Source organism: Myotis nattereri, assembly GCF_964212035.1.
Source record: "Myotis nattereri genome assembly, chromosome: 18".
NCBI lineage: Eukaryota > Metazoa > Chordata > Mammalia > Chiroptera > Vespertilionidae > Myotis > Myotis nattereri.
Window position 1 is genome coordinate 14,143,097 of NC_138093.1, and position 69,133 is coordinate 14,212,229.

At 50.1% G+C, this 69,133-nt stretch overlaps 4 protein-coding genes across 4 annotated transcripts in view; 3 read left to right on the forward strand and 1 right to left on the reverse strand.

The window, feature by feature from the left end:
- The first annotated feature begins 2,562 nt into the window (after positions 1-2,562).
- On the forward strand, positions 2,563-5,593 carry SNAPIN (SNAP associated protein). Its single transcript, XM_081112478.1, has 4 exons — positions 2,563-2,947; positions 3,203-3,249; positions 3,494-3,612; positions 4,352-5,593. Exons 1-4 carry the CDS (start codon positions 2,802-2,804, stop codon positions 4,451-4,453), a joined length of 414 nt encoding a protein of 137 aa, XP_080968604.1. The 5' UTR covers positions 2,563-2,801; the 3' UTR covers positions 4,454-5,593.
- On the reverse strand, positions 5,121-12,022 carry ILF2 (interleukin enhancer binding factor 2). Its single transcript, XM_081112477.1, has 14 exons — positions 11,913-12,022; positions 11,201-11,260; positions 11,002-11,044; positions 10,060-10,164; positions 8,999-9,076; positions 8,559-8,661; positions 8,391-8,456; positions 7,964-8,080; positions 7,029-7,107; positions 6,686-6,773; positions 6,279-6,340; positions 6,087-6,201; positions 5,772-5,862; positions 5,121-5,620 (listed from the first exon to the last, which is right to left on the reverse strand). Exons 1-14 carry the CDS (start codon positions 11,915-11,917, stop codon positions 5,460-5,462), a joined length of 1,173 nt encoding a protein of 390 aa, XP_080968603.1. The 5' UTR covers positions 11,918-12,022; the 3' UTR covers positions 5,121-5,459.
- A 7,893-nt stretch (positions 12,023-19,915) lies between these two features.
- On the forward strand, positions 19,916-33,704 carry NPR1 (natriuretic peptide receptor 1; the record flags this gene model as incomplete). The annotated part of the gene is made up of 22 exons (XM_081112343.1): positions 19,916-20,630; positions 21,315-21,514; positions 22,386-22,499; positions 22,907-23,042; positions 23,479-23,570; positions 24,091-24,226; positions 24,421-24,505; positions 25,540-25,660; positions 25,977-26,051; positions 26,205-26,282; positions 26,709-26,813; positions 27,052-27,123; positions 27,225-27,381; positions 27,665-27,820; positions 28,064-28,232; positions 29,093-29,239; positions 29,316-29,439; positions 29,569-29,637; positions 29,939-30,113; positions 30,324-30,422; positions 32,379-32,470; positions 32,625-33,704. The coding sequence occupies 22 exons, from the start codon at positions 19,916-19,918 to the stop codon at positions 32,685-32,687; spliced, it is 3,180 nt and encodes a 1,059-aa protein (XP_080968469.1). The 3' UTR covers positions 32,688-33,704.
- Positions 33,705-40,830: 7,126 nt separating this feature from the next.
- The window catches only part of INTS3 (integrator complex subunit 3), a gene marked incomplete at its 5' end in the record, with an annotated part of 37,860 nt that continues 9,557 nt past the window's right edge, over positions 40,831-69,133 (forward strand). The window contains 16 exons of the mRNA XM_081111866.1: positions 40,831-40,974; positions 47,124-47,207; positions 48,256-48,339; positions 55,049-55,162; positions 55,327-55,411; positions 56,801-56,867; positions 59,557-59,701; positions 60,619-60,748; positions 62,710-62,807; positions 64,115-64,306; positions 65,215-65,302; positions 65,850-65,929; positions 66,773-66,864; positions 67,209-67,315; positions 68,232-68,351; positions 68,690-68,819. Coding sequence (XP_080967992.1) covers positions 40,831-40,974; positions 47,124-47,207; positions 48,256-48,339; positions 55,049-55,162; positions 55,327-55,411; positions 56,801-56,867; positions 59,557-59,701; positions 60,619-60,748; positions 62,710-62,807; positions 64,115-64,306; positions 65,215-65,302; positions 65,850-65,929; positions 66,773-66,864; positions 67,209-67,315; positions 68,232-68,351; positions 68,690-68,819 — 1,760 coding nt within the window. The remainder of the gene's footprint in view (positions 40,975-47,123; positions 47,208-48,255; positions 48,340-55,048; positions 55,163-55,326; positions 55,412-56,800; positions 56,868-59,556; positions 59,702-60,618; positions 60,749-62,709; positions 62,808-64,114; positions 64,307-65,214; positions 65,303-65,849; positions 65,930-66,772; positions 66,865-67,208; positions 67,316-68,231; positions 68,352-68,689; positions 68,820-69,133) is intronic.

The following is a 69,133-nucleotide window of genomic DNA, read 5'->3' on the forward strand; positions in this document are numbered from 1 at the left end:
CGGATACCAGAACCCCACCCTCAGCCTCTGACTCCTTTGTGATAAGCAGGAGTCCTAGAGTCTGACCTGATATTGGTCTGACCGAAAAATTCACCCATGGGTGAGGTGGGATGACAGCTCTCCAGGAGCACCACTTGATAAAACACCTGGAATCTCAGACCTCCTAACTTGCCCATCCTACCCCTTCCTCACGCTCATTGTTGTCGGCTGAACGGCACCAGGTGTCTGACAGGTGGGGTCAGACCAACCTTGGTACTGGTTCAGCAACCTCAGTACTTGGGTTCTGGCTAGGAAAGAATTCAGAGCAAGACCAAACTGCAAGAGAACATTTCTTGGGTAGATCACAGAGGTAGAAAAAGTAATGGCTAGAAGAAATGGGCTTAGCAAACAAGTTCCAGAGGTAAAGGAAGGGCCCTTGGAGCTTGGGATTTGGGGATGGAGAGAGAGCAGGAAGGGAAAGGGAAAGGCTCTCTCCTGGGAGAGAGAGCGTGCTGGGTCCTCCATCCTAAGGGGTTTAAGGGTGGAGATTTTAGGGGAGTCCCAGGGAAATATCCTAATAGAATATTAGCAGTTTGCCAGGTGTGTCCATTCAGGGTTGTGGTCTCCACTGATTGGTTGGACAGCACCAGGACAGGGGGTCATTATTCCATGCAGCTAATCCTGACGTCAGCGGTGGCTGATTTTGTTGCTTTTCTGGGCCTGGAGCTGAAATACAACTGAGGCCCAGATGTTATCTCTAGAGAGGAAAGGTCAGGGAGTCCTAACCTCATGGACCAAGGATATGCTAGGGAGGAAAAGTCACCCTACAATTATCCATTGCTAGGCACATGGGGCTTTCCATCCTGGTGACCTTCTGTACCTGACCCCTTGTCCTTGCTCTGCTCATGTCTGTCTAACTGCCTACAGCACCACCACTACTGCTGCCCTCTTCATTTCTGCCATTGAAGCTTTGTAGAGCTCCCCACGCAAAGTTCTGGCCTCCCAGAAAGCAGGGTGAACTAGGAAATCCTTGTCCCTGACCTGAACCTAACAAGTTTAACTCTCAGGTCTCCCTCACCAGTAGAGCTACCACCAGATACCATTCTGTGCCCACTACCCCCACTACCACAAGAAGGCCCCTCTAATAACCCTGGCTGCCCTCTCTGCCCCATTCAGGGTCCACCGTGGGTGTAGGGGTGCAGCTAACCTGTCAGACAGAGGGTACTGTGTGTGGCTGTATTGCCTGAGCCAGACAGCTGTTCCCACAGCTTCCTCATGGACCTACCCCGCTACCCACCTTCAAATCACCAGCAAGGAGGGGGCGGGTCAACCTAAGCACCACCCAGGGGGTGAGGAGATGGGAGACAGAAGAAGGGGAGTTCTTAGGATCTCCTTCAGCTTTTATGGAAAAGCTAAGAACGGGAAAGCCACTGCAATGTGATAAGGGTGCAAGCTGGGAGGAGGGGGATTTTGTGCTGAATACCTTGTGTCATGATGCCTGGAATTTGATAAATGTTTAGAGAATGAATGAATAATTGAACCAGCACTGGCTTTCAACCTGTTATCAAACTTCAGGGTTTCTGGAAGACCCTTGCCCAGTCTCCCGCACAGAGCTATCTAAGGAACCAAGGAAAGAAGGATTCTAAAATTCCCTTTCATCTGAATGGTATTTTAGATGCAGAATGACCTGGAGAAGAAAGACTAGAGGCAAGATCAGGAGGCTGTTGCAATGGCTCCCTGAAAGATAAGAGCAAGTCAAGATGATAAGGAGTGGAAAGGAAAACATAAACCAAAAGTCATTTTCTTCAGAGAACCGGCTTCTTTTTTTTAAATAGTTTTAATTGATTTGAGAGAGAGACATCCATTTGTTTTGTTGTTGTTGTTAATCCTCACCCGAGGATATTTTCCCATTGATTTTTAGAGTGGAAAGGAGGGGGAAGAGACAGAGAAACATCGATTTTGTTGTTCCACTTATTTATGCATTTGTTGGTTGAGTCTTGTATGTGCCCTCATGTGGGATCAATCAATCAATCCTGCAACCTTGGTGTATTGGGAGGATTCTCCAATCAACTGAGCTACCCAGCCTGGGCTAAAATATTCTTTTCACTGTGGCAAAATACACATTACACAAATATGAGCACTTTAACCATCTTTTAAAAATTTATTTTAGAGAGGAAGGAAGGCGAAGACAGAGAGGTAGAGAGAAACATCGATGTGAGAGAGATACAGCTAACTGTTGCCTCTGGTATGCTCCTGACACATTGATGTTTCTTTCTCTCTCTCCTCTCGTCCCCTCTAAAAGTCAATGAACGAAAATGAACGAATCCTTGGGTGAGGATTTTTTTTAAAGTGGACTCGTAAATTTAGAAATATAAAACTATACTATGAATGTAACCTGGTTTTCTCATAAATTAGGCTAGGAAGACTATGGCCAACTAGGGATTTAAGAATTAATTTTTCAATAAAAATAAATAAAATAAAAAAGATATTAAGGAAAATAAAAATAATAATAACAAAAAGAATTTATTTTTCACCTTTGGAGAAAACAAAAAGTATCCGTCTCCCAAATTATTCCTTCCCCAGCTACTGAAGTCTGAAGATTTTGAAAACCCGCCCCTTCAAGGCCCATAAAGAACTACAACTCCCGGAGCATCAAACGCGCCGGCCTCCTCCCCGTCCTGCCGGCTCCAGGGACTCCATTTCCCAGAAGTCCCGGGGGCTGAGCGAGGGCTCGCATGACTCGGGCGCCCCCGCGCGGCGCACTTCGACGGGGCTTCAGTTCCCGGCGGCCCTCGCGGCAGGTTCCGGGATAAGGGTAGTTCATGATGGCGGGGGCTGGTTCCGCCACTGTGTCCGGGGCAGGGACGCCGGTGGCGGGGCCCGCAGGCCGCGACATCTTCGCCGAGGGGCTCCTCGAGTTTCTGCGACCGGCTGTGCAGCAGCTCGACTCTCACGTCCACGCCGTCAGGTGCCCGAGAGGGGAGCTTGGGCGGGGCCTCGCGCTCTCAGTGTTTTGTGTGGGGCGGGGCCAAGAAAGGGCGGAGTCCAGAGGGGTTGCTGCCGGGGTTCTGATGGGCTGAGAATATGGGAAAGCGGAGGGGCAGAGCGGCCTGGGGTGGGGGTGGGCGTGCGGCCGGCTGCTCTCAGCGCTTGGGAAATGCGCCGGGGAACAGGTGTCTTGAGTCCCGTTGCTTGACCCTGCAGGTCTTGCATTTCTTTGCAGAGAGAGCCAGGTAGAGCTGCGGGAACAAATCGACAACCTGGCTACCGGTGAGTAAGCATCCCTATGTACTCGGAATCCTTCAGCTTGCTTTCCGAACCTTAGGTTTTGCCAAAGTCCGTCCTCTGGGCTGAGTTTCTGTCACTTCCTTGCAGCATGGCAACGCTGCCTCAGATTCCGTTAAGTTTCTAGTGACTGTGGTCCTTGTGGTGCAAGAGCGTTTTCCGTCCTACTTTGCCAAAAAACAAGACATGCGCCAGCAGGTATTAGTTGCACCTTACATTACACCCACAGAGCTGTGCCGTATCAATGAGGATCAGAAAGTGGCCCTGGATCTCGACCCCTATGTAAAGAAGCTCCTTAACGCCCGGCGACGAGTTGTCTTGGTCAATAACATTCTGCAGAATGCCCAGGTAAAAGAATTTCCTGCCAGCAGTGACTCTTTGCTCTGTAAGTTCTCAGTGTGTATCTCCACTTTTCAAGGGATGTCTCCCGTCTCCAACTCAACGAAAGTCATTTTTCAAGGCTTTGGGGAAAGGGAGTCGTCAACTAAATTAGTGTCTAGAACTGTTTATTCTTTTTTATTTCTTTAAATATTTTTTTAAATATATTTTATTGATTTTTTACAGAGAGGAAGGGAGAGAGATAGAGAGTTAGAAACATCGATGAGAGAGAAACATCGATCAGCTGCCTCCTGCACATCTCCTACTGGGGATATGCCCGCAACCCAGGTACATGCCCTTGACCGGAATCGAACCTGGGACCTTTCAGTCCGCAGGCCGACACTCTATCCAGAGCCAAACCGGTTTCAGCTCTTTAAATATTTTTATTGATTTCAGAGAGGGCGAGGGATAGAAACATCGATGAGAGTCGATTGCACCCCAGTGGAGATTGAGCCCACAACCTGAGTATTTGCCCAGACTGGGAATCGAGCCATGACCTCCTGGCTCTTAGGTCGACGCCCAACCACTGAGCCACACCAGCCGGGCTAGAACTGTTTCCTCTCACTACCCAGTGGCTCTTATTTACATTCTTATATACCTTAGGAGACCTACATTGAGATGGAGCAAGCCTAAGATATTTTACATGCCGGGTAACAGTGAGCTCTAAAGCCTTTCACAGAGCAGTTAAGATTACAAATTTGTCTTATAGGAGCGGCTGAGGCGGTTAAACCACAGTGTTGCCAAGGAAACAGCCCGAAGGAGGGCAATGCTGGATTCAGGAGTTTACCCCCCTGGCTCCCCAAGCAAGTAACAGAAGATGGGCCTCAGAATAGCTCAAGTACTATTCCCACCTGCCTCGTTTCCTTCATGACACCCTGTTAACCCTGGGACATCAAGGCAATCCTATGGATTGTTTGAAGCACTTACCAGTCGTACCCATTTATGTGGGGGTCCACAGAAATCTGTTCAGGACTCAGGATCCCAAAGGATTTATTCCAGCTCTTCCTTCCAAGAATGAGCTGAGACCTCTACATTTTTTAAAGGTACATACTCAAGTTTCACCTCTACCTTCAAATCTAGTTAACCAGGGAGGGGCTTCTTGTTACATGGCTGGCAAAGTTAGTAGTTGTTGGGGCCTGGGCAGCACACCCTCTACCTGTGACTTCCCGTTTTCCTGTTTATGCTTAGGATTTGGAGAGGGCAGGCAGTCACCCATCCACCCTGTTGTAGATTTCACTGGCTTGGACACAGTAGTCTTGCTGGAACCATTTAATTCAATAAATGCTTAAACAGTACTCTAGTTTACTTTGGTAAATGGAAAGGTTCCAAGGATCTTTGTACTTTAATAAACTCAAATACAGCTTCAAATTGTGATCTAGCATTCACAATGAAAATACTTGAGTAGCATTTTTCAATGAAGAGTACAGAAAGCAAAAAGGGTGGCCAGATACCACAGAAATACAAGACCAAGAAAGAGCCCTAGTAGGAAGTACTTTATTTTTCTTAGAAAAAAAAAAAATTTCCAGGCATGAACAGTTGACATTTCAACAACAAAGTACTGGTTAAGAGAGGTTTCAAGGACCTGGGGATTCTACAATATCATGAAGAAAAGTTGGTAACCTGCTTCACTAGAGATGGGAGACTTCTGGCTACTAAGCAACATAAGAATTCAGCGGGGTGACATTTCCCTCCGTGGTTTATTTTTATTTTCTTTCCTGTCTCCCCCAGCCCTCAGAAATGCTACCATATAGAGCCCAGTAGCAGTTAGCTCAGGCTCCAATCTTCCCCTTGGGTAAGAAAGGGTGGAGAGGAGGGAGTCACTCCTGAGTCTCCATGCTTTCCTCCTCCTCTCCTTGAGGTGGCTCTTCTGTATTCTCCTCCTCTTCCTCCCCTTCCTTCTTCTCTGGTGGCTTCTCATAAGCCTTTTCTGAAGGTGTCACTATCACTCCATCCCAGGTAGATATTTCAGAAGCAAGATCTAGAAGAGAAAAAAGGTGTGATTTCAGACACATAGCCCAGCATACAAGTCATGATCTACACAGTGGAAATATTGAGACATCTGAGCAGTGTAGAATTTCTTCGTAGACCACAGAATGCCCTAAAGAACCTGCAGCCCAGGGATCACTCACAGCTGGCATCTCCCTCCTGGCCAAGGATCTTCCTAAAGCCACCGTGTGAGAGGATTCGGACCAGAGTCTGAGCTGTGTAGCAGACCATGTCCTGGAAGAGAGCAAAGTGAGGATAAATAAGCAAATATAATCAAAACACCTTGTTTGACTAACATTCTCATGAAAACAGAGATGAAGATAACCTTTCAATTTCAAGCCCAAAGTATATGAGAACCCCCATATCCTTGACCCCTAAAGACCACATTCCCTTTGCCTTCAGACCCAGGAGTATTCAGGAATGGTGTACAACAGACCATTTCAGAGCTGTACCAATACCTGCTGTTCCAAAGTCATGACGGTGTGTACTCTGAAGTTGCCACTCTCACAGGGGTCTGTGATACCCATTGACCCTGGCAAGAACAGTCCTGCAGCCAGAATCTGCAAGCAACGCCTGAAACACAGGGAGGTGTTAAAAGAGCAAAAAAGACAGTTTACCTCCAGTCCCAAACCCAGAGAAGCATGCCGTACCTGTATGCCACATTGAGGGCCAAAGGCTGTCTCGTGGGGTTGTTCATCACGGCATAGTGCCCCTGGAAAAGAATAAATCTGGTAGGTGTGCCATAAAACAAACTACAACTTTAAGCTATCATGAGGAAAATTGGTTATTAAGGCCAAGTCAACATGTTCATGTTCAGAAGGGATTCTGAAGTGACTGCTCATCTAGTCTGTCCTTTCCGTTATTACATTAGTAAAATGACAGCAATAATAAAAAAAGACAAAGGGGCATTAATAACGACTCTTTTACTCTAAAAAAATCTTTATTGGATTACTTGTCCAGCAATGAAATTTTTTTAAGCTTCACCAAACTTCAGATTCTGGTAGATGTCAGAGTATTATTAAATAGGGAAGATCAGGAACAACTGCCCTTTACTTACGAGTAGGTCAAGGATCCAGGGTGTGAGGGGCTCAAAGCCAGGAAAACGAATCCTCAGGTCCTTCAGAAGTCTGATGAGAACTTTAACTCTAAAGGTAGGAAGGACCCAGGGATTAAAAGTAATGACCATGTACTTCCACACCCGAGGTACACAGCTAAAGCTATTTCCAGAACTACGCATTCTCTCCTTTCAATTTCAATTTGAATTTTGCTTAACATAAAATTCAGAATCCAGACAGAAGGTTGGAGCCACAAAAGGTCTGTCAGAGGAAGTACAGCAGTGTCCTGTACTATAGTTAGAAGGGTTAGGTTATCTTAGCTCAAATAGTGAGGGGGGAACTCACGTGGACTGAGAAGCATTTTCTTCAAACCAGCGGGCATGTCGGATGGCTGCTAGGGCACTCTGCAACACCTTGATGTCCACTAGAAACATGACAGGCCAAGATGAAACATTCCTATCATTAAGCAAGCAATTCAACCCCACCACCACAGTTTAGTAACTTGGAAGGACGACAGGATAATGTAATTCCTAAACCACACCATGTTTGCCCTGGCCAACTAGCTCAGTTAATTGGAGCATCATCCCATGTACCAAAAGGTTGTGGGTTTGCCCTGGCCATATAGCTTAGTTGGTTAGAGTGTCACCCCAATACATCAAGGTTGAGGGTTTGATTCCCCGGTCAGGGCACACACAAAAATCAACCAATGAATGCATAAATAAGTAGGACAACAAATAGATGTTTCTCTCTCTCTAAAATCAGTAAATAATTTTTTAAAAGGTTTGATTCCCAGACCAGGCACATACCTACATTGGCAACCAATCAATGTTTCCCTCCCCCTTTCTTCTCTCATTAAAAAAATCAATAAAAATACATGTACTGGGTGAGGATTCAAAAATAGTAATGAAAATTAATAAACCACTGTTTCTCAGCTCAGCAAATCACTTGTCCAAAACTCACTACTTTTCCCCTAGACCAAATCTAGAAGCACACAAGATCCACAACGTTTTCCAAAAGCCTAACCCAACTCCGTAAGTATTTCCATAGTTCTTAGCCCTCAAACTGCTTTCCTGGTCATCCTATATTTGACAATTTCACTAGCAAGTTGGTAAACCTGTCCCCAAATTACAGATGGAGAAAACAAAGTTTGGGAGTAAACTTAGGTTGCAGAAGGTTTTATGTGGAATAGCAACAAGCTCAGTAAACTCAACAGCAACTGTATACCATCTTTTGAATTTCCTCCAAATTTCCCAGCAAAGGGGAAAAAAAAAAGGACTAACAGTGGAGTTCTGGATCCAGTTTTCGGAGATTGGGTGGCACTGTTGTAATGAGAATCTTCACTGTAGCATCAGAAGAACTGATCTCAAAGCCAGTTTCATTGGTCAGCATGGTCAAAACTAAAAGAAAAGAAAAAATCCAAAAGTTCTAACTCTCAGATTTCCATTAGTGAATTGATAGGTTTTCAAAAGCAGCAAGAGTCCAGAATGAGGATTTAGAATACAGAGTTTTGAAAGTAAAGACCATGTCAACAAAAATAAAAAAGTAGAGATCAAGAGGATTTTGCACAAGGAAGATCTCGCCCACACTTCCCCAACATAAAGCTCTCCATTCACATTTCCTTCTGGCCAGACTTCGTTAACTGTATACTTAGAATGACAGATCGGGCTCTTATGTCCACTAAACACGTGTTCAGCAACAAACTCAAACCTTCAGAAGGATCCTGTGCTCTTAGGCTTTCCACGACTTTGTTCCCTAGGGCAGCAACAGCTTCCACTAAAATGAGAGAAAAGGAGAGAAATTTGGGCTTTAAGGATCCCTATGCCTCAAACCTAACCGCTATGTTCTGTTTCCACAGCCAGAAAGAGGTATACTCACACGTTGGCAAAATCTTTAGGATTACCACCAGGTCAGCCACATTATGTCCTGTAGTCATTGTTCCCTTTTTATATGATCCAACCTGTCGCACTTCTTCAATTTGCTGTTGGAAAAAAGGATTTCAGAGAGAAAGGAAAAAAAGTGAAAAGACTGCCTAGTTCCTCTCAGAGCTCAGTTACAACACAGCTGCTTATTACCCAGATTTGGAAGTTGCAAAGGTCAAATCATGTCCCAAAACCATTCAGGAAAGCCTGATACATCATGGCTAGCTGAAAGCAGTAATACAAGTCTTGTCCCCAAGATCAGTACCACAAAGGAATTCCATTGGACACTCCCATGTAGGCATGGCTTTGATGGAAGAATTAAAAAAAACAGGAGCCAATGTAATTCCCACACGACCGAGGCTGCCCTTTTCCAGGACTAAATCATCAAAAACTCACCACTTCAAATGTCCCTGGAGCCACAATCAAATTGTCAATCACATTGTTTATTTTTGTCACCAGAGAAAGGATAGAGGCCTGAAAAACAGCAGGAAACAAAAACAACCTAAGGTGAAAAATTATAAGCAACTTCTCAGTTTGAATTATTTCCCCCTAATCCCTTCCATACAAGCGGAATCAATACCAATATAGGGCTTTGAAAACACTGACCCATCTGGCCTTGAATATGCTTGAAGAAAACTGTTTTTTATCTCAAAGATAGGATTCCCCAATAAAAATATGAACACATATGCAATTGGCACTCTTCCTCCACCCACCATGAGAAATAAGGAGAACAATTTTACAGTAGTCCATTTTGCTAGTTTTGTTTTCCATGGTTTCAGTTACCTGCAGTCAACTGTGTTAAGGAAATATTAAATGGAAAATTCCAGAAATAAACAATTCATAAGTTTTAAATTGTGCACCATCCCCCTCAGGACATGAACCACCCCTCTGTCTAGTGTATCCATGCTGTACATGCTACCTGCCCATAGCCCTGTCTGTTATCAGATCAACTAGAGGTGTCACAGTGCTTCAGTTCAAGTAACCCTTCTAGTAAGCTGCCTAAGGCTATGCCAGGCCTGTGTCATTCACCTCACTTCATCATGTAGGCAGAGGATCGTATCATCCACATTATCACATGAAAGACAGCACAGTACAGCAGATTTTGAGACCATATTCACAAAACTTTTATTACAGTATTTTATTATAATTGTTCTATTTTAGAAGTCATAGTTATTGCTATTAAGCTCTTACTGTGTCTAATTTGTAAATTAAACTTTACCACAGGTACATATGTATAGGAAAAAAGAGTATATACAAGGCTCAGTACTATCTGAAGTTTCAGGCAAACAGTGAGGGTCTCAGAACATACACCCCACGTACAAGGCTGGGGGGAGAGGGAGAGGGAGGCTAATATAAACCTGTGAAGTTTAGGCTCTGATAACAGTAACCTCACCAGTAGTTACTCACTTCTCTAGCTTTCTCAGAGAAATCACAGGAAAAAAGCCGAAAGAATATACCTGTTCAGCAGAATTAGGAGCAAGGTCCTGATTTCTTTTCAGCAATGCCTCACTGAAGGAAGATTCATCAGGTGCTGGCTTAACCCGAGGGAAGGCCATTTCACACTAAACCAGAAATAAACAACTATTTATTATTTATCAAAATAATATATAGCCCTGGCTGGTTTGGCTCAGCGGACAGAGCATTGGCCTGCAGACTGAAGGGTTCCGGGTTCAATTCCCGTCAAGGGCACATGCCCCGGTTGCGGGCTTGATCCCCAGTAGAGGATGTGCAGGAGACAGCCAGCCGATCAATGATTCTCTCCCATCATTGATGTTTCTACCTCTCCCTCTCCCTTCCTCTCTCTGAAATCAATTATATTTTTAAATTCTTTATTGTTTAAAAGTATTACATAAGTCTCCTTTTCCCCCCTTTACCCCTCCCCGGCTGCTCCCACCCCCCAGCACATGCCCTCACCAACCAGTTATGCTCATATGCATGCATACAAGCCCCTCAATAAAAAAATATTTTTAAAAAATCATATACAGGGGAGATTACATTTCTGTTCCTACAACAGAAAAAACTGAAAACAAAAAAAATCTTACAACACTTTTTACTCCTTAAGATGTCCAAACAAGGATACAAACGGGAAGAAACAGCCATAACTTAAGCTCTTGCCACCTTTACGTTAACAGATAAGCCAGAGATACAATAACGATTCAGAACAAAAATTACAAACATGTTACTGCCCATAGTAGCCAAGGAATTAGCTTACCTACCCAGCTTATACTGTTTTTGTATGTAAAGCAACATGCAGCTGATTGAAAACCCCACCTCTATTCCCTAATCCCCTTTCCTCCTGCAACCATTTTCACAGGGAGATGCTGGGCTCCCGGAAACTGCAAGCGAAAAGCGGGCGGGCTCCGTGTCCGCCACCGGGGAACAGGGGCAGTGGTACTCACCAAGTAGAAATCAAACGGGATGTGGGGCACAAAGGGCCTGAACCTGAAGCAAGAGAAACAGTCCAAATTACTAACTACCGAGGATGAGGCCGCTTAGCAGGAGAGCTTGTGGCCTCTGAACCACAGCTGCATCTCACAAAAGCGGGAGCCAGGAGTCCGCCCCAGGCTCTTACTGGGGTGAGAGATGCCGGACACTCACCCTCCTCCCGGGCCTCCTCGGGAACCAAAGCGCCCGCCACGACCTCGGCCTCTGTCGCCCCTGGAAACGCATAAAACAAAGAGACTTGAGCTCGTTTCCCCACCAGCTGGCCCATCATGTCAAGCTTGCCGACCTCCATCTCCGAACTTTCCTGTGGAAACTAAGCATCCCCGTTCCCACTGGGATTCCTCCCCATTTCAAAAGCCCAACCTCACCCCTGACCTCCTCGATCTGGAGACGTTCATCACAGCCCACACCAGAGAACCACGGGGCCCCACCGCTGAGCGCCTCCAGGGAACACCCCATCATCCCGGGACACGCCAGCGCGGCCCCTGCAGAGACTAAAGGCTCTTCTTTCGTCATCGAGAGAGTGGACCATCTCCCGAGCACATCTGGTCCAGCACTTGGAGGATGAATGAGGCCGCGTTCAAGCCTCCTCAGGCCACACGGGGAGACGAGAGGGGTGCTCCTCCGGGGACCCGAGGACCCCCCTCACCGGAGCCCCCAGAAACCGGGCTGTGGAACCCTCCACCCCAGGCCCGGGTTTCCCCGCCTCCACGGCCTCCGATCGCCCCCACTCGCCCAGACCCGGAGTTCTCAGGGCAGCCCCTCGGCACGTGGTCCTTCCCGGCCCCCCGACTCCTCCAGGCCCACCTCCCCAGCGATTTTGGCCACATACCCCCACCTTTAAAGACCCCCTCCGTGTCCTCACCTCATGGCGCCCCAGAACCTGAACAATGGAAGCCACACCAACCGCCCCTCTCCTCCGAGCTGCCGCCAGGCGCAGAGGCGGCGTGCCGGTATGCCAACAAGCTACGGCGCGATTGGCTCCCGCCTCGCTCCTCCGCTTATGCCTATTGGTTTACCGTAGAAAACGGGCTTGTAAACCAATTAAAAATCCCTGCTGCGCCAGGAACTAGCCAATCAGATTAGACTACACAGTAATGACGATTTTTTTTTTTTTTACCAGACATTCCACGGCGCTGCGTAAAGAGATTAGGACAGAGATTACGTAGGAAACTTTCTATAGGAATCAGGAGACGCCTTCACCCGCAGAAGCAGAGTGGCGCAGCGGAAGCGTGCTGGGCCCATAACCCAGAGGTCGATGGATCGAAACCATCCTCTGCTAGCAAGGTTTTTTTTTTTCTTTTCTTTTTCCCTTCACTAGAATAAAGAGAATTTTAACTTTTTCAGTAAAAGTAAACGCCATCCTTCTACTTTTTCCTCCCTCGAAAAATGCAATCTTTTGAGGCCGTTTTTGCCATTAGCAAGTGAAATGAGGAGATAGGAAGGGACTTTAAGCAGCAATGGGCACTGCTCAGACGAAGCGGCTCTGAGAAAAGGAGGCGTGTGTTGACTGAATCAGAGGGTGAGGGACTAGAAGGGAAACTGAGGCAGCTTCGGAAAGAGATTTCAGAGAAAGCGAGCAAGGGAAGAAGCAAGGCGAGAAGGACCCGGCCCATCCCCGTGGCAGTTCCCCGCACTTTTCTTTCCTCATTCTACAGACGGACGGATTTGACCCTTATGCGAGGTTTCACCAGTTACAGATACCGATAGGGGCTGTATTCGCGTTTAAATCAATCAGATTACTATGTGCTTTGCCCCTCCTGTAATACATTTTCTCCCCTGCCTGCCTCCTTTGGCATTGATTAATGTTTATTATTCCCTCCCCGCCTTTGTTAATTGAAAGTTACTCTTCTTCTTCTCTTATATTGGCTATCCTAAAAATTACAACATGCATCCTTGACTTATCTAATACTTTTTTACTTTTCCCGTAAAAAATGCAGGAATAATTGGTCATCACTCCCTTCAGAATTATCTGCTATTGCTGTTGTTGTAATTCTTTTAAATAGTTTATTGATATATGATTTAGTACAACAAATGCACAGATCTCAAGCCCACAGCTCGATTATTTTTGAGTAGTATATTCCGTCTATAGAACCAACTGAGGTGATGTTTTTATCACCTCAGTTTGCTCATACCCCTTTGCCCTGCCACTAGAGGCAATCTCTCTTCTGATTTCTGTGATCATAGATTAGTTTTGTCTGTTCTTGAACTTCAAATAATTGGACTCACACTGTATGTACTCTTTTTTTGCCCCAGTTTTTGCATTTATCAGTAATTTGTCCCTTTTTATTTGAATAGCATTCCATTGAATAATTATACCACAGTTTGTCCTTTCTCCTTTTTAAAAATACATTTTTATTGATTATAGAGAGAGAGAGGAAGGGAGAGGGATAGAGAGATAGAAACACTGATCAACCGCCTGCTACAGGCCCCCACTGTAGGTCAAGCCCACAACCTGGGCATATGCCCTGACTGGACACACAGGTGACCTCTTGGTGAATGGGTTGATGCTCAACCACTGAGCCACATAGGAGTGTGTCTGTCCTTTCTCCTTCTGATGAATTCAGGACCTCTAACCAACTGAGTCACAGACAAACACATTTGGGTTGCCATTATAAATAAAACTGCTATGGACATTTTTTTTTTTTTTTTTTTTTTTTTGCAGAATTCTTGTGGTCAGATGCGTTCACTTCTCTTGGGTAGGTGTAGGTATAAATGTGCACACAATTTAATTATCTATATATTTTCAGTCCCATAAGACATTAATGTTTATTAATTAAATTAGTGGTCATTTAGATTTACCATTTTTTAAACTTTATTTGTATTGTTGACTAAATTTAACATTTTTTAAATTTTTTATTGATGAGAAAGAGAGAGATTTGTTCTTCCACCCATTCATGCACCCAGCCAGGGGCTGCGCCCTTGATTGCTTCCTGCAACTCCAATCACTCACCTGGAATAACATTCCTCCTGCTTGAGAATTAGTGTCCCTCTGCTGGTCGCTTTTTTGGTTTTGGTTTGTATTAACACATCTTTATTTCACATGTGTTTTCGAAGGACATTTTTTTCTGGCTATGGCTTCCTAGTTGGGAGTTATTTTCTTTCATCACATTTACAATGTTATTTTACTGTCTATGGCTTCCCTTTTTTTTTTTAATAGTAAAGGTGGAAATTTATTGAAGAACAAGTACAGACTCCCAGGTGGGGAGAGAGAGGGCAGGAGTCCCACTGAGTCCCTTTCCCTACAGTTTGTAAAGGCTGCAGGTCTCTGTGCCTTGATACCCCCTCTGATTGGCCACTATTCCCTTAGCGTGGTTACTACAGCAACTCCCGAGCTTAGCCTCACGTGAAGTTCCCTCCTTCTTGTGGCTTCCCTTTTTACCTAAAAAAAAAAGCTGTCAATCTAATGGTTTTTCTTTTGAAGGCAATTAATACTCTTTTTTATATTTTATTTTATTTTTTTCCACTTTTTTATGTTTTAAACATTTTATTTTTATTTAATTTCCTGCAGTTTCATTCTGATGGGTTTAGATATGGATTTTAAAAATCCTATTGAGGTTTGTTGCACTTGGAATTTGTGGCTTAATGTATTTCATCTACTTTTTTTTTTAATATATTTTATTGATTTTTTTACAGAGAGGAAAGGAGAGAGATAGAGAGTCAGAAACATCGATCAGCCGCCTCCTGCACATCCCCCACCGGAATCGAACCTGGGACCCTTCAGTCCACAGGCCGACGCTCCATCCACTGAGCCAAACCGGTTTTGGCTTCATCTACTTTTTAAGATCCTCAGCCATAATCTCTTCACATATTGTTTCTATCCTATTATTTCCCTCTGTCTGGGCTCCAAATAAAGGTGTGTCAGACTTTCTCACAGTATCCTCTATGTCTCTAACCTTCTCTTAGGTTTTTCATCCCTTTTATTGTCATTATGAGAGAGAAAAACATAGATTTGTTGTTCCACTCATGGCTGATTTCGTCTTTGTATGTGCCCTGACCAGGATGGAGCCTGCAACCTGCCACAACCCTGTCATACTAGGAAGTCACTCTAATCAACTGAACTACTCAGCCAGGGCTTTCTTCTGTTTTCTTTTGAATCATTTGTTTGATTCTCAGTGTAGTCTAACTTGCTGTTATACCCATCAATTGGTTCTTAATTTTGGTTTTTTAATATTTTGGGTCTGGATTTTCTACTTCTAGTTTACCCTACTCTTAGGTTTTCCCTAAGAGTGCTGCCTTCCAGGATCATAACCCAAAACAGGATGGTGGTTTACCAGGATTCTCACATTTGGGGACATTTGGATTCCAATTTGTCTCACTTGCCCCACACAGCCCATTTCCTTCCACCAGTTCCCGATCAGCAAATGACCTCAAGGTAAAAGCAGTCCCACTGCTGACCTCAACTTTGTCTTTCTGCCCTTTCATGCCCTAACACCAATAATTCCTCACACTTGTACTAGTTCTTGATCTTTTAAAAAATATTTTTATTGATTTTGAGAGAGAGAGAAGGGAAAAGGAAAAATGGGGGGCTGGAGAGAGAGGGGGGGTGGGATATGATATGATGCCTCCTGCACATCCCAGGGATCCAGCCTGCAACCGGGGCATGTACTCTGACTGGAAATTGAACTGACAACCTTTCATGGGACGACTCTCAACTTACTGAGCCACACTGTGCAGGGCTTGATTTTTAAAAGCATTTAATCCAACGTTTTTAGTTGTCTTCAGCTTAGACAAATTATTTAATCAAACATTATTGATGGAGGAGCTCAATTATTAAATTAGATATCTAGCCCAGTCATTTCTCCTGAACTCCAGTTCCACTAACCCAATGACCTATTGGACACTTCCATTTAGGTTCCTACAGGCACCTCAGACCTAACAAACTAAAATGGTTAACATCTCCCAAAAACCTGCTTCTTCAGCTTCTCAAAGATGGTTCAGTGTCACCTAGACTTCGGTTATTTGTATATTGTCTTCTCTTCCTGAAGTTTAATTGATTCTACTTACAAAAAATCTCCCTATACTTAAAAATTTATGCATTAAAAATTTAAGAGGGTAAAAAACAAGGAAAAAGAACTAAAAGAACCAAAAAATTTTTAAGAGGATAGATCTCATGTCAGTGTTCTTTTACTTTTTTTTTTTTTTTTTTTGCTTAAAAGCTTGGGCTGACCTGGTCCTTACGCGCCCTGCTCTGAGGCTCCTGGGAGCTCAGTCCCCACTCCTGCTCTGACCCCATCTTCCCACAAACCTGGAGCCTGCTGCATTTGCCTGCCCGCTGCCCTGCTTGGCACCTACCCCACTGACCTTCCCCAGTATTTCCTCGAGGACTGTGGTCTGGGGGTTGGGGTGGGGCTCTCATGGTGACTTGTTTACAGCTGGGTGTGACTCAGTAAAGAGATTTTTTTTCAAAAAAAAAAAAAGCTTGGGCTGGGTGTGGTGTCTGCCCTCTGACAGAGGGACAGACACAGAGCTCATGTCAGTGTTCTTAACATACACGAACACAAGAGATACAAGAGCTCTGGCCAGTGTGGCTCAGTTGGTTGGAGAGTTCCCCTGTGCACTGAAGGGTCTTGGGTTCAAGTCCCAGTTAGAGCACATACCCAGGTTGGGGGTTTGATCTCTGGTGGGGAGGTAACCAAATGATTTCTCTCTCTCTGTCTGTAAAATAAAGTTTTTAAAAAATCCTCAGGTGAGGATTAAAAAAAAAAAAAAAGACACAAGGAAACTTTTGGAGGTGATAGACATATTCGTTACCTAGATATGGTGGCAATATTTTCACAAGTATATACATATGTCCATACTAATCTAATTGTATACATTAAATATATAGTTTATGGTGTGTCAATTATACCTCAACAAAACTGTTTTTTAAAAACCTCCCTAGTAAGAAAGTTGAAGTAATGTTAAGCTATGTCCTTCAAGCAATTTTATATTGTCTATGAACTTTCTGTTCTGTGATCTCTACGACAGTTTGCCTGGTAGTGTATGTGGAGGCTAATATTTCATCAAGGAAACTTTCTACATTCGCCAAACTTTTTAAAATAAATTTTTAAGTGGCTTGCTGCATCTCAATAAAAAATTGACACATTAAAACAGAACAAAACAAAAAACACCCTGCTGGGCTGGTGTGGCTCAGTAGTCAAGCATCAACCCAGGAATCAAGAGGCCACCAGTTTGATTCCCAGTCAGGACACATGCCCAGACTGCAGGCTTGATCCCCCAGTAGGGGGCGTGCAGGAGGCAACCAATCAATGATGTTTCTCTCTCATCAATGTTTCTATCTCTCTAAACCTCTTCCTTCCTCTTTTTCTAAAAAATCAATAAAAACATATTTTTAAAAAAATCACCCTGGTTAGTGTGGCTCAGTTGGTTGAGCTTCATCCAGTGCACTGAGAGGTCGCTGGTTTCAGGTCACATGCCCAGGTTGTGGGTTCAGTAGCTGGTTGGGGGGCATGCGGGAAGCAACCAATCGATGTTTCTCTCTCTCTCCCTTCCTCTCTCTCTCTAAATCAATAAAAACATATAAAAAATTTTAAATCTCCCAATCTCCCATCTGCCTTTATAGTCTCTGTAGCTCCCCTTATGGGACCAAGACAAGCCTGTCACACAAAAGCTTGCCTAAGTTGCCATCTGCTGCCCTTTCTTGCCTCTCCTCCTCATTCATTCCTACGTGTACGCACCTTACATCACAGGTCAGGGTTGAAAACATAAACTCCTACTGCAGTCAGTAATGCCAATGAGTGAACAGGGTGGAAAAGAGCCATCATGAACTAAACATCTCAAGGAGGTCATGGATACTGGTTGCAGCTGATTGATCATGGATAGATGCAGGACATATATTATCAGCTCTCCAATATTTCAAGACAAGTCAGAACACCAAGCATTCATGTGCCATCTACTGATTTTTTTATTTTAGAGAAAGAGGAAGGGAGAGGGAGAGAAAGAGGGAAACATCAATGTCAGAAAGAAACATCCAACAGTTGCCTCCCGACTGGGGATTAAACCTGAAACCCAGGAATGGAACCTGAGACTCACCCTTCAGTGCCCGGGCAGACCCTACAAGCAAGTGAGTCACACCAGCGATGGCCCATTTTTTTAAGTTTGGGCTATTAAATAGACAGAGAGAAAATGCAGGCCAAACAAAATGGGCCTGCCATCCTAAGTTGGGCTACTGTTTGCTCTAACCATAGAAATATTCAAAATTCTCCTAAAATTCTTTCTTTAGAAAACATACTTCAGTTTCTGCTCTCTCTACACAGAATACTTTTCTCATCCTTCTACCCTTGTTGAAATATTTCTCCTTGAAGTTTTTCCTGGTCCCAAGGCAGGCAGAAGGAGAGTTTTCATCTGGACCTCTTCTTAATTTATCCATCTCTATATTGTAGTGCTTAACGATGTTACGTTATGACTGTCTGTCCCAAATAGAGCTCTTGAGGTACAGGCTCTCTACGTACGTCTCTTTTTGCCCTTAGCATCTAGCTGGTGCCTAACCCTTGCTAGGTCCCCCCCAACTGTTTGCAAGCCTTGGGTCCTGGCCTGGGCGCAGGGTTGGAGAGCTTGGTGGGCCAATACCGTCAATGTCGCCTACTGACCACTAGAGGGCAGACTGATCGTACAGCGGTCCGGTCTAGCCGCCCAGCCGTCAAGTAAGGACGCCCAAACCTTCCCCTCCGCTGGTCACTTCCAACACTATTTCTCGCCGCCACCACGAAACCCATTTTAGCAATCCTTCTCAACACGACACACACAGTTACATTCCCGGAGCGGCCCGGAGGTCACCCCTCTTCCCTCTCCAACCACCCGCACGCTCCCTCCTCGGCCTAATAACCCTTTAGGAACTAAAGAGCTAATTCCGCCCTCCCACCTGCCCCTGTTCTCCGCCGATCCCTTTAACGGGGGTGGAGGGGCGTCCTGGAGGGTCTGGGTCATCAGGACCCTGGGGTGCACCTACTTGAACGTCTTTTCCAGAAACCCCTCACTCCCAGACACACACATCGCACACGCACACCTTCTCCTGCCGAGATCCCGGACCAGCACCTCCTTCCTCCCCGGGCGGAACCCGGGAGGAGGGGAGGGCAGAGGCCCCCGGGGGTCCCACACGCTTCTCCGTTCAGTCCTTCCGCGCGGCCGCCTCTCTGAGCCGGCGGGCGGGCGGGCGTTGGGGGGTCGAGGAGCCGGCAGAGGGTCCGGGGGACAGCGCTCAGGCTCTGGGCGCTGGCGAGCCCGCGGCTTGGGAGCGGGGAGGAAGGAGTTAAAGGTCCGGATTGGCTCGGCTGATACCGAGTCTGGGAGGGGAAGAGTCCGGGAGGGAGGGGTAGGAGCTTGGCTCGGGTCCTCCCCTGTCCCCCCCGGACAGCCGGAGACTTGGGCCAGCCGGACGCCTCTCCTGGCAGACTCGCTGGGGCCGCGCTCCCGCACGCACAGCGCGCACTCCCCTTCTCCCTCCCTCGTGCCATCTCCTACCTTCTCCCCTGACCCAGCGAGCGCTCCTCTCTCTCTCTCTCTCTCTCTCTCTCTCTCTCTCTCTCTCTCTCTCTCTCTCACACACACACACACACACACACACACACACACACACACACTAGCTCCCTCCGGCCCCCTCCGCTTGGCTCCCCTTCTCGCGCCCACCTGCTCGCAGCGCCCTCCACGCACCTCGCCGTCGCGGCTGTCCGGGTCCGCCCTCCCGCCCGCCCCGCACCCCGGGCGCCCCGCACCGTGACCGTGACTTAGCCGCTGGAGGGGACGGAGCTCCGCGGGGCGAGCGCCCCCGCCCGCTCCACCGCACTCCCGCCGGGGCGCGCCCTGATCGCGAGGGGACCGCGGAGGCCATGGTGGGAGCCCCCGCCCGCCGCGGCGCCCGCTGAGGCCATGCCGCGCCCCGGGTGCCCCGCCGGCGCCCGCTCGCGCCTGTGGCTGCTCCCGCCGCTGCTGCTCCTGTGGCTCCGGGGCAGCCACGCGGGCAACTTGACGGTGGCCGTGGTGCTGCCGCTCGCCAACACCTCGTACCCGTGGTCCTGGGCGCGCGTGGGCCCGGCCGTGGAGCTGGCCCTGGCGCGGGTGCAGGCGCGGCCGGACTGGCTGCCCGGCTGGACGGTGCGCACGGTGCTGGGCAGCAGCGAGAACGCGCGGGGCGTCTGCTCCGACACCGCCGCGCCCCTGGCCGCCGTGGACCTCAAGTGGGAGCACGCGCCCGCCGCGTTCCTGGGCCCCGGCTGCGTGTACGCCGCCGCCCCGGTGGGGCGCTTCACCGCGCACTGGCGGGTGCCGCTGCTCACGGCCGGCGCCCCGGCGCAGGGCTTCGGGGCCAAGGACGAGTACGCGCTGACCACGCGCGCCGGGCCCAGCCACGCCAAGCTGGGCGACTTCGTGGCGGCGCTGCACCGACGGCTGGGCTGGGAGCGCCGGGCGCTCGTGCTCTACGCCTACCGGCCGGGCGACGACCAGCCCTGCTTCTTCGTCGTGGAGGGGCTGTACCTGCGGGTCCGCGACCGTCTCAACATCACGGTGGACCACCTGGAGTTCGCCGAGGGCGACCGCGACCACTACGCCAAGCTGCTGCGCACCGTGCAGCGCAAGGGCCGAGGTGAGAGGCGCACGGGGCCCAGAGCCCCTCGAACCCCCGGGAGGTGCCTGGACGTTTCTTCCTCCTCCATCCCCCCCCCCCCTCCTCCTCCTCCTCCTCACGTTCCTCGTTCCTGTCTCAGCCTCCCCGGCCTTTTCCAGCTCTGAGTTCCATTTCCTTCTCCTTTTCCACCCCCTCCTCTTCCCGGTCCCGTGGCCCTCTCCCTTCCCACCTACCCCACTCCCCCACCTCCTTCCTGCCCTCCAGCTCCTAGCGAGTTCACGGCGGGAAGGGGTGCCTGCTGCCACCCTGACACGCAGCAGGTTCCTGGCTTAGTTCCCATCCCTTTTTCTCCCCCATTTTCTCTCTTCCCAACAGCCTCGTTCCTTCCTCCATCTTCTCCTCCCATTGCTCCCACACACCAGCTCCTCTCCAGTCCCCTCTCCGGCTGGCCTTCCTCTCCTTCCCGCCTCCCCTCCTGACCGACCTCCCCCACCTCTGCTCCTTTCTCCCTCCCACCTCCACCTCCTGCCCTTCTCCGTCTTCCTCCTGCCACAGCCTGTACCGAGGCAGGAGGTCCACCCAACTACCACAGGGTCTCTGGACGACCCCCTGGGTGCCCCAGCTTCCCTACCTGGAGTCTCCCCGTCCCCAACACCTGGGCTTTTCTCTCTGACCCTCCGCCTCCCCCCCCTCCCCCCCCAGTCATCTACATCTGCAGCTCCCCGGATGTCTTCAGAACCCTGATGCTTCTGGCCCTGGAAGCTGGCCTCAGTGGGGAGGACTATGCTTTCTTCCACCTGGATCTCTTCGGGCAAAGCCTGCAAGGTGCACAGGGCCTTGGTTCGCGCAGGCCCTGGGAGCGCGGGGATGGACAGGATGTCAGTGCCCATCGGGCCTTTCAGGTGAGTGCCAGGGGGTGGGACTCTCAACTGGTGACACGCAGTTTCTGGGCACTGGGTTCTGCATTATCTGAAATGATTCTAGAAAAGAAGTTCTTTCTTTCTTTCTTTTTAAAATATATTTTATTGATTTCAGAGAGGAAGGGGGAGAGTGATAGAAACATCAATGATGAGAGAGAGTCATTGGCCAGCTGCCTCCTGCACGCCCCCTACAGGGGATCGAGCCCACAACCTGGGCATGTGCCCTGACCCAGAATCAAACCTGGGAGACTTCAGTGGGCAGGCCACGCTCTATCCCAGCGGTTCTCAACCTGTGGGTCGCGACCCCTTTGGCAGTCGAACGACCCTTTCACAGGAGTCGCCTACGACCATCCTGCAGATCAGATATTTACATTAGATTTATAACAGCAGCAACATGACAGTTATGAAGTAGCAACGAAAATAATTTTATGGTTGGGTCACAACATGAGGAACTGTATTTAAAGGGCCAGAAGGTTGAGAACCACTGCTCTATCCACTGAGCCAAACCGGCCAGGGCAGAAAAGGAATTCCTGATGCTCACAGGGAGTTAGGTGACGAAGGGCAGGGGCCTGGGCCCGAGGTGTATGGAGGGACGGGGGGCTCAGAGCCGGAGGGTAAAAGGACATGTGCATAGGCTTGAGGTGAAAGGATGTTCAACTCCCGCAGACTCACTGGACTGGGAGAAGCCATCCCTTTGGGTCCCCTGCTTTGGAGCAGTCAGCACCTCACCCAGGATATGGGGTCCAGTTTGACGTTAAGCTGAGCAGAGATGCAGCTCTGGGAGGTGGGCCCCAGGCTACTGGGAAGGTGGGTCAGCTCCCAGCTCACCCCTCTCCACTGACCCCTTCCTCAGGCTGCCAAAATCATTACATACAAAGAGCCAGATAACCCTGAGTACGCGGAATTCCTGCAGCAGCTGAAGCACTTGGCTCATGAGCAGTTCAACTTCACCCTGGAGGACGGCCTGGTAGGATGGGGCCCTGGGACCCTCCACTGTGGACCTCCAGCCCCCACTCCATGGCCCCCTGCCAGTCTCCACCCTGTCCTCTCAGCCAACCCAGGATCCCCAGGCCTCCCCTTCTTTCCCTGCCCCTTGTTTCTGTATCTCTGGGGGTTGGGAGGTGGCGCTGACCAGTTCAACCTCCGAATCCCAGGTCCTCACAGTCAAAGGGAAGTGATCTGTCCTGCCCCACCTGCCCAGGGGCATGCAAAGCGGTGGTTTATGCAGAGGCATCTTATCAATAGGAAACCTTGCTGTCCTGTGCGGATGTTTTCTCCCATCCCTTCCCAGCTCCCAGCACTCCCAGTGCCTCCCCCCAGCACCCACTGTGTGCCCTCCACATCCCACCCAGTGAGGCTCCTCTGTCCCCGCAGGTGAACACCATCCCGGCGTCCTTCCACGACGGGCTCCTGCTCTTCGTCCAGGCGGTCACCGAGACCTTGGCCCATGGGGGAGCCGTCACCGACGGAAAGGGCATCACCCAGCGGATGTGGAACCGGAGCTTCCAAGGTCAGGGCCTGGAGGTGGCGAGAACGGCCTGCCTGGGACTGCGCCCGGGGGGAGGCCGTGGGGAGCCTCTAGTCCTGCAGCACGGCAGTCCCTCGCCCCCGCCAGTCTCCCGCAGCTTCCTGTAGGCCCTCCTGCCCTCCTGCCCTCCTGCCCTCCTGCCCTCCTGCCCTCTCCCGAACTCCATCAAGAAATCCTTCTGAGTATCCAGCGCCAATCAGTCCTGTGGCTGAAGCGTCTGTCCCTTTTATTATCATTCCATATGTGTGTGTGTGTGTGTGTGTGTGTGTGTGTGTGTGTGTGTGTTTGGAGGGCAAGGCAGAGACAATCAAGGGATCAGATGAGGTGTATGTGCGTGTGTGTGTGTGTGGGGGGGGGGGGTGTCCCTGAACTTTCTTCCACTCCCTCAAAACACAGCCATCTTCCTCCACGCCCCCAGGTGTGACAGGACACCTGAAAATCGACAGCAATGGAGACCGAGAGACTGACTTCTCCCTCTGGGATATGGATCCTGAGACTAGTGCCTTTCGGGTAAGGCTGTGCCCGGGGAAGACAATGCCAACTGAGAAAGACACCTCACCCCTCTTCTCCCGGCCTTCCCCGCCCCCCAGCCCTGGCAGGGCATCTGTCTTCTCTGAAGTTACCTACTATGCTTGTCACTGATGGAGAGCCCTGGATTAAAGCTCTAGTTGGGGGGATCAACCAGAATGATAGGGACTCACAGGCATTACCCTTGGGGAACCCCATGTCTGAGGAGGGAGCACAGCCCTGCCCTCAGGAAGTCCAGTGTCTCCTAAGGTCACAGAACCCCTCCCACAGAGACGGGCAGCTCAGAGCCAAGGTGAACACACACTGTGTTCGTTATTCCACTCTAATGGCCTGGGGCACGGGTATGGGGTCTCTGTCACTCACAGTAGGGGTTTGATACAGGGTTGACATCCCAGTTAAAGGGCCTGGAAGCAGGGATGGGGTAGGTGGGAGGCAGGACTACCCCACAGGACAGGAGGTCTTGCCCGCTCACTGTGCCTGCCCCCCCTCCCTCCTCCCATAGGTCGTCCTGAACTATAATGGGACTTCCCAGGAGCTGGTGGCGGTGGCAGGGCGCACACTGCACTGGCCCCTAGGATACCCGCCTCCTGACATCCCCAAGTGCGGCTTTGACAACGAGGACCCCGCCTGCAACCAAGGTGCCTGCCCCTTGCCATCGGGCCTCCATTCTGAGACACTGCTCCCCTCCTCCCACACTGAGAGTTTTCTGGAAAGACTCCTGCCTTTTCCTTCCTTCATCCGCCATCCGAGTGCACTGGCTGACCGTTAGAAGGCACTCCTCCTGCTGTCTAAGCGAACTCTTTCTTGCTGCAACTCGCACTCTCTCCCACAGCCCACTTTTCCACCCTGGAGGTGCTGGCGCTGGTAGGCAGCCTCTCTCTGCTCAGCATCCTGATCGTCTCCATCTTCATATACAGGTGAGCCTTGGGGTGAGGGTGGTGAGTGAGGCTGGGAGACCCGGAGAACCAGCCAGACTCGGGGGAGGCAGGAAGGGTGCGGGCACAGCAGGGGAAGGCCGCTGGAGAAGAGAGACTAAAAAGCCTTAGGACACAAGGAAGAAGGGAGGAAACAGGTAGGAGTGCCCAGGGAGAGGGAGGTGATCCCAGACAGCAGGGGGGTGGGGGATGGAGTGGCCTCATAAAGGCCTGGATCTTGGCCCAGGGGCCGGTTTGTCCCCCCTGCTCTTGCTGACGGGATGGGAAGCAGTGGTTCGGACCCTTTGGGATCGGGCCCCTGCTAGCAGGGCAGGGCTGATGAGCCCTGTGCATCCAGAGAGGTGACGGAGCCCTGTGCCTGCCTTCCAGTGGAGCTGAAACGGAAGTTCGGGAGAAGTTAAGGGTAGAGGGAGGGGAGAAAATCGGTGCTGGCTGATCACGTACTGTGTAGAGACCCTCCCACACAACATCTCTTTTCATTCTTTTTTTTTTTTTTTAAAAATATTTTATTGATTTTTTACAGAGAGGAAGGAGAGGAATAGAGAGTTAGAAACATTGATGAGAGAGAAACATCGACCAGCTGCCTCCTGCACACTCCCCACTGGGGATGCGCCCGCAACCAAGGCACATGCCCTTGACCTGAATCGAACCTGGGACCCTTGAGCCCGCAGGCCGATGCTCTATCCACTGAGCCAAACCGGTCAGGGCTCTTTTCATTCTTATAACAATGCTTTAGAAACAAATATCGAGGTTCCCCGTTTCCAAATGAGGACATTTGGACATGAAGATGTGAGACTCAAAGAAATACAGTGACTGCCCCAAGTTCCCGGGGAGGCAGAAATTCACCCACGCCTCCCGGCTTTCAGCCCAGGGGCCGTCCTGAGACTGGCCTCCCAGAGCAGTGGGGCTGCTGTCGGCGAGGCTCAGGCGGTGGTGCCAGGGCTCTGGGAAGGGGGCTGTGGGTCAGAGCCTCCCCACGCGGGGTCAGGGGCTCAGAGGCCAGTGTCATGCCTCAGGAAGATGCAGCTGGAGAAGGAACTGGCCTCAGAGCTGTGGCGGGTGCGTTGGGAGGACTTGCAGCCCAGCAGCCTGGAGAGGCACCTCCGGAGTGCGGGCAGCCGGCTGACCTTGAGTGGGGTAAGAACGCTGGTAGTGGGGGGCACTGGAGGGACAGCTGGGGATGGGGTGGGGGGAGGGCAGTGCCTGAGGGGGCAGGGAGAGAGCAGGGTTCCAACCCCAGCTGTCTTCCCTGTGTGGCCTTGGGCAGGTCACGCCCCCCCTCTCTGAGATGCTCGGATAATGGTTACATCTAAGAGCCCCCTGTAGAGGCTTCGTCAAAGGTTGGGGATAGCACATGTGACAGTACATTACAGGGAACAGCAAGTGAGGGGCGGTGTCACGATGTGGAGGGAGGCCATGGGCTGACCGTCCCTCCTGCTCTCCCTCCCTTCAGAGAGGCTCCAATTACGGCTCCCTCCTCACCACGGAGGGCCAGTTCCAGGTCTTTGCCAAGACGGTGTATTATAAGGTGGGCCTGGGCCTGGGGCCTGGGGCAGGCTGGCTCTGACAGGACAGGGAGGGAGGGCCTGGGAGGCATGGTGGGCTGTGAGGAGCAGCTGCAGGTCCCGGGGCATTGGGAACTCCCATCTCCGCACAGTGACAGTCTGCATTCCTTGCCCAGGGCAACCTCGTGGCTGTGAAAAGTGTGAACCGTAAACGCATTGAGCTGACAAGAAAAGTCCTGTTTGAGCTGAAGCATGTAATGTAGGGGAGTGAGGCAGTGGCCTGCGGGAGCATCCCAGGGGGACAGGGGAGGTTGGCCAACAGCACTGCTTATGGAGGGACCTCAGGGTCGTCTGTAGCCCTGGGATGGGCCCTTGCATGTTGCCCGTGGGAGGAGGGCGTCATGGATGGGGAAAGGACACCTGGACATGTCCTGGAGGAAGGTCCTCGGGGGGCCATACTTGATGCCCTGGGCGGGTGGAGGGCTTGGGAGGCAGAGGGAGTAGGGAGCAGATTTGGAGGGATGGTGGGCCACAGAACATGGGTGGGAATCACCAGGGAAGGTCCTAGAAAGTCTGGAGAATGAATACAGAGTTAAGAAGAGTGAGTGGTCCTTGAGGGTGGGGGACAACTTGAGGAGTGAGGTCTCTGTCAGGCTCCTGATGCTGGCTCCCACCTGCAGATGCGGGATATACAGAATGACCACCTGACCAGGTTTGTGGGTGCCTGCACCGATCCCCCCAACATCTGTATCCTCACTGAGTACTGCCCCCGTGGAAGCTTGCAGGTGAGGGGACCAAGGGGAGTCAGGAAACCTGGGTCTAGCCCTGGCTCTAGCCCCAGGCAGGCCCCTCTCTCTTTCTGACCTTTATTTGCCCCATCTGTAAAATGGGAGCGGGTGGGGGTCGGGGGCACCAAAGTAAATACAAAGTTTGTCCTGTTCTGCCACTTGACGGCAGTAGGGCCCCTGCACTCCTCTTCGGGGGAGTCTGCAGGGCAAAGGGCTGACTCTCACTGCCCAGTAGGACATTCTGGAAAATGAGAGCATCACCCTGGACTGGATGTTCCGGTACTCTCTCACCAATGACATCGTCAAGGTAGGTCCAGGAGAGCCCATTGGACGTGGGGGAGGCGTGCTTCTCCGGCCGGGGTTGTAAGTCCCACTCATACCCCAGACCCCTGCCTCCACGTTCTCCAGGGCATGCAGTTCCTGCACAGTGGGGCCATCTGCTCCCACGGGAACCTCAAGTCATCCAACTGTGTGGTAGACGGTCGATTTGTGCTCAAGATCACTGACTATGGGCTCGAGAGCTTCAGGGACCCAGAGCCTGACCAAGGACACACCCTCTACGCCAGTGAGCTCAGACCCACGCTGTCCCCAATCCTGACTGAAGGCCAGCCCAGCAGGGAGGCTGTGCCTGGTCTCGGATGGGCCTGAGCACGCACGCCTCTCCTGACTCTTGCTCAGCTCATTCACCAGTAGAACGAGGAGTCCGACGAAGTGGTCTCCAGGCCTCGTCTAGCTCTAGCACTCGTTTGGTGTCTCCAGATCCGTCCCAGACAAACCTTCTAGCTCTAGCCCTGTTTCCCTTTAGCTTTGGGCCCTTCACCCTGTGATTCCTGCCCTCTGACCCGCAGAAAAGCTGTGGACAGCCCCCGAGCTCCTGCGAATGGCCTCACCCCCCGTCCGGGGCTCCCAAGCCGGTGACATCTACAGCTTTGGGATCATCCTCCAGGAGATTGCCCTGAGAAGCGGCGTATTCCACGTGGAAGGTTTGGACCTCAGCCCCAAAGGTAAGAGGACATGCCGTCCCCTAGCCCTGCCTCAGTCTCAGCTTACCTCAGCCCCAGAGAGAGACGCCTGGAAATGCCACCACATCTTCCTCCTGCAAAGCCCAGCCACCACCCGTTGCTCCACTGTTGCCCGTGACCCTGAGGCATGAATGCCCCATGCCCGGGTCCTGGCCTTCCCCACCCCATCTCTCAACAGGCCCTTGGCTGGCCCAGCCACTGAGCCCCTTTCTCCCCACCACACAGAGATCATCGAGCGGGTGACTCGGGGTGAGCAGCCCCCGTTCCGGCCCTCCCTGGACCTGCAGAGTCACCTGGAGGAACTGGGGCACCTGATGCAGAGGTGCTGGGCTGAAGACCCGCAGGAGCGGCCGCCCTTCCAGCAGATCCGCACGATGCTGAGAAAGTTCAACAGGTCGCTGGCCTTAGGCCTGGAGCACCCCCAGCCTCCTCTGTCCACCCCACCCCTCCCACGATATACCCCCCACTTAAGTCTCATCCCTGCCTGGCTCAGTTGGTTAGAGCATCGTCCCAATATGCCAAGGTTGTGGGTTCGATCCCCAGTCAGGGCACATACAAGAATCGACCAATGAACGTATAAATAAGTGTAACAACAAATTCTCCCCCCCACCTCCCGCCCATTCCTCTCTCTCTTTAAAATAACAAAGTCTCATCCCTGCAGTAGCTACTGCAGCACCACAGCCTCACAGCCATCCCCCCCCCCACCCCGCCCGCCACCGTGTGAATACCGAATGACCCAGATGTCCCCACAGTTCCTCACCTCTCATCCCCCCTCTCCTCCCACAACACCCCTCCCCACACCCCTTCTGCCCAGCCCCCAGGGCCCCTAGTCTTCCCTGGTGTGCAGAGTACACGGGGCCCCTCCCCTGCATGGGAGCTCCCGCCCCCATCCTGTGAACTCCTTTGCCCAGGGCGCCACCCTGGGGCCCAGTGCCTCCAGATGCACCTCGGAGCCTGTGTGCCCTCCTGCTGCGTTCTCAGTCAATCCGAGTCCCTTCCCACCTCCTCTGCCGCCTCTAACTCACTGTTCCAACAAAATAGCTGTGCCCGAAGCTTCATACTTGACCCTGGCATCTCAAAGATGACCCCAACGTACCTCCTACCCTTTCCCCCTGCCCTCCCATCCTGCGGTGCCCCTCACCCCCAGCCTTCTCCAGCGTCCCCACTGCCGTTGGGAGGTGGGTTGGGAGCCTGGGTCCGTGGAGGCCTGGGGTGGGCGCACTCTCACCCCTGCCTGCTGCTCCCCGCCCCCAGAGAGAACAGCAGCAACATCCTGGACAACCTGCTGTCCCGCATGGAGCAGTACGCCAACAACCTGGAGGAGCTGGTGGAGGAGCGGACCCAGGCCTACCTGGAGGAGAAGCGGAAGGCCGAGGCCCTGCTCTACCAGATCCTGCCTCAGTGAGTGCCCGTGCCGGCGACGTGCCCTGCCGCCCCGGTGCCAGCCCCACCTCACCCTCTGATCCCTGACCCTCAGCTCAGTGGCTGAGCAGCTGAAGCGCGGCGAGACCGTGGAGGCCGAAGCCTTTGACAGCGTGACTATCTACTTCAGTGACATTGTGGGTTTCACAGCCCTGTCCGCCGAGAGCACACCCATGCAGGTGAGTCAGCGAGCGGCCGCAGTGAAGGCCAAGCAGGTATGCTGGGTCCACCATCGCCATCCCGTAGGCCTGCCTTCTGGCTCCGCCCTGCACCCAAGCCCAGGTGGAGCCCCTACTCTTCCTTTCCAGGTGGTGACGCTGCTCAATGACCTGTACACGTGCTTCGATGCCGTCATAGACAACTTCGATGTGTACAAGGTGAGAGTGTGAGTGTGGATGGGAAGGGACAGGCAGAGTCAGACAGAGGTGACGGGAAGGAGGAAATAGAATCTTTGAGAGGAGACCAAGGTACATGGGGGGAGAGAGTATCTATCTCAAGGAGACCCAGGGGCAGGCAGAGAAACCGCGCGGGGCGGGGGATGGGGGGTGGCGGATGAGGACAGCCAGCGCCTGGCCTGGCGGGTGGGAGTCCAGAATGTTAGTACACGAGGGGGTGGGGGCGGCCCAGGGAAGGGAACGTCCCAGCCTTCAGGTGCTGCACCCTCTCCCGCCCTCGCAGGTGGAGACGATCGGCGACGCCTACATGGTGGTGTCGGGGCTCCCGGTGCGGAACGGGCGGCTGCACGCCTGCGAGGTGGCCCGCATGGCCCTGGCGCTGCTGGACGCCGTGCGCTCCTTCCACATCCGCCACCGGCCCCAGGAGCAGCTGCGCTTGCGCATCGGCATCCACACAGGTGAGGCCCCCAAGGCGCGGGAGGGGGCTTCCGAAGGCGGAGCTGCGGGGATGAGGCTCATTCCTCTGGCCTGAGATGCACCTCCTGCCTCTCCGGGAGCGCCCGAGCTCCGCCCTGTGGCCGCCCTCCATCCTCTTCCCTCCCTCCCTCCCCCCCACCCCCACCCCCAACACCCTCCGACCCCCTCGCTGACGGGCTTCCTCCCTCCAGGACCCGTGTGTGCGGGTGTGGTGGGGTTGAAGATGCCCCGTTACTGTCTCTTTGGGGACACAGTCAACACGGCCTCAAGAATGGAGTCTAATGGGGAAGGTATGGTGGCCCCCTAAAGGGGATGGGAGGGCAGGGTAGCTGGAGCCCAGGAAAGTCCCCTGGACCGCTTGTGCCTGTCCTATCCCTGCCCCAGCTCCCAGCCCTCTCTCCTCCCAGCCTCCTGCCCCTAAGAGCTCAACCTGGGCAGATCCCCTTGCATCTAATCAGAGACTCAGACCCTAGCTGCCCTGCCTTTCCAAATGTTTGGAAAGTCTTTCCAGGCCATTGCTCACCAGTCCCCAGCAGGAATCCCGCCTTTAGAAACCCTCTGCTCCCCGTGGGCGTGGTCAGGCACGCTCAGAGCTGCCCTCTGGGGTGTGGGAGAGCTCCGCTCTACACCTGACCCAGCTGGGTATGGATTTGCTACCATTGTGAGTCTCCGTGCTCCTCACCTGTAAAAATGAGAATAAATACCTGCCTCACGAGAGTTATATGAGGAAGCCGTAATACATGCGGAGCACATAACCGTCATTCAACTTTTCCGAGTCTCGGCTGTTTATCTGTAAAAAATGATGCCTGTCTCGGGTTGTAGAAAACCTAGCACAGCCCTGACACAGTAGGTACCTAATAAACGCGTGCTCCCACCGCGTCCTTTGCTCCTGCTTCCTGTTGATCTTCTGCCTTCCTGCTGTATGCAACACAGTTTAACCCAGTGAACATGTATGGAGCAATCTGTGAGAGCCGGGCCCTGGGATACGAAGACCCAGACCCACAGTTGGCTGGAGCGTCCCTGTGGACCCCATCCAAGCCTCATGGCGGAAGAAGGGCTACTTGGGGCCAAGTGGGGCTCTGGTCCAGCAGATGTTCCCTGGGCACGGTGCTTGGGGCTGTCCGGGGAGGAGAGAGCCTCTCACTGAGATCCAGTCCTCAAGGAGCACATCCTCAGAAATGGTTAAACAGCAAAACAAGGCCATTGTGATGCAGACCCCAGGGGTGGTGGGAGCGAGTTCAGAGGGAGATGGATAGAGAGGGGTGTGGGGACACCCGGTCAGTAGTCAGGAGGCCGAGGTCTGACTGCAGCAGCCTGGGAAGATCTCCTCTATGCCTCAGTGACCCCAGCGGGAAAACGAGGGTGGTGAGGTAGATAACCAACAGCAGTCGCTGATCGAGTGCTTCCCATGTGTCAGATTCTGTCCCCTTTTTGAAGGTTAAAGTTAATCCTCACAGCGGGGCTTTGAGATGGGCACTGTCCCTGTCAGTACGCTATGGATTAGGAGAATGAAGCCCAGAGAGTTCGCATGACTTCCCCAAGCAAGCACTCACTCCGGCATTCAGACTAGGCAGAGCAGGATCCAAATTCTGAGGTCCTGACCACTGTGCTAGACTGCCTAGAGCAGTGATGGCAAACCTTTCGAGCTCGGCGTGTCAGCATTTTGAAAAACCCTAACTTAACTCTGGTGCCTTGTCACATATAGAAATTTTTTGATATTTGAAACCATAGTAAAACAAAGATTTATATTTTTGATATTTATTTTATATATTTAAATGCCATTTAACAAAGAAAAATCAACCAAAAAAATGAGTTCGCGTGTCACGTCTGACACGCGTGTCATAGGTTCGCCATCACTGCTCTAGAGCCTGGTGATGCGCGAGGGTGCTGTCCAATAGAACTTGCTGCAGTGATGAAAACGTTCTCTAATCTGAGCTGTCGGACATGGGAGCCTTTGTCACAGGGGCTATTGATCGCTTGAAATGTGGTCTTGAAACAGGCATTGAATTTGTACCTGTATTGAGTTTTAATTAATTTAAGTGTAAAGGATGGATAGATCACACAGCTCTCAGGTGCCAGCAGAGAGGCCAGTGTGGTCAGACACCCCATGGAGAGGGTGGGACTCTGATTAGGAAGCTTCCCAGACCAGAAAGAAGGAGAGAGCATCTTTCTACCCCCACAGTCCCTGATTTCCCCTGGTCCCTTCTCTTGCATCCCTCACCTTCCCTTCTCCTTATCCTCCTCAGCCCTGAAGATCCACTTGTCCTCGGAGACCAAGGCTGTCCTGGAGGAGTTCGGTGGTTTCGAGCTGGAGCTCCGAGGGGATGTAGAAATGAAGGTAGAGAAGGAAGCCCCTATGGTCACCATCCCTTGGGGTCCCAGAGGGGGCTGCCCTCCCTCAAGCCCCTTCTCAAGCAGCCACTTCCACTCCCATCTTTTGCCAAATGGGCTTGCCACTCCCCATCCCCACCCCCTCTTCTATTTCCCTCCAGGGCAAGGGCAAAGTTCGGACCTACTGGCTGCTGGGGGAGCGGGGGAACAGCACCCGAGGCTGACCCGCCTTCCCTCCGGGCCTCCCACACCTCCCTTCCCTGCGCCACCCACACCTCCCTTCCCTCCGGGCCTCCCACACCTCCCTTCCCTGCGCCAGAGGTGACAGCGAGGGCCCAGGCCTCACCCTCACCCACCGCAGCCCCACTGTTGCCAGAGGATCAGGAGAAGTGGTTTGAACAACTCAGGTGTGCTCACTGCAGTGGAGACCCCACATACCACCTCTGAGAGGACCCGTGTCGGGGGAGAGAACTCGGAGCTCACAGAACCAGAACAAAGCCCACCGCCACGCCCAGAGGGACCCACACCCCTTATCCACCCGACTCGGCCAAGCTGGGGTGTGGGTTCCTGGATCCCCCCGCCCCTCCTGGGCCCTCCTCCCTCCTCCTGGCTACACTGTGACTTCTATGGGGAAGGGAAGAGCCATCTTAGGGGGAATAGCAAAAGGTTTTAGAGGTGAATCTGGGGTGGGGGGGAGGGAGCCCACAACTGCCACAAACACCCCCTATCTCCCACCACCCACCACTGGATACAGTGTGCAGGGGAGAGGCAGGGTATGGCGGGGCTGCCGGCCTGTATGCCTTGCTTCTCAACTGGGAGTGGAGACCATTAAAATCGTTATCCTAGTGACAGTGTCTCTTCTTGAGGGAGAGGGTTGCCGGAAAACACAGCCATGTTCTCCACCCTCTGTCAGATGAGACATGCTTCTCAAGCTGGGAACAGCCGACACATTGCCCAGGCAGTGCATGCATCACTGTTGATCCCAGGAACCATTTCCACCTAAGAGTTCTTGAGCTTTTGTTTCTGTGGGCTTATCTACTGATACCTACTGTACTATAAATGAAAACAAGCCCTATTAACTCATTTAAAATAACTATAATAAACCCATCACATGTTAGTAACTTTTTCCTGCTTTATCAAGCACATTCTTAGAGAAACTGGCAGCCCTGGCTGGTGTTTCTCAGTGGTTAGAGCATCAGCCCAGGCACCCTGTCAAGGGCATGTTTCCTCAGGTGAGGAGTAACAAAAAAGAAGAGAGAGAGGGAGAAACTGTTTGTTTTTTAACTGGCAATAGGTGAAAATGACGATTTCAGTGACTAGTTTGGTGCTACTGCCTTGATTTATGCTAAAATACCAGCAGTTTCTCTCTCTCTCTCTCTCTCTCTCTCTCTCTCTCTCTCTCTCTCTCACACACACACACACACACACACACACACATTGCTTTTTCACACTCAGCGCAAATAACACAGTCCATAAGGCAAAACATGTACTAGTAGGAGCATGAAAATCAGAAGCAGGAAAAGGAGTGAGGACTGAATGGAGAGCTCTCACATCTTTTGCCCCAGGAGGCCTGGGAGCACAGAAAAAGGGATGGGGTGGGAACATATGGATCCCTTTTTAATTCCATTGAGGTTTCGGGATTGTCCGCATGTCTCTCCATTCCCATGCCAGTGTAGACAGCTGTGACTGATAGTTTGCAAAATGACTCTCCGCTGGGCTAAGGGCCCTCCTTGTCCCAGCTCCAGCAGCTCACCCCACCCCCTTCCTGAGAGGCAGGCAGGCAGGAATGCAGATGAGGGGGGAGAGGTGGCTACAGCTTCACCTCCCCCAAGGGGAAAGAAAGTGCCAGACATTTCTTCAGTACCATCCATCAAGTGCAGACAGGCCCTTCCTCCCACCTCCCCTCCCCAAGCCTCTTCCTGGAGCCCACACCCAGTGGGACCTGGAAGTAGGGGTGGGCAGCTTGGAGGTCTGCCTTCAGGGCAGTGCTCCCCGATACACAAGTGGTGGTCTGGGATGTGACCTTGTCCAGTGACCTTAATGTTCTGTGCTCCCTACCCACCCTTTTGGGCTTCAGTCAGCTTTGATTTATTGGGAGAGGCAGCTTGCATGGTCAAGTCCTCACCCTCTGCTGGAAGGCCTAACCGAAGGATGGTTGCCCTGGTAACCACAGCATACTCAACTTCCTATGGGCCCTGGTGACCATCTCGTCTCTCCTGCCCCAGTCGCCCCTCCCAAGGGTAGTAGACAACCCCAGAGCAGAGTGGATCTGCCAAGGAGAACTAGGGCCTGAGATGTTGGGCATGGGGGCTGGGTATCTAAAGAGACTGGGCTTTGGGGAGGGGAGCGGGGAGCCCAATGACTGAGGAACTCCGGGAAGACAATTCTAGGAAATTGCCCGTCAGATCCTTCCGGGGTAGCCTGGCTCTGCTGCTGACGCTGGAGGGAGGGCCTGGGTGGGCGTCAGGAGAGGCCCTGGGAGTGGATGATCTCTGCAGCTCGGGAACTTTCACTGCGACCGAGAAGATTTCCTTCCGGAGGAAGGTCCCTGAAGCCAGGAAGAACTGGGAAAGCCATTACCGAGAGGTGGGGGGTCCGACGTTAGAGAGCGTCTCTCCTCCAAGTCCGGGAGGCAGATCTGTGCCAGGAACCGCCGCCCACAGGGGAGGGGCAGTCTGGCCTGGCAGTTTCCCCGGCTGGCCCGCAGAGTAGGGCTGGGAGGGCCGAGTGGGCAACAGGGTTTCCCTGGAGTACAATAAGAACAACAACAGTAATCCTTGGCATTCAATTGTGCCTTGGAGTTGACAAAGGCTTTCACATACGTTAGCTCATCTGTCCACGTGACACCCTGGGGGGGGGGGGCCCCGCAGGCCGTGCAGCTTGGGGTAGGAGGGCCCAGCTGAAGTCCAGCTGTGGGTAGGAGGGCCCACGGAAGACTGTGTGCAAAGGGAACCCTAGCCCAACCAGCTCTGCACCAGACCAGGGCCTGGGAAAAAGGAGAGTTGACAAGACAAATACCCTCTTCCCCACCCCCTCCTTCTCTATGTCCAAGAGCTTGGGTAATATATCATAGCAGTACATTAAGTAACAATTTTTTAAACTTTTAAAAAATGTGTTTTTTATTGATTTGAGAGCAAGAGGAAGGGAGACATGAGAGACATGAGAGAGTAATATCGATTGAAAGAGAAACATTGATCAGTTGCCTCTTGTAGGCACCGGGACTGACCATCCAACCCTAGTCGGGCATGTGCCCTGACCAGGAATCAAACTGGCGACCTTTTGCAGCAAGGGACGATGCTCAACCAACAGAGCCACTCCAGCCAGGGCAAGTAATACTTTAAAAATATATGTTTATTAAAAAAATGATTTCTACCTTTCTGGACAGATCCATGGAATCTAATTAGCAGCAGAGGCCAGTTTTGCAGCCTGAAAGTCATTTTTAATTAAATTGCAGGAGCTGTAAAAATATAAAAACAAATAAATTAACCATAAAAAAATACCTAATGCTGTCCAGGAAGACTTAATCTCATTGAGTTGGAAGGCAAGCAGGGTTACAGGCGAGGTGTTTACCACCAAGATGAAGGAGTTAGGATGCTGATGAATTTGGTGATGCATCAAGCAGAGGAAAAGATGCTGAGGAGGAGGAGGAGACCAAGGAAGACAAGAGGCGGTGGGCAGGAACACGTTTGACCTTGGTGCTAAGCCCAGGTCGCTTATCTGTCGCTTTTAGTGAGGGGGTCCAGGGAGGAAAAATCCCACCCACTCAGTTCCCTATTACATGCATTGCATCATTGAGTGAGTGGCTGGGCTGGTTGTCCTTTAAGAACCTTTCCATCGCAAAGATTCCATAATCAAGTACATCTGTTAAACGCGTGAACTTGATGCAACTATCTCACTATTATTCTCTGCTTTTGGCTTTCAAATGTAGACTTCAGGAGGAGAGGGGTGGAAGAGATTAACCAAAGAACTTGTATCCCTATAATCATAATCCATGGACACAGACAATAGTGCAGGGGGAGGGGGAGGGGAGACAGATGCAGGGTGGAGGGGGTCAGTGGGTGGAAATAGGGGACATCTGTAATACTTTCAACAATAAAGCTAATTTAAAACAAAACAACAACAAAAAACAAATGTGGACTGCACACGGCATACTTTGCCTGCTGATATGTCCCATGATCAGGTCAGCCCACAAAACTCCCAGCAGGGTAGAATACCGCATAGATCTCAGCGTTTGGAATTAGAGCAATTTCAAACATCTCTGAAGTGAGAGGCAGTATGATGTTGGATAAGAAGAGGCTAACTATGGAGACAGCCTGCCTGGATTCAAATCCCAGCTTTGCCCCTCATAATCCATGTAATCTTGGGCAAATTTCTCAACTCTGCTAAGTCTCAGCGTTCTGCTCTGAAACACGGGAATGATCTGAAGACCTATCTCGTAGGGTCGCTTTGAAGATTACAGAGTTAATTCTCCCCAATGCAAGCTTAGGATGCTGACTGGCAAGTGGTGAGAACTAGATAAGTGTTTGCTTGTTTATTGAGTCCACATCATGCAAACCATGATGCTACATGTAAGAAGTCCCTGCTGTCCACAGAAGAGCAGGAAGTGAAACGCAGCACACAATTAGAGCCCTCAGTGAGAGGTACTGGTAAGATCTAAAAATCTTAGAAGAGAAAGTAGAAGTTGTGCAGTCCAGCTGCCTATCCAGGCCCAACATCTTTCTTAAAATATCTGTGAATTCTTCCATGTTCTATTGGAAAACTTTCAGGAACTTGGAACTCAAACCAATCTATTTTTGAATAGCTGTAACTAGAATATTCTTCCTGACATAAGAAGATGGAGAGATTTCAATCATTAGAATTCCTTTTGAAGGAATCCTTTTGTTTATGGACAAGGGGGCTTGCCGCTTCAACTGCCATCTAAGAAAGGTGTGTCTTTGTTTTGCTGATGTTGGAACTGAGTTTTCATAGAAATTATGAAGCTCAGAATGAACTAAATTCATTTGTACAGTAGTAAATATATCTAATAGAGACTTTTGTTATTTTTTTATAAATATTGTTGAAAGTATTACATATGTCCCCCTTTTTGTTTTCCCCATTGCCCTCCCCCCCGCCCATAGAGACTTTTTTTAAATAACATGTTTTTATTGATTTCAGAGAGAGAGAGGGAGAGATAGAAACATCAATGATGAGAGAGAATCATTGATTGGCTGCCTCCTGCAGGCTCCCCTACTGGGGATTGAGCCCACAACCCAGGCATGTGCCCTTGACTGGAATCGAACCTAGGATCCTTCAGTCCGCAGGTGGATGCTCTATCCACTGAGCCAACCCAGCTAGGGCTCTAATAGAGATTTTTTTAAAAGACTAATATCACCCAGCTGGTGTGGCTCAGTTGGTTGAGCGTCGTCCCTTGCACCAGGAGGTTGCTGGTTCAATCCCCACCTAGGTCACATTCCCTGGGTGTGGGCTTGATCCCCAGTGGGGGGCAGCCAACCAGCCAACCAATGTTCCTATATCTCTCTCCCTGTCCCTTCCTCTCTCACTAAAATAAGTAAAAACATATTTTTTTAAAAAGAGGAAGACTAATGTCTTTGTTTTCTAGAATGATACACACTTATATAATAAAGAGGCACAGAGAAGAAATTAAAGACACCTAAAATTCTACCATGGAAATATTTATTAACATTAAAAAATATTTTTATTGATTTCAGAGAAGAAGGGAGAAGGAGAGAGATAAAATATCAATAATGAGAGAGAGCCCTAGCCAGTTTGGCTCAGTGGATAGAGCATCGGCCTGCAGACTCAAGGGTCCCAGGTTCGATTCCGGTCAAGGGCACATGTCTGGGGTTGCAGGCTGGATTCCCAGTAGGGACATGCAGGAAGCAGCCGATCAATAATTCTCTTTCATCATTGATGTTTCTATCTATCTCCCTCTCCCTTCCTCTCTGAAATGAATAAAAATCTATTTTAAAATAATAATAATAAAGAAATATATATTTGTCTTCCCCTTTCTTATACAAAGTGTAGCATCTTAGTTCACTTAATATCTTGCTTTCCATATCTATTTAGAAAGAGCTTCCTTATTCCTTTTGCAGCTGCATCTTATTAATTTTGTGCATATACCATAATCTATTAACCTAGCTGGTGGACATTTACCTGTTTTCAAACTCTTGCTATTGTATACAATGCTATCATGTTTAATCTCATACCTACACCTCATGTCATGTCTGTCCCATGCAGAATACCTGCAAGATAAACTCCTAGGAGTGGGATTGCCCAGTCAGAGGGTATACATATTTGTAGTTTTTATATCCATTCTAAAGTACTCCTTTATAGGGTTTACCAACCTGCACACCCACCAGCAATGCATGAGGGTAACTAATTCCCTAAAACTTTGACGACTGTTTTCAAATGTTGCCATTTTTGCCAACTTGACAGATGACAGGTGATGGCTCAGTTTAGTTTTATTTGTTCCATTTTTAAAAAGTGAGGTAAAACATATAGTAAAATGAACAACTCAACAAATTTTAACTCATGTATGCAGTGCTCGCTTCAGCAACACATATACTAAAATTGGAATGACACCGAGAAGAGTAGCATGGCTCCTGTGCAAATTCATGAAGTGTTCCATATATTTTGGGGGGAAACAAACAAAAAACATATGCAGTCACCCAAATAAACCACGCAGTCCCAAATAAAGATGTGATTGTTCCCAGCACCTCTAAGTCTCCTTAATGTCCCTTCTCAAGCAATACCTCCCCCAACCCTCACCCCTCGGAGCTAACCATTATTCTTACTTCTATTGCCATAACTTTCAGTATTCTAGAACTTCATATACATGAAACGACATAATATATATACTTAGTGTGTCTATTCTATTTTTGTTTCTTTGCTTTTAAGGCTATTTAAAAAAAAATCAATTGATTGGTAAACTGAAAGGTCAGGGGTCCGGTTCCGTTCCCTGTCGGGGCACATGCCTGGGTTGAGGGTTCAAGCCTGGTTGGGGTGCCTGCAGAGGGCAATCCATCCATGGTTCACTCTCACATGGATGTCCTCTCTCTCTCCCTTCCTAAAATCAATAAAAGCATGTCCTGGGTGAGGATTAAAATAAATTGAAGGAAATGGTTCTGTCATTTAGTAAAATTTTGCGAGATCTAGTGCTGGCACGACTGTGATTTGCACAAGTGGCTCTATGCACTTTTTTCTGGCACCATCTGGCTAACTGCACTTGCGCGAATGCTTGCATACACTTGCTTGTGTGATGCATTCTCAGCTCGGGGAGCTGGCTCCATGGCATCTGGAGGCATTTGCTCCGGGACTGCTTAGGGTGACAGCTCCGCTCCCTCGCTGCCAATTGTAGCTACAATTGGGGTTTCCCAAAGTCAACCGCAGTCTCCCAGTTCCCGTACCTTCCCCCAAGCTCCGGACCGAGAGAGGAAAGGCGGGTTAAGGGAGTTAAGGAGGGCGGAGGCCCGCGCTGCGCATGCGCATCAGTGCGCGCAAGCGCAGCCTCGCTCCTTCCTGATCACCTTGCGCTGCCAGCCTCCGGAAGTCGGCCACCCCGCCCTCCAAGAGCAAATGAGGGCTGCGATTGGGTGTTCTCGTTGTCCATCAGGACGGTCGCTCTTCTTAATATCATTGGCAGCTGGGAAAAGGCCGGCCGCTGTCCTCCGCCCACCGCTCCGAGACTCTGAGTCACCGCTGAAGCCGCAATTGGCGGAGGCCGAGGACCGCGACTGCTCACTTCCGGCGCGGGCCTCCACGATTCCTCCCCTCCCCCGCTGTCCCCTCCGCCTTCCCACCCCCCGCCCTTCCACCATGGCCGCCTCTGTGTGGTGTAGGGAGAAGCTGGCCCTCGGTGCCTTCCTGTAGCGCTTATTGCCTCACCCTCACCCCCCGGGGACGGATCCAAAGGAGCCTCGCTCTCTAACCCTGGGGGCGCCAGCCAGGAGCTTGCCTCCCCCCCGACCCCCCCCACTGCGGGGCAGGACTGCTCTTGCACCCAGCTCCTGAGGCAGAAACTTAGGGTTCCCCTACCTCTCTCAGGGTCAGAGCCAGAAGGGGCTTATCCCCACTTCCTCGGGGCCGGAAGCCTGTCCTCCCCCCCTAGGGGCGCAGCCCCTGACTTCAGCAGAGTTAACGGCTCTTCCCCGGCGCTGCCCCTCCACGGCAGGACCCAGAGGGCCGCCCGCCTTGGCCTCCTGCAGAGCGGCCTTCCGCAGAGGAGGGAGGCGTGGAGAGGACAGGGACCCTTTCCCTCCCCTCCCCACGAGTCCCTTCGCCCCCGGTCCCGGGCAACCCAGAGGTCCTCGTTGCTAGGACCCCCCAGCCATCCCCTCCCTGGCCTCTTCCCGCCTCCGGGCTGCAGCCATGGAGTTACAGAAGGGCAAGGGCGCAGCAGCAGCTGCTGCTGCAGGAGCAGCGGGAGGTGGAGGAGGAGCGGGAGCAGGAGCCCCAGGAGGGGGGAGGCTGCTCCTTTCCACCAGTTTGGATGCCAAGGATGAGTTAGAGGAGGTAGGTGTGGGGGGAGGGGAAGGGAGCTGAGGAACGGGGCTGAGGAGGGACACCGGAGCGGATGTGGGGTGGGGGTGGGGGAGGAGGCCTGCCAGTTTTTTCCAAGGCAACACACTGTTCCACACTTCCTGTTCCTGAAGGAAGAAGTGTGGGCCAACTTCCTGGACAGGTTGTCATAGCAACAGAAGCCACTCGTGTGAAAATGGGTGGGGAGGGGGTGTTGATGAGGAAGGGAGACAGCGTCCAGATCTACCGATTTTTTATTTTATTTTTTTGACATTCCTTTCCACATAACAGGCCACAGCTATTCTTAATAGTTGCCCTGTTTCAGACTTAGGTCGTATGTTGAGAAGTAATGTGTGTGTGTGTGTGTGTGTACGTGTCCGGGGGCCCATAGGAACTTGCAGCAGATCTTGAACCCTTATGTTAGACAGTATTGGCTTCATGTAGGCACAGTTAACGGCCAGTTGATGTTAACTGGGCATGTCTTTATTTATTTATTTGTGAGTTTTTGTAACAGTTCACTTGAGCCAAATTGATGGCATATACGGGGAGCAAGATCTCAAATGCTCCCTTAACTGGGCATTTGGAGTGAGTGACAACTTAAGCAAACGTGGTAGTGTTTAGTTGGCATTCTCTGCGGCAGTGGGGTGAGGGGACACCTTCAGAACCAGATGGCACAGGGAAAGATGCCAAGGAAGTGGGTGGAGTGAGGTGATGGAGTGGAGTGTAAGGGGGATTTTAGCTTAGGGATAGTACACCTCTCCTCCCTTTCCCCACTTGTTCCTCTGCCCCTGCCCCTGCCCACCCAGATTGGCTCATGCATCTCTTTCCACCGTCACAGACCAAGAGACATACTTAGGAATATGAGACCCAGAACTGGGAAATGACTGTTGAACTGTCCTTAAGATCTAATGCATTCAACGTGGTTATCCAGGGACAGGATGAGTAAGTTAGACACTGGCTCTTCACTGGCCATTTCCCTGCTTTTAACTGTCACTGCCCTTTATCAAATATTAGTGGGTGGGCAGGCAGAGAGGTGGAATTCAGAATTTAGATTTGGAGGAATGTTGGTTCAGGTTCAGGTGGTGGAATTTATATACAGCAATGAATTTTGTGAATCAAGAGGTGCTGGATAGCAACTTTGAGGATTATCCACCAGCAAATGTCTCCTCACAGATCGGCTTCCTATCATGCATCGCCCCCATAATTCTTTGTGCTTTTAGGAAAATCAGAGTTTGTTTTCTCCTGTTATTTTTATCAGGTAAAGTAGATATAACTAGGAACATACACAGTGCTTCTAAGAGTAATGTATTCCCAAATGCAGCAGATAATGACTCCAGGATTGTTTGGCAGTTTGAATTACCCACTTTTTTTTTAGAAGTGGCCACTGTCATTGACAAAGTATTTATTGAGCCCTTTGTGGTAGTTCTGGAGCTCTGGAATTGTAGAGAGAAAATAACCGACTGCCTTTGATCCCTCCACCAGTTTGAGTGGAAGGGAGAAGTCCCCCAAAGTTGGATGAAAATCTGTTTATTTTTACCACCATGATTGTTAGAGCCATCCTGCCTCGGCTCTAATCTGTGCCACAGAATCCGCATCCTGTCTGAGCAGTGACGTGTTTACTAGTAAAGAAGTGGAATGGCAGGAGGGAAACACAAAGGAGAGGAAGCGTTTATTTTCTTGCTTTTTTTGGTCTGTCTGAAAGTGAACTTTCAGCTGCTTCCAGGGAGAAGGGGGAGGAAGGGTCTCTTTTTTTCTGAAATCCTTCGTGGTGTAGATGTTTCCAGCACGTCTTGGGCTCCCCCTTTCTTTGCCCTTTGTCCTTTGCATTTGAATTTTCCAGCAAGCCTTGCCACTCTGTTGTTGTTTTGTTGTTATTTTTTGCAATTCATCTTGCTCTTTTTTTCTTTTTCTTTTTCTTGCCACTCTGTTTTTGACCCCATGTATATGGTTCCCATTAGACCAGAGTGTCTCCAAGGGCAAGACTTACTGGCTTCTTCCTCAGGGTCTCCCCACAGATGTTTGCACTCAGAAGTTATCACAACCTCATGGAGACTGGCTGGTCTCTGCTTGTTCTCGTTTGGTTATCTTCTCACACAGGCCTACCGATTGCCTGGGAACACAGCTTCCTGACTGTAGGTGCTTAGAGTGCTGAGTCTGATAGGAAAGAGAATGAGGGAGACCCAAGGTCTGCTTTCCAGAGCTTACCATCTAAAGACTGAGTTAACTTACCGTAGGGAGGTTAACAAAACCACTGGTTATGGGAGTGAAGAGACGGGGCATGATGAGGAAGGGCCCTTTAGGGTCTGCGGTATGAAGCACTGGTGGGGAGCATTCCAGGCCGGGACTGGGACTCTGCTACCCCAGGGAGCATTGCATCCTTTCTTCTCCTTGGCCCTGTTCCTCTCTTTGAAGAGGGAATTCTTGCCGATCCCTGTCCCCTTTTGGGAATGAGATAAAAATAGTGCCACAGATTGGAAGCATTTAGAACATGGAGCTCCTAGTCTCATAAACGTTCTCAGCCCCCCGGTCATTTCTCTGCGGAGAAGGACCCTGTCCACTTGGAAGTCAGGCTGAAAGCAGGAGCTGTGGCCCAAACAAGTCACAACTTCCCCTGAAGCTATGGGCAGGTCTCAGGGCTGCCTTTGGTTAGAGGTATGTCCCTCCCAGGCTTTCTCCGAGGAATGATCCTTATCTTGTCTGTGAGGAATCTCTAGGGAATGGACTTTGAGTCATCTCTGATTGTTTTCCCCCCTTAACCCTACCAGACCGCTGTACCGATTTTTCGGTAATTTCCACACAAAGGTGGAATATTGGTGCTAGATGAAAGGTAGATGAAAGGTAGACCTATTTTCTACAATGTCTCCAAGTTCCATCTTATTCCAGCCACTTGTTTGCATGTAACTAACATTTTCCTATATCATGCTGGTTTTTTCTCTTTAATGCTCAGGAGCCCAGGTATAGGGGACAGTTAAGTTCAGGGCCTCAGGTCTGATAGGATTAAATCCTCATTTCTCAGATACATGACCCTTGGTTGTGGAGTACTTGGAAACCCGGCTTGTTCAATAATGCAGGTCCTTGGGATTTTTCAGGTTGGATCATATCCTCTTTTTCTGAAGGTGGTAGAATTTAGTCCTTCAAGGCCACTGACTTCCATAAGGGGGTCGTATTTAATTTACATTTGTTACCAGACTGTACATTCACCTGGCTGAGGGAGGGGAAACTGAGAGGCTAGAGGGATCCTTCTGACTTCAGTCTCCAGCTTCAGGTATATACTGGAAAACTGAAAGGCCACCTCCCACCCCCTCTGCCCATCCTCCACCTACTGCTGCTATCATGGAAACCATGTTCAGGTACTCTTAGAACTAGAAAAATTAATTCAGAAGCTCCTAGAAGTGGTAAATAATTACTCAGCTCTCTGAGGTGCTGTCGTGGAGGGCTTGCTCTGAACAGAGCTGTTCTGCCAGCTGTTGGCAACTGCATGTATGATTGCATCTTTGCTAAGGGCCTCTAGAGACTGGGGGGCGGGAGGGGTGAGGGGGGAAAGAGGGGGTACTGCTACTTGATTGTAGAGATTTGGCCTCCTGTAGTCCTCTTTGAGGCAGTGTGGTCCTTCTGTCACCCTGAATGATTTGTAATTAGTTCTCCCATCCGTGTTTGGAAAAGTAATTTCCGTAGTTCGGAAAGAGTAGCATCTTTTATACTTCGGTTGCCTGGAAGGACTGGCCCTCACGTTTCTTTTCTCACTGCTGTTATCCACACATCTAAATTCTGGACTCTCCCACTTCGTACATCCTTACTTTCCAAGAGGCCACTTTCCTTCTGGACTGGGCAGTGACTCAGAGCATTGCCTCAGGCCTCTGAGTGGAGTTTAGAATATGGAGGAGGGGCCTAGAGAAACCTGCTTCAGCCAAGGCCTCTGTTCCTTCACGGCTGTAGGGCTGCGTATCTGTCTTCGCTGTAGGATCTCGGTGCAAGGTCCATCAGGTAGTCTTCCTCCCCTCTCCCCTGAGCTTTTTCCTTCTCTCCTAGAAGGCAAAGGTTTACCGAAGGGAAGTAGGAGAGGAGGCTTTTCAGTCTGGCTAGGGACTTAACCCATGTTCTATAGCAGCAGGACTCCGTTGTCAGGAATCTTTAAGGATGAGCCATTAGCCATCGTGGCGGGGGTCAGTCTGGTCCTCGTAGATTTAGTTGTGCAGCTGCTGAGCTTCCTCGCGAAGGGAATGACTCTAATTCAGCTGAGGCTGTGTGCTAGGTGCTTTCACAGTATGTATGCTGTCTCGTTGAATCCTCAGGTATCCTCACAATACAGGCTCTGTTTCTATTTTCAGGTGAGCAACCCCGGGTTTAGAGAGGATAAGTCATTCACCCCAGGTTAGCCCAAGGCTAGCGAGGGGTGGTGGGGCTCTGCTTGTCAGTTTGCGTATTAGCTTGCTGCTGCTCTTTGACTTGCATCTCTGCTGATCCAGCAGATTTTTCCTTTGAGGAGGAAGCAATATCTAGAATTCTAGGATGCTGTGCTGCTGCTTGTGTCTCATCTTGCTCCACTTTGATTCTGCTTGTTACCCTAGGCCAGTGGTCGGCAAACTGCAGCTCGCGAGCCACATGCGGCTCTTTGGCCCCTTGAGTGTGGCCACGAAGTTTCAGTTGCACTGTACGTGCGGGCGCACGTGGCATTTTGTGGAAGAGCCGCACTCAAGGGGCCGCAGTTTGCCGACCACTGCTGGGTGAACAGTCCCCCCCAGAGCTGTCAGCAAAAATAGTTTGGACCTACCCGCTGGACCTGCCTGTAGGTGAGATGCTGCGGTCATTGATGACTACCTTGGCTGGAGGGGTACGATTTCAGAAGAGAAAATCCAACCCGAAGGTTTTCCTTCCTCCCCTCACGCAGGAGCTAGACGAGGTGGTGATGAATCTCAGAGCTTGTGGGTGAGGTGGGTTGCGAGAGTCACGCTCCGCTTTCATGTGCTCTCACAGCTCCTTGTCACAAGCACCCAGGTGCTGTTGATTAAGGCTGAACACAGTGATCTGACCTAATTTGAGGGACAGGCCTGGTGATGGAGAGTGAAGTTATAATACCTTCAAACCTGAGTGGCTTTGGGCCTATTTTAGATTGAAGTTTTGTGGCTGTGGGAGCTCCTTGCCTAACACTCAGTTCTACCCTGTGCCGCCCTATACTCTTAGGGTTGGCTGTCAAAGGAGGATTGTCTTCAGGCCTCTTTCCCATTGTCCTTATTTGTTGGCTCCTCACAATGCTGCAGTACAACCCGTTCTCAACAAGATGTTTTGTGATGACCTCTAGCCACTGAGCCAAACTGGTCAGGGCTATTTTATTGATTTTTTACAGAGAGGAAGGGAGAGGGATAGAGAGTTAGAAACATTGATAAGAGAGAAACATCCGATCAGCTCCCTCCTGCACACCCCCTACTGGGGATGTGCCCTCAACCAAGGTACATGCCCTTGACCCGAATTGAACCTGGGACCCTTTAGTTCACAGGCCGATGCTCTATCCATTGAGCCAAACCGGTTAGGGCAAAGTGTTCTATTTTTAATCCTCACCCAAGGATTTGTTTTCAATGATTTTTATTTACTTATTTATTTTTAATTTTCTTTTTTTAAATATAATTTTATTTCAGAGAGAAAGGGAGAGGAAGAAAGAGATAGAAACATCAATGATGAGAATCATTGATTTGCTGCCTCCTGCACGCCCCCTACTGGGGATTGAGCCACAACCTGGTGACTGGAATCGAACCTGGAATCTTTCAGTCTGCAGTTAAATGCTCTATCCACTGAACCAAACTGGCTAGGCCTGTTATTAATGATTTTTAGAGAGAGAGAAACATTGATCAGTTGCCTCCCGTATGTGCCCCAACGGGATCAAACCTGCAACCTAGGTATGTGCACTCTGACTAGGAATCAAACCTGCCACATTTTTTTGCTCCAGCCTACTGAGCCACCCAGGCCGGACTTTTTCCTTGCAGTTTACGTGTGAAAGAAATCAGGTCACGTGTCATGTTTTCCACATTCTGGATTTTGCTGATTATACCCATAGTGATGGTAGTTAGCTCTAGAGACATAATGATGTTGGAATTTCTAAAACGTGTTTGGGCCAGAAGTATTTCACTGTTCATTTTCCTCGTTCACAGAGATTGGAAAGATGTATGAGCATTGTGACATCGATGACTACTGGTGTCTCAGAGAGAGAGGCCAACGATGCCCTCAACGCCTACGTGAGTATAATGCTCTCTCCCCTTGTCCACTGCTGCGTATTTGAAAGCCCTGAGACATGACCAGAAAGATGGAAAGGCTTAAGTGGTGGGAATTAGGGAACTGAAGTCAGTGTCTTGGCTCCCCAAACCAGGCTTCCAACTCCTCTTTCTTACTTGTGCGAGTTCATTTCTTGGAGCCTTAGGCATCTTTTAAAATATATATATATATATATATATATATATATATATATATATATATATTTATTTATTTAATTGATTTCAGAGAGGAAGGGAGAGGGAGAGAAAGAAACATCAATGTTGACAGAGCATGATTGATTGGCTGCCTCCTGCACACCCCCTACTGGGGATCAAGCCAGCAACCCAGGTTTGTGCCCTGGCTCAGAAGGAACTGTGACCTCCTGGTTCATAGGTTGATGCTCAACCACTGAGCCACACTGGGCCCTTAGGCATCTTTAAATAACAACTTTAAATAATAACTCATAGTTCCATAGTGACTTTTTTTCTTTGTAAACCATTCTTTCACATGTGATCTTTCACATGTTCTAATCTGTGGCGTTGAAAAAATATTATAAATAGTACATATGAAGGACTTAGAAAAAATGGTACATAGTGAATGCCCTGTAAGTATTACCGACTTATATTTATTTTGTTATTATTTTTTTGATTGTAATTATGTGTTTACCTTACAAATGTCAGAGGTTCAATGATTTGTGTTACTCCATGACTGTTTGCAGCTCCTGCTCTGCTGAAGGCTGTTAAGGTCTGGGTAGTGGAGGAGGATTTGTTTTTTTTTCCATTTTAAACACTTAATTTTCTGCCCCTGGTCTGCATCAAGCCTTGGAGAAAAGCAATAAGATCTATCCTTTCCCTCCACCTCTCCCCTAGAACAGATGCCCCATCACTGTTAGGAGAAGGAATCCTCAGATTTAGGAGTTGATGATTCTCCTTGGCAGGTTGCCTAGGAGTCCCAAGTTTTCTGGGAGAAACTGTGCTCGAGAACTTTTCTCCTGTGAGTGACAACTATTGTTTTTTCTTCCTCTGATCCTAGGTATGCAAAGGCCCCCCGCAACATGAGGAAATCTGCCTGGGTCTCTTTACCCTTGTCCTCACTGAACCTTCTCAAGCCCAGAAGGTAAGATGCCCTGCTCTGGATCCACAGACCCTCCTCAGATACGATCTGAGAATACAGTGGAACATGGATATGGCTTCGTGGCATAGTGCCAGACACTGTGAGCAGAGCTGGGCCACCTCGGTCTCTAAATATAGTTTTTTACGCTCCATAAATTTGTCATTCTCTGACTAAAGTCCCTTCTCTGTCTCTAGATTCTGAAGCTAAAAGGCAGTTGTGAGAGTGAAAAGCATATAAAAGGCTTCACATTTTAGGTTTACTACTCAAGGCTAAAAGACTTGGGGTGTAATCTAGAGAATAGAACAACTGTACCCAGGAGAGTTCTTCCCCAGAGGCGCATAATCTGTAGTTTTCAGGTTCTATCACTGGCAGGTGAACAGAAAGCAGGCTTAAGGTTGCAGCAGGTAGGATTTAAGTTAGATAGCTGGATGTTAGGTGATTGACACAGTAATAATGTGATGGACTAACTAGAATTAGACTTCCTGAGGAATACTATATGAAAACTGGTCTGGGGTTTTCACAGAGCTTTCTTCATGTGGAATGGTTTATGTGGGATCCATCCTTGAGGCGAGGGACTGGACAGGATGCTCTCTTTGGATTCTGTTCTTTCTATAATAAAGGAGCAGAATTCTGTCTTTCACCTCTTCCCATTTCCCCTTTCCAGCAATTCTGTGTCCTTTGTGTCTTGGCATGTTGGTTTAGAAGTTTATGTCTGATATCGGGCATTAACTCTATGCTGCTAACAGAGAAAAACTTAGAGTGGGAGAATTTAATATTCTCACCGGCCCTTCCCTGAGCAAGGGGAGTGTGGAAAAAGGCAAACGTGCCCTGTGCCCAGTGTTGTGTTAGGCTGTATCCAGACAGGTTCTCATTTATCCTTCGAAAAAGCCATATGAGGTTGGTGGCTTTGTCCCTCTCCCTAAACTGCTCCCTGTTTATCTATAAGTTAACTTGATATCAGAGACATTATTGTTTGTTCAAGGAGAACCAAAGAAAAATCATCCCTAGGGCCAAAGACAGGATGCCAGGTCCCCTGGCATAGCTGCTTGAATTAACCTCAGGAGAAGAATTTATGGACATGGCAACCAGGTGTATTTGTACTCTTCTGGTGCCAGCTGGAGGAGGGTCTGGTATGCTTGTTGGGAGGGTGGGGCAGCAAGTATTCACAAGTCCTTGGTTTCATAGGCCATTTCTGGGCTGGGACCTTGTTGAGTTAAATTGGCATTTCATTTTCATACTGAATTCGTCATTAAGATCCTTGGAAACAAATGAATATTGCCAAGTTGGTGGTGTTAAACAGTGATTGATACGATCAAGTCTAGCCCCTCTATTTTATTTTATTATATTACTAGGGGCCCGGTGCACGAAATTCGTGCACTGGGTGTGTGTGTGTGGGGGGGGGGGGGTCCCTCAGCCCAGCCTGTCCCCTCTCACATACTGGGAGCCCTCAGGCGTTGACCCCCATCACCCTCCAATAGCAGGATTGGCCCCTTGCCCAGGCCTGACACCTCTGACAGAGGTGTCAGGCCTGGGCAGGGGACCCTCATTTCCCCCATCACTGGTTCTGCCCCCAGCCCAGGCCTGATGCCTCTGGCCCAGGCGTCAGGCCTGGGCAGGGGACCCCCAGATCCCTCTGATTGCTGGCTCTGCCCCTTGCCCAGGCCTGATGCCTTGGCCAGAGGCGTAGACCCCTATCACCCTCCGATCGCCTGATTGGCCCCTTGCCCAGGCCTGACGCCTCCGCCAGAGGTGTCAGGCTTGGACAGGGGACCCCCATCTCCCCCCGATCACTGGCTCTGACCCCCGCCCAGGCCTGAGGCCTTTGGCCCAGGAATCATGCCTGAGCAGGGGACCCCCATCTCCCTCTGATCGCTTGCTCCACCCCCCGCCCAAGCCTGACGCCTCTGACCCAGGCTTCAGGCCTGGGCAAGGGGACCATCATATTCCTCCAATCCCCGGCTCCGCCCCCCACCCAGGCCTGATGCCTCTGGCCCAGGCATCAGGCCTGGGCAGGGGACCCCCAGCCCCCCGCCCAGGCCTGATGCCTCGGCCAGAGGAGTTGACCCTCATCACCCTCCGATTACTAATCACCGGATTGGCCCCTTGACCAGGCCTGAGGCCTCCGGCAGAGGCATTAGGCCTGGGCAGGGAACCCCCAGCTCCCCGCGATCTCCCGCTCTGCCCCTGCCCAGGCCTAACACCTCTGGTCGAGGCATTAGGCCTGGGCAGGGGACCCCCAGCTCCCCGCGGTTGCAGGCTCTGCCCCTGCCCAGGCCTAACGCCTCTGGCCAAGGCATTAGGCCTGGACAGGGGACTCCCAGCTCCCCGCGATCTCCCGCTCTGCCCCTGCTCCCTCCCCCCCCCCCGCCCCGCGGTTGCAGGCTCCGCCCCTGCCCAGGCCTAACGCCTCTGGCCTAGGCTTCCCGCCCGGGCAGCAGGGACCGCAGTGGCAGCGGGGGGCGCCGCGATCGCGTGGGCTCCGCCCCTGCCCCTGCAGGACGCCTCTGGCTGAGGCGTCCGGCTCGGGCAGCGGGGACCCGCAGCTGCAGCGGCCCGCGATTGTGGGCTCCGCTTTAGGCCCAGGCAAGGGACCCCTAGCTCCCGGGACTGCCAGCTTCGACCGTGCCCAGCTCCCATCGCTGGCTCCACCGCTACTTCCTGCTATCACTGGCCAGGGCGGCAAAGGTGCCTGATTCTCCAATCATGGCTGGGGGGCAGGGCAAAGGCGGCCTCTTAGCTCCCCCCTGGGTTTCCAATCACTGTCAGTGGCAGGGGGCTTCTTCCTGCTTTCCCTTTCGCCTCCTTGCATTGTGCCTACATATGCAAATTAGCCACCATCTTAGTTGGCAGTTAATTTGCATATAGCCCTGATTAGCCAATGAAAAGGGTAGCGCCGTACACCAATTACCATTTTTCTCTTTTATTAGTGTAGATGTATTGATTGATTAATATTAGAGAGGGGGGAAGGGAGAGAAACAAACACAGAGGGAAACATTGATTTGTTGTTCCACTTATTTATGCATTCATTGGTTGATTATTGTATGTGTTCTTCCTGGGGACTGAACCCACAACCTTGGCATATAGTGATGACACTAAACAACTGAACAACCCGGCCAGGCAGCCCTTCTATTTTAAAGAAATTATTGGCAAAGTTGGGTGTGTAGGGATTGGGTTGAGGTTTAATTTTTTCTTGTGTGGGTTTCATAAATATAATTAAAATATCATTTAATCATCTTAATGCAAAGTCATTTTGCCCACTGTTTTTTTTGTTGTTGTTGTTTCTTTGTTTTTTAAAGATTTTTTTATTGATTTCAGAGAGGAAGGGAGAGAGAGAGATAGAAACATCAATGATGACAGAGAATCATTGATTGGCTGCCTCCTGCACACCTCACCCTGGGGATTGAGCCTGAAACCCGGACATGTGCTCTGACCAGGAATTGAACCGTGACCTCCTAGTTCATAGGTCAGCGGCTCAACCACTGAGCCACACCAGCTGGGCCTGCTGTTTTTTCATTTGTTTCAGATGGGCTCTGAATCAGTGAGGGTATATTAGTAAACATTAGTCAAGGGAGCAGGGTGTGTGGAGTATTTCTAGTTCTTTGTCTGTCCTGGCAGTGAGAGGCCTCAGGACTCTGCGGTATGAAAGCTTATTATGTTGTGAATTTGGCCATCCGGACCCAGCAAGGGACAAGAGTACCTTGTCGTCTTTGTGCCCTACAATCGCCCTCTGGGGTGGCCCAGGCCCTCGCCTTGGGTCTCACTGCTGGTTGCCAGCTACATCAGGATTATGTTCACATGCTAAAGGTTTCTAAATAAATCCTTTACCTGGGAGCTTCCTATGAGGACAGACCCCAGGTCAGGCCTCTTCAGACAAAGTGGGTAAAGATGGGGAAATAGAAGGATACAGTTTTAGGCAAGTGAGGCACCGTCAGTGACTCATTCAGAGTCCTTGAGCCAGGTCAGATTATGGTGGAAGAGTTCGTGACGTATCCCCCATTGTGCTTTGATCCTTCTCCCTAAAAGGTCGATTATGTTGTGAAATCCTTCTGTCCTGCAGAAGTTTTAGGTGGGAGTTACTGATGAGAACTGATCCTAATGCATTGTTTCAGGCTTTAACTTAAAACAAGGGGAGTGTTTTCTAAGGGTTTATTTGGGTTAATTCTGTCTCTGGAACAGAAACCTAAGGATGGATTGGGGATTCCGTTGTTCCTGCATCTTCACAGGGGATAATGGAGAAGGCGGTAGTAGAAACTAAGTCTTGAACACATGAGAAATTTGCTCTGGGAGCGTGAGGTGAGGAGCCTGTGCCAGTGCTGGCAGGCAGGTTCAGAGTTAGGGCCAGCGCTCTAGGACTTCTAAGTGGGTGGATTGAACCAGAGAACTCAGTTGAAGAGAAAACAGATCAGGTATTGGTGGAGAGTAGAATCTGCAGGGGGTGGATTTTGTTCCAGATGTACCTTCTTGATTTACGTCTGCTCTCTTGGCAACTCTTAGGAATGTTTATATTCTTTGACTTTATTTATTTCCTATTTGATGTCTGAACTGAATAGCTGGGAGCAGGCCTGGCTGAAGGACTCTGGTGAGAAGAGAGGCTAAAGGAGAGGCCTTGCCTTCCATGTAGGCGCTGGTAGTCAGTAGATACAAAGAGGGGTCTAACATCAATGCCAAGATCTGTCTTCACCAAGGGGTCAAGGACTCCGGCCCTGGCAGTTCTTGGTCTAGATACAGTTCCCTAAGCAGACAGCTCCAGGAAGTTGGGGGCTGTGAGGGCTGGGGCTGGATGGAATATCTGCCTCGACAGACCCAGGACAGATGTACGACCACAGCACCATCCTGTCACCTTTCCTTTCTCTTGAGACTCTCCTTCTCTTCTCTGTTGCCTGCTGAGTCCTCCCTCTCCCCCTCTATTTGTTTTCCAAGCCAGTCAGCAAACTGGTACAGAGGTTGGTGAGAAAACTGGCAGCATCAGAAAGATGATACTCCTGGTACCCAGCTGCCATGTGTGACTAGCAGTGGTGGTGGTTAAGGTCCCGGCTGGAGCATGGAATTAGGCAGACAGTATCTGCTTCCTTCATCTGACCCTGTGTCTCCTCAGAGACTCTTCCTTCCCTGTTCTGGGTTTGTTCTACATTTCTGCTTTCGTTAGAATAGACAGGAGGGCTCTTCTCTGGTTTTCTTCTGCCTCCCTCATCCTCTCTGCATTCTGTGGCTCACATCTCTGGGGGAGGCTCCAGGCTATACCACCAACATTTACTGACCTCACGTTGGCAGTAGTTCACTGGATCCTTTTATCTCTTCCTTGTTCCCTTGCTTATACGTTTGATCTCCCTGCCTTCACCTCAGATGGAGCCAGAGAATAATCAAGGTTTCCTTTGGGTATGAGACGTTCGCAGCATATGTGGGATTCCCTAAGTGTTGATATTTTCATTCTATTAATTAGTTTGACTTAAGGACACTAGAGACAAGAGGAAGCGACAGTAGCTAATCTCTTAGGAGTCCCCAGTCACTCCAAGGCCAGGGAGCAGCTGGTCTTGAGTACTCCTCTTTTCACTACTTAGGATGAAAGAGTTTAAAAACCCAGCAGTCTCAGAACCACCGTCCATTCTTATTTCCATCCCAGCAGCCTCTTCTTTTAGTGATTTCTAACAGTGGTACAGGGGTGGTTAAGAGCATGGATTCTACAATTGGACTGTCCAGACTTGAATCCTGGTTCTTCCTCTTATCTCTTATGTTACATGGGTCAAATTATTTTAACCTCTCTATGCCTGTTTTCTCACCCGTAAACACAGAGATAATAAATAGTACTATTTCAAAGGGTTGTTATATAATTCAGATGCAATAATATATATATGATACAACTTGGCACATAATGCCAATGCATTATAATTGCTGTTATAATTGCTATTATGGTTGATGCCAGCCTTCCAAGGTCGTGGAAAGCTGCCTACCTAATTTTACCCTTTGTGCTCAGACCCTGGCAGCAGAGAACTCAGCAGGCCAAGAAGGTCGCTAATGAGGTCCCCTAAGGTATTCCTCCAGGAGTCTGGTCTCCAGAGAGACCGGGTGAGAAAAGCTCTAGGGGGAAGGGAAGCAAGAACTCTCAGAGGAAATTGGAATGCCCTCCCCCACCCCCAGGGGTGGGTATGCATAAGGACCCCTCCTTTTTCAATACTTGGCAAAAGCCAAGGGCAACCCAGAAAAAAGGAAGACATGGAGTTGAAGAAATTCAGTTTAGTTTCGCCCTTTCTTTCTGGGGCCCAGGTCCCTGGATCCTCTTCCTTTAATACTCCTATCCCTTTGCTTCTTCTGGCTGGGTCAGTACAGGCTTAAAAACTTCTTTGTGATCCTTTCTGGCCTGTTCAACCAAACCCATTCTGTGGTGACCTTTTACTGGCAGATGAAAAGCAGATGGCCTCCACCTGGTTTTGCTCAGCGTGTGGCATCAAACAGTGTGACATTTTCTAAGAAGGGAGGTGGGGGGACAGGGAGCTTTTCTTAGCAGGCTTTTCTGCTTTATTAGAGAATAGCTCAGTCTGCCCCCACCCCCATCCCACTCCATGTGACGGAGCAAGGGTTAGGTTAGCATGCAGAGTGGAAAGTCCTTCATTGCTACTCATATTGGTGTTAAGTTGAACAGGCCAGGGGGCCCCCTGTGGGTGGGGTCAGGAGTGGATCCTCAGCTTGCTGGCTGCTTACAAAACTCTCTTCTCAGTGTTACCGGGACTTGGCTCTGGTGACTCGTGACGGCATGAATATCGTCTTGAATAAAATCAACCAGATACTTATGGAGAAGTACTTGAAGTTGCAGGACACCTGCCGAACTCAGGTAAGGCCAGAAAGAAAAGAGATGCAGCTCAAAGACTGAACAGAGGAGGAATCGGGCGTAACATACCCCCACCTTTGTACACCTAAGTTGAAATGTTATTGGATGAGCCCGTTTCTCAAATTCATAGGCCCTTCTCTTCATCTGTTTTTTCCTTTCTCCTTTAGTTGGTGTGGTTGGTACGGGAACTAGTGAAGAGTGGGGTTCTGGGAGCTGATGGTGTATGCATGACATTCATGAAGCAGATTGCTGGTGAGTTTGATGGCAAGAGCGTAAAGAAGAAAGGAGAGGAGCCCAGAGACTGCACCAGGCAATGGAGAGTGATTGCGTGCCTCAGGGACTCCGTTTCTGGGTCATTTAGACTCTCCTTCTGAGAAAGGCGTCTTCTGGCCACATATGTTGAAGAAGAAATTGAAAAATCAGGGGGCGCCTTTTGAATCAATAAGTCTTGCCTCATTTTTCTTCCTGCCAAACTCAGGCCTGACATAGAATAGTTGACCTATTTTAGCCAGGCAAGCCAATAGTCAGTAGACATGAGAAGGTGCTCAGTCTCATCAATAATCAGTGAAATGCATACTGGGGTTTATGGGGTATTGGATCTGAAAGGATCTGGAAGGAATGAGGAGAGAAGTGAGGGCCAATAATTTGTTCCCATCACATTATGCTTTCAGAAGCAGACATCTTCCTTGGCTCCACCCCCATGTTCTGTGTACTTGCTCCCTAATAATTATGACATCTGATTAGGGCCAGTTTGAGGGACAAACCATGTCACCGAACAGACCCTGACATTTAGGTTCTGTTATCTTGTTGGCATTGGTGACATCTGTCTGAGCCACTGAATATCCAAGAGGCCTGCCCGTGCCGCTGCTGCAAGATCGCATGTGTTTGTGTAAAAATGAGCCTGCCCCTCCCTCACCGTTGCCCGTTGGCTCTTTGTTTCTTCCTTTAGGATGTTAGGTAACACTGACGCTCCTGTTTTGATGTCTGTAAACCTTAATTTATGTGATGTGTGACTGTGTGAACATTGGATTTTTAAATTGGGTCCTGGGGCAAGACACAGCGTTGTGCAGGGTGTTTTATCCACGCTCCTGCACTTCCTTCCCTGTCAGGCACTGTCAGTCCTCACTTCTCATCCTTAGACTTTGGTCTGGCGCTCCTGCATGTTAATTCTGCCCCAAGAAGCTCCTTAGCAAGCCCTGCACACTGATACCGGGAAACAAGAAACCTTTGGCCCGTCATGAGCCTGACACGGGATGTGGGACGTACACATTCTGGCTGCTCCTGTCCCCAGCCCCCGGCACCTCTCAGGCCCGCTCTGAGATGTCTTCCTTTCTTTCCAACCATGGTGTCCTTCCCAGACATTCCTTTTCAAGGGTCAAAGTATTCCCACTCCAAACGCTAATCTTTGGAAAAGTTGCAGCTCTAGTTTCTGGAAAAATCTAGAACCTTCCCTTCCCTTCTCTCTGGAGGTAAAGGAGGAAACTTTAAAGCCTGACAGAACAAAAGGCAGTTTCCCAAGACTCAGAACATCAGTGATGGATAACAGTTAGGGATGGACCAGTGGGACGGGTGACGCAATGTATTGTGTATGTGAGTAGCTAATTAGAATCATTCTGATTCTCTCTTCTCCCTTTTGATTAGGTGGGGATATTACAGCAAAAAACATCTGGTTGGCAGAAAGTGTTCTGGATATCCTGACGGAGCAGAGGTAGAGTCTACCATGAAGGGTGGGGAGAGAGCCAGAAATGGCCTTGTTGGTTTCAAGTGTGGGAAATGGGATGAAAGGAGTGTATGAAGACTGTTAGGTGACCCCCAACACCTTGGGTTAGAGAGACTAAGGCAGGGGAGGGAGAAGCAATTCCATTGGTGGCAAGCGAAGGAATTAATGCCATGATATGCCCAAAGGGATGAAGGATTGGGAAAGGAGGTCTTTGCTGAAATATCTCAGAGCCCAGGAAAAACTAGTTTCATCTGATAAGGGTTTATTTTTGACCCAGACCTCCTTGGAATGTTTATCTTTGTGGGGAGGGGGGGAGAATGAGCTCAGCAGAATGGGGCCAGCCAAATACCCAGGCCTGGCAGGTACCCCTTTTCTCTCTTCCAAAACTTTCCATCCAACCCACACTCTTGTTGTTGTTGTTGTTGAAGCAGCATGGGAGAGGGGGAGTGAGGAGATCATCGAGACCCGCTAAAGTTTGCATCAAGGGCTTGGAGGCTCGAGTGGTAGAGCGGGCATAACGGGGGGCATATTGTGTTTTCTCACTGATTCTTTCCCTTCCCCATCAAGTAAAGGACCAGAAATATTATGCGGGCTATTCCATGGCTGAGGCCTTCCTCTGGGTCCTGTGGCCTCAGTCCTGCTTGATTTCAGTGTCTGTTTCAGGGTGAGGACACCATAGTAGTCAAATAATTGAGAGGGCTAGTAGTACCCATATTTCCTATTTCCTAGTATCCGTGGACCTCCTCCCTCACTCACACGTCTGAAAGGGAGGGCTGTGTTCTATGCTCTGCCCAAGCTTGAGCGCTGTGCCAGGCCAGCTGTGCAGTGCCCCCTAGTGCCCTGGGCACAGACGTGCACCCACAGCTGTGCCAGGTCGCTGCCTCCATCATCATCATCGGTACCATCGGCGCAGCACACGAGGTCCTCGCCGTTTCTGACCAGGCCTCTGCTTCTCTTAGGTGTCTTTGCAGAATGTCTGTGTCCTCGCCAGAGGGACTCCCTTTCTTTCTCTTTCTGGACAGATACATTTATCCCTCCTGTTAGCAACTTTCCTAAAAAGTAGTTTTTCTCATTTTGTTCCCAATGCAAGATACCTCCCATTTCCATACCTTAAAGCTCAGTTTCTGCCCTAGCTGGTTTGGCTCAGTGGATAGAGCGTCGGCCGGCGGACTGAAGGGTCCCAGGTTTGATTTCGGTCAAGGGCACATGCTGGGTTGTGGGCTCATCCGCAATAGGGCTATGCAGGAGGCAGCCAGTCAATGATTCTCTTTCATCATTGATGTTTTTATCCCTCCCTCTCCCTCTCCCTTCTCTCTGAAATCATTAAAAATACATATTTAAAAAAATAAAGGACAGCAGAGTTATAAAGAAACTACCCATATTAAAAAAACACAAAAATAACTCAGTTTCCCTCATTTAGGCAATTAGAGTGCAGTCTCAGTATACAAGTGTCAGATAAGTGTCCTACCCTTTCTGTTCTCCAAAACATAATCTTTGGTGTGGTGTCCTCTTCCACACCCTTCCCCTCCCTCCCTCCCTCCCTCCCTCCTTCCCTCCTTCCCTCCCTCCCTCCCTCCCTCCCTCTCTCCCTCCCTCCCAAGTGTTTCTAGGCTGTGGAGTTAAAAGGTAGCAGACAGGGAGAGGCACCCTCCCCAGTGTCCTTGGCTGCTGCTTTCATTCTGTGCAAGGAAAAGGCCAGAGTCCCTTAATTAGGTGGCTGTAGCACTTTTCCGGAATCAGGATGTTGCCTGGTTGGATTAATTAAACTCCCTGTCTTCCTCTGGTTCTCTCCTTCCAGCAGGGGTGCCAAGCGTTACAAACTAGTTGCTTGGAGAAGACAGCTCCCCGATTTGGCACTTTGAGACAGCATTGGAGTTTTTGGAATCTCCCCATTGCGTCTTCCTACCCCTTTTAGAGCACACAATTCTTTCATTACCTTCTTTTCCCCAGAGAAAGTCTAAAACTCCTAGGAAAATGGGCTTTGCTGTCCAAAATGAAGTTCTCCTTTTCAGCTTGTGATTTAGGGCAGGTGACTCATTTGGGAATGGAATCAGTGGAGGGAGGGAGGGAGGGAGGGAGGGAGAGAGAGAGAGAGAGAGAGAGAGAGAGAGAGAGAGAGAGAGAGAAGAGCTCGCGCCAGGGAAGGGTTTGTGGCATGGTGGTGGTTAATGGAACATGATGGAAGGACTCAAACAGTGTATTCTGAAACCTCCAGGGTTCTCAAAGGGTCTTAGTTATCCCCAGAGGCCCACCGACTTAGGGAGACTTACAAATGTTTCCCCATATCTGAGTTGGGTAGAAGCTATGGCTTATCTCTGTCCCTAGTACCTTACACATGCTTGGCACATGAGAGACACTCAGTAAATGTTTGAGGGAGTGAGTCAACAAACAAAATTATTTTATTGGGATCTAGGTAGTTACATGGTAGAGAGAAATGGCTTTCATCAGCATTTATCTGTATTGGACACCTGGTAGACTAGTAGGATGTTGTCCCCACCTTTGCCAATTGATAGTTCTAGATAATGACAGTATGAACGAGCAGTCAAGGAATCAAAGAACCTACTTCTAGTGCTAATCATCAGACATTTCTAAGATCCTGGAGCCACGTATGGGGCGAATTGGGAGGGGTGGACAGGTGCAGACAGCATGCAGCTGCCATTGTCTTCCCTCCCTGCAGGGAGTGGGTGTTAAAGAGCAGCATCCTCATTGCCATGACGGTTTACACATACCTCCGCCTCATTGTCGACCACCATGGCACCGCCCAGCTTCAGGCCCTGCGGCAGAAGGAGGTGGACTTCTGCATCTCGCTGCTCCGGGAACGGGTGAGGACAGGATGGTACGGGGAAGGGAAGCCCAGGACAGGACACCTCTGTGGGTTTTATACCGTGACCGGGGCCAGAGATGTCGTGTTGGAGTGATGGCGGTAGTTCACAGTCTGCTGTTTTTTTCATCATTCTAAGACGGATGAAGGGGAAAGGGTAGGGGAATCAGTGTGGGATGGCCCTAGTTCCTAGAAATGCTGCCTGCTACTCTGGCATCCTAGGGATTTTCCTGGTCAGCTTCGTGGGCACTTGTATACCACAGACACAAGCTGTTCTTATGTGCTCACTGCTATCCCCCACACCTACCTCGCTGGGTAATTGCCTGATCAGGTGGGATTGTGAATTGCCCATTAGCATCTCTCCCAAGATTGAATGATTCTAAGGCTATGCTTTCTAATGTGGTAGCCTCTATCCACAAGTGGCGATTTAAATTTTAAAATTAGATAAAATTTTTAAATTTATTCCTTAGTTGAATTAGCCACATTTCAAGTGCTAATTGTGGCTAATGAGTATTCTTTTGGGCAGCACAGATATAGATCATTCCTTTGTTCTGTTGAGCAAGTGAGTTTTGGGGTGAGGTGTATGGGGCTCAATTTGCTAGTCCTGTCCTTTTAGAATTTCAGTCTCTCTTGACCTGGATGGAAACAGTTCTGGGAGAAGGCAAGAGATTATTGTGAAAGCCAAAAGGGTTCCAGCAGTTTCTAGTAACCTCTCATCCTTGACATCAGTCCCCAACTTCGAGCTCTCTTCCCCTGAGCAGCTAGGAGCCAGTCCTTCGTTCCAGAAGAAATCATATAATCCCTTCAGCCCTCCTCCATTCCCTCCCTGGAACATGTTGTTCCTTCGCCCCCTCTGCAGCAGGTAAACAATCCATGTTTTCATTCTTTTTCCTATCTGTAACCCCTCACCCCATCAAGTTCATGGAATGTTTGATGATTGGCCGGGACCTCGTAAGACTACTTCAGAATGTTGCCAGGATACCAGAATTTGAACTGCTTTGGAAAGATATTATCCATAACCCCCAGGCCCTGAGTCCTCAGTTCACAGGTGAGTACGGGCTGGGGCATGCTGTCCAGGAGAGGTGGGAGGTCAGTACGTATGTACTGCTTGAATCAAGAGGGCAGAGTTTCGTGTGTAGGAGAGGCTTTGGCAGTCAGATAGAGGAAGCTTGGGACCAAGCAGGCTCTGCCAAGTGCAGCTGGATAAGGGAATGGCAGAGCTACAGGACAATCCATCTGGTTCCCAGATAGCCCTGCTCGACAGGCCCCAGCTGTCGTTGCTCCTAAGAAAAGTGAAACAGCACTGGGACCCTGCTCCTCCCCCTCCCGGCAGCTGTTTGGCTCAGGGGGTGAGCCGATGACCACTTTCCAGCTTCACTGAGTCCAGCAGGGGAGTCAGAGGTCAGCTCGTGAGACTGAGTCAGCAAAGGCGCTGGAATGAGTCCTGTAAGAGAAGGCGCCTCCCAGGAGCAGCATTGTCTCTGAATTCCAAGGATCCAGCTGGTCAAAATCCTCTTTGGGGGAGGGAAAGTAGCTCCGTGCGCCTCCTCTGACACGGTCCTTCCCATGTCCCTTCTCCTTCCCGAGTTCCTGCTTATGGTAAACTATAACTGTACAGCTTTGCTCCCCGCCCCACCTCTGCCACACGTGTGTGTGCATACACACCTGCCATGAAAACAGTCGGTTAGGACCTGGAGAGTCAGAACCGCATTAGAGGTGTGCAGGGTGCAGCTCTTATATTGAACGTGTATTAAGTTGTTTTGAGTGCCAACTGTGTGCCAGGCACATGCATACAGGGTGTCTCAAAAAATATACACACACTTTGAATGAGTATGAAGTTGCTGTTTATTAACATACAGCTCAATTTCAAAATTTAAAAGAATCTACAGAAATGAACAGTTTTTTTGACAACACCTGTTTTCAAATTGATGACCGTCTGGTCTAGACACTGCTGATAACTTGAAGCAATAGAATCGCAAACATCAAGAATCATTTCATTCGATATTTGTGCGCCTTCAATTCATTGACTGTTGCTGGGGTTTTTTTGTTTGTTTGTTTGTTTTTATTTTATTGATTTTTTACAGAGAGGAAGGGAGAGAGAGAGTTAGAAACATCGATGAGAGAGAAACATCGATCAGCTGCCTCCTGCACATCTCCTACTGGGGATGTGCCTGCAACCCAGGTACATGTCCTTGACCGGAATCAAACCTGGGACCTTTCAATCCGCAGGCCGACGCTCTATCCACTGAGCCAAACCGGTTTCGGCAACTGTTGCTGGTTTTGTACTGTAAACTTGATCTTTTATGTATCCCCATAAAAAAGTCTAGTGGCATGGCATGTTAGGATAAAGTTTTCCTTGTTCAAAGCTTAGTCTGGTTTCACCCATTATTTCAGATCAGTTAAAGCTGAAAAGGAGTGAAATTTAAGTGAGCTATCAGCTGTTAAAGTGTTTACATTTTTTTGGGACACCCTATATTAACTCATTTAATCTTTAGGACATCCTGTAAGATGGATGTTCCACTTTCCATATTTACGGATAAAGAAAATTAGACTCAAGGAGATAAAGTAATTTGCTCAAGGCCACACAGCTGGTAAGTGTCAGAGGCAGGATTAGGATCCAAGTGTGTCTGACTCCAGGGCTCATGCTTATGCCACACACCACACTGATCCCGGGGCCCAGTGATGGGACCGTCAAGAGCAGGAGGAGAGGCGAGGGTTTCCCATATCCCCCCTAACCATCCACATGATGCCAACTGGAATAATGTGAGTAGCTCTGGATGGCCAGTAGAAGAGAATGAATATGTCTGGGTTGTGGGGATGGTGGTTCACTGGAGCAGAATATACAGATGCTGGTTAGAACCCCCACTTGCACCTATGCGCTGGTCTTATCTTAGAATTTCCCCACAAGTAAGACCATTGGCCAGCAGTCCTTGGTCCAGGTTCCCCACCTGCCTTCCATTCTAGTCCTCAAGCTTCTCGTTTTTCTCTTCCCATCTACGCTTGATTCAGGCATCCTGCAGCTTCTTCAGTCAAGGACATCCCGAAAATTCCTAGCATGCCGTCTAACCCCAGACATGGAGACGAAGCTGCTCTTCATGACCTCCCGGGTAAGCTCGCCTGCGAGGCTCCTTCCTCCAGCCTGCCCGTCTGTCACTGACCGGGGGCATGTGGTCAAGTGGGTGCCCCTCATCTGCCTGGCACTGGGCCTGGCACTAAGAACGGGGATACATCACGGAATGAGAGAGAGACAGTTCCAGCATGTGTCTATCTGAAGTGCCATTAAACGAATAATTGTAAAGAAATAATGTAACTGGTAAGTGTGAAATGTGCTATAAAAGGGTAAAGTGAGGATGTTCATTCGGGAAAACCCACCGTTCCTCTGGGTGAACCATGAGCTCTCAGGAAGAGAGCCCTGGTCTTTTGGTTTCCAAACATGGCTGACTTATAGCAGAATTGCTTGAGGAGCATCTGAAAAATACATCTTCCTGGAACCCACTTCCCCAGAGAATCTGAAGAATCTGTATTTCTAACAGAATCTCCCGACAGCCGCTCCTCTGCAGCCAGCCTGGTGTCAGGGCAACTGGGCAGCCAGCGCTCAGCTCCCCGGGTCATCCAGGAGAGCCGTCTGATCTGTGCTGTCCTGTGTGGCAGCCACTAGCCAGGTGTTGCGATTTAAATAGTTAAAACTAAGTAAGATTAACCATTCAGGACCTTGGTTGCAGGAGCTACATTTTAAGTGTCCAATAACTACCACCATTGCAGACAGTTCTATGGACAATGTTGGTCTAGATGTTGGGTGTGTGTCCCCCCACCCCCCCACCTTTTAACCCTTCTACTCTGTTTTGGTTGAATTTGGGAAATAGAAGAGGAAAACCAGGTCTTTCTTCTTAATTAGTGTTGCTGTTCATAACCTGTTTGGGGGAAGGACTTAACTGCAAGAAAGCTTGGAGGTTGTATGTACCTTGGATAATTATCCTGTTAAGTCCTTTAGTGTCAGCTTTTAGTCAGTGCTGAGCAGTGCAGTGGCTCAGCTCTGGTTCTGAAGCGGCATTGCTTGCTGTTCACAAGTAACTCAAGAAAATAAAAGATTGTACTTATGGGGGGAAAAAAAGGTTATGCTATGACTGCAGAATCAGGAACCAGTACAGGAGGAGGAGCCAAAATCGGGCGGCAGTTGCAGGTAATGTGACATCAGGTCAGTGGCAAGAACGAATGCTCCACTGGTCTGTGACTTTCAGCATTTTTTTTTTTTTTTAATCAAGGAGGGGAGACTTGAGAGACAGTATTAGTTGATTAATAAATTGTGGGAAGAAATTGAGGTCTGGCTCCAGCCTAGAGTTGAATGGTGCTCATTTTCCTCTGCCCAGAGACCTCACCTTCCCTTCCACCTTTCTTTTCCAATGTCTTCCACCAGGTGCGGTTTGGTCAACAAAAGCGATACCAGGATTGGTTCCAGCGCCAGTACCTGTCAACCCCCGACAGTCAGTCTCTGCGCTGTGACCTCATTCGCTACATCTGTGGGGTTGTCCACCCTTCTAATGAAGTGCTGAGTTCAGACATCCTGCCCCGATGGGCCATCATTGGTTGGCTGCTGACAACATGCACGGTGAGAGGCTGGACCATGGAGGCTGTTGGGTGGCAAAGAGTCCCCCCTCCCTCACGTTCCCCAAATATCCATGCTTCTTCCTGACTCTCCGAGCCCCCTGACCCCTAAGGACCCTTGTTTACTCTCATGAATGTCTGTCTTTGCACTTCATGTCTCGAGAAATTTACTTGCACTCATTATTTCCCATCTGGGCTTGGGGTTAAACAGGTTCACCTATGCCTCTAGTGCCAGTCCCCAAGCCTGGGCTTCTAGGCATTCCTTCTTCCAGAAACCACGGGTGACTGTTCTTGCTCAGATCCAGAGCTGTGATCCTCACACACTCACTTCCATGCCTTTGGCATCGGCTTTGGATACTTCTCTTCTCCAAAAGTAGTGAATTCACAATGGAGCCATCTCCTCCCCAGCATTTCCCTCCCATGCCAAGGGTGGGAAACCCTCTGCTCCCTGGCGTCTAGTTGCCCTCTGACCTCTTCTCACAGGTCTCCTGCCCCCCCATCTGACTGTATCCTTGGAATGTGCTGATTCAGATATAACAGCAGGCTATTCCTAGGGTCTTTCCCTTAGGAATGTGCCTGGTGCATCCAGCAAGGGCTCAGACTCGTGCTGTCTCAGCTCACGAGTGACCAGGGACTCCCAGCCCAGGTGTCTTCCCTTATGGGGTCAGGGGTGTGCTTCTGGATATGTGAGACCCCACGCTGAACTTCAGCCCTGGTTGGTGAGACCGTAAGGGACTCACACTCATATACAGACTTGGTGTCCCTCACCCCCGTGGGGGTTCCATTCTGTCTCACTAGGAACTGAATTTTCCTCGATGGGTCAGTATTGTGAGCCCTGGAATCTGTCTTGGCTCCTAAAGGGAAGGGAGCTGGTTGATGAAACTAGCCCTCCTTTTCCCCTCTCTCCTCTAGTCAAATGTCGCTGCCTCTAACGCCAAGCTGGCTTTGTTTTACGACTGGCTGTTCTTCAGCCCAGACAAGGACAGCATTATGAACATAGGTATGTGAATGAGACCCCGCAGCCTCACTCTCCCCACCACCACCCCCCGGGCCCCCGGCCTCAGTGACAGCAGTCATCAGTCAGGGCGAGTGGCGTGAGGCAGCTTATCTGGGAGCAGTTCCGTTGTTTCTCATCAGTGCTCCCTTGACCTAGAAGAGAAGTTGCTTTGATGAGGCCAAGCAGTACTCCACCCTCTTTTCCCTGTAGCCTGATGCTTAGACTTGCGGGGGGGGGGGGGGGGGGCGGAGTAGGGGGACGGGGGGGGGGGGGGGAGTAGGGGGACGGGGAGGGGGATCTCTGCAGAGGAAAGGGCTGCACCACATCCCGCTTTCCCTCTCCTGCTACCTCCTCCCTCCAAGCTGAGTACTGGGGACAAGACGGGAGATGAGGTCTGCCCACTGTTTGGGGGGGTGTGTGCCTTTGGACCTGCTCAGTGGGACTAGGGGGCAGGGATAGCTCTGGAACCATTCATATATATTGATCATTCGGTTTATGGAGCTAAGAACAGACCCTCTGATATGGGTCCCTTTAACTCCACGCTCTCCAGAGCCAGCCATCCTGGTCATGCACCACTCCATGAAGCCCCACCCCGCCATCACTGCCACACTCCTGGACTTCATGTGCCGTGTAAGTGCCGTTGCCTCTTTTCTCCTCTTGCCGGGCTGAGCCGCTAAGTGTGTGTCCCCTCCAACCTTCTAGGTCAGTGAGTAGGTCCTCCCAGTGCCCCTTGCCTGGGGGAGCAGAAGTGGTGGTAGGTCCCATCCCCCGAGTTAATGAATTCCTGCCGTCTTCAGTTGGGTCTTCCCACGTTTCCATGAGGTTTCCCATCCTCAGGGATGATGACTTAACATAGACTCTAGTCTCCTGGAGGAGCAGCCGGTCCAGTAAAGTTCCCACTTTGGGAGCCTGGAGCAGTCAGGAGCACCCAGCCCTTTCCGCAGCCACACTCTCGTGGCCCAGTCAGAACCAGCCCTGTGCTCTGCAACTGGAACAATACAGAGACTAGCAGGGTCCTGCGCAAGGATGACAGGGAAATTCCTGAAACAGTCCTTTTTTTTTAATTTAAAAACTAATGTATTTCTAAAAATTGATTTGAGAGAGAGAGAGAGAAATGAAACATCTGTGAGAGGGAATCATTGATCGACTGCCTCCTGCACGCCCCCCACTGGGGATTGAGCCAGCAACCCGGGCATGTGCCCTGACTGGGAATCGAACTTTGACCTCCTGGTTCATGAATCAATGCTCCACCACTGAGCCACACCAGCTGGGCTCCATATCTATTTTATTTTATTTTATTTTATTTATTTTATTTTATTATTTTATTTTATTTTATTTTATTTATTTTATTTTATTATTTTATTTATTTTATTTTATTTTTTTTATTTTATTTTATTTATTTTATTTTATTTTATTTTATTTTAAAGCAGCCTTTTAGATCCCGTGCTCATGCTCTCCCTTCTTCCCTTCCAGATCATTCCCAACTTCTACCCACCACTGGAGGGCCACGTGCGGCAGGGTGTCTTCTCCTCCCTCAACCACATTGTGGAGAAGCGGGTCTTGGCGTAAGGACTTTCTGTCTGGGGAGAGGGAGGTTGTTTTCCCGTTTTCACCAGGTCAGGCACATGCAGATATTGCCATACGACTGTGGACCCTTTTCCTTGAGAGGTACAGGGAGCACTGGCTCCACCTCAGAAGGCTCTGCCTGTGTTCTCTTGACTCTCAGAGAAATGTCTCTCCTGCCGTCACAAGACAAAGGGCTTCAGATGCGTCCCTGTCCCCTGGGGACCCTCCCAGGACCTGACCGTAGCCCAGTTACACTGGTCGGGCTTAGACCTACCCCTGTGCCTCCGTGTCAAGTTAGGAGGGAGGAGCCCTGATGTTGATCTTCATTCATGGTCCCTGTTAGGCACTTGGCTCCTTTGTTTGACAACCCTAAATTGGACAAGGAGCTGCGGGCCATGCTGAGGGAGAAGTTTCCTGAGTTCTGCAGTTCACCCAGCCCCCCTGTGGAAGGTATGGACCCTCCCATGTCGTCACCTGCTTCGGAAGAGGGATGGGGACATTCAGGGTGCTCAGACGAGAGCCCCTGTTTAGGGGTCACACCTGTGCAGCGCTCTACCTCCGTCATTGTCCATTCATTTTCCCTTCCCTACCTCTCTTCTGATTCCTTTTCATGTCTTCCTAGGTTCTCCCTCTCCGTCTAATTTAAAAAAATCTTTTCACTGATCTTTAGAGAGAGAGGGAGAGAAATGTCAATTTGTTGTTCCACTTATATATGCATTCATTGGTTGATTCTTGTGTGTGTCCTGACCGGGGTTTGAACCCACAACCTTGGCGTATTGGGACAGTTCTCTAACCAGCGGAGCTGCCGGGCCAGGGTCTTTCCATCTAATTTATCTCACTTGCGCTAATCTCTCGTGCTCTCTTAACTATTTTTCCTCTTATTAACCTGTCTTCAGCAGGTAGAGATGTTCATGGGATGTGTTTACCTTGCTTTAACTTTGTCCACCTTTTTCCTTTTCAGGCCAGGGCCCTGGCCTTGGTGAAAGGTTGTCATGTTGGGTCTCAAGTCTTGCTCCCAATTTCAGACACACAAACACTTTTTGTTTAGGAGGAGGAGTTAAGCCAAGCAAAACTTCCCAAGTTGGCTTTAAATTAAAGAGTGCTTAAGACTGTCCTTGGTCTTATCTACTCGCTGATCCTGAGCTGAGCATAGAGGAGTCGTGGCCTGTGCTGTTTTATTCCTGGCAGATCCCCGTGCAAGTCCTGGAGGGTTGGGAGAATAGGACCTTTATCCTTCAGGGTTCATATTCCACTTAGGTCGTGAAATCCTTATTCTCTCACTTGCCCTTCAGTCTCCTCTTTTCTAAGCGAGGTACGTGTTAGAGGACACAGGGGGCCATCGAATGCCTTGTCTTTCTTTCCCAAGTCAAAATTGAGGAGCCAGTTTCCATGGAGATGGACAACCACATGTCAGACAAGGATGAGAGTTGCTATGACAATGCAGAAGCAGCCTTCAGTGATGACGAGGAGGATCTGAACAGCAAAGGTGAGGCCAGCAGCTCGGGCAGCTCCGGGTGTGCCAGCTCCATTGGTAGGAGAAGCCTGTGCGCGGTTTCTCTGTCGCCTTTGCCTGTTAACGGGCACTGGCTGAGACTCCGGGTGCAGAGCCCTGCACTTGGCCCTGAAGCAGGAGGGGAAAGGAGAAGTGGTCCCTGGCCTTGTTTGCTCCTCAGGGCTCGGGTGTGCACACATTCAGGGAAATGCTCAGGCCACTCACACCGTGCTGAGTGCACGAGAGGGGGACAGAGTATTGGGGGGGGGGGGGGCTGTCTCCGTTGCTGGTATCTGGGCAAAGTGACTTCCTTCCCAAATCACTCCCTTCAGGAAAGAAGAGAGAGTTTCGCTTCCACCCCATCAAAGAGACAGTTGTGGAGGAGCCAGTTGACATCACCCCTTACCTTGACCAGTTGGATGAGTCCCTAAGGGACAAGGTGCTCCAGCTACAGAAAGGCAGGTAGGTGCACCCGCTGCTCTCAGCCCCCGGACATCCAGCCCGGGCTCTCTTCCTGGTGCTTAGTGGGTGGCAGGATGGGGGGGTTGGGGGGGACGTGGTAGGTGTATGGAGAGGTAGTTGAAGTTGCATAAGGGATGCCTTCTGCAGTTTATGTTGGCGTGTAGGGACTGGGTGTGGCAGCCTCATTTCCCGGCATCCCGGGTTCTCACTCCGTCTGTTCTCACTCCGTCTGTTCTGAGGCTTTGAATTTCGAAGCAGGATTGTGGGGATTTCACTTCAGAATGGGCCTCTGCGCAGAGAGCAGCAAATTCTAC

Excerpts from the sequence above, each read along its gene's own strand:
- ILF2 (XM_081112477.1), bottom strand. Across the intron at positions 10,165-11,001 it reads TCCCGTTTGATTTCTACTTG|TGTGAAATGGCCTTCCCTCG; the intron begins GTGAGTACCACT and ends TTTCTGGTTTAG. Across the intron at positions 9,077-10,059 it reads CTCCTAATTCTGCTGAACAG|GCCTCTATCCTTTCTCTGGT; the intron begins GTATATTCTTTC and ends GCTGTTTTTCAG.
- SNAPIN (XM_081112478.1), top strand. The coding sequence starts at position 2,802 with ATGATGGCGGGGGCTGGTTCCGCCACTGTGTCCGGGGCAGGGACGCCG. Across the intron at positions 2,948-3,202 it reads TCTCACGTCCACGCCGTCAG|AGAGAGCCAGGTAGAGCTGC; the intron begins GTGCCCGAGAGG and ends ATTTCTTTGCAG. Across the intron at positions 3,250-3,493 it reads AATCGACAACCTGGCTACCG|AGCTGTGCCGTATCAATGAG; the intron begins GTGAGTAAGCAT and ends TTACACCCACAG.